General features: G+C 46.8%; 3 protein-coding genes, 1 long non-coding RNA gene and 1 pseudogene across 29 annotated transcripts; 4 read left to right on the top strand and 1 right to left on the bottom strand.

The window, feature by feature from the left end:
- Window positions 1–2411: 2411 nt before the first annotated feature.
- On the top strand, window positions 2412–3956 carry LOC147986113 (uncharacterized; annotated as a pseudogene).
- Window positions 3957–6329: 2373 nt separating this feature from the next.
- On the top strand, window positions 6330–8058 carry LOC147986112 (uncharacterized). The gene is made up of 3 exons (XR_015615179.1): window positions 6330–6391; window positions 7469–7615; window positions 7813–8058. It is a non-coding gene; the product is annotated as an uncharacterized LOC147986112 (long non-coding RNA).
- Window positions 8059–20094: 12036 nt separating this feature from the next.
- LOC125538998 (uncharacterized) lies at window positions 20095–25384 on the top strand. Of its 26 annotated transcripts, XR_015617013.1 has the most exons (10): window positions 20095–20672; window positions 21941–22038; window positions 22149–22237; window positions 22318–22398; window positions 22798–22849; window positions 23319–23407; window positions 23491–23562; window positions 24008–24155; window positions 24563–24660; window positions 25053–25384. XR_015617013.1 is itself a non-coding variant. In XM_087544467.1 (9 exons), exons 1-8 carry the CDS (start codon window positions 20132–20134, stop codon window positions 23540–23542), a joined length of 885 nt encoding a protein of 294 aa, XP_087400593.1. In that variant the 5' UTR covers window positions 20095–20131; the 3' UTR covers window positions 23543–23562; window positions 24008–24894. The 26 variants fall into 26 exon arrangements, 10 of the variants coding, with proteins under 10 accessions (XP_087400593.1, XP_087400588.1, XP_087400587.1 ...); XR_015617014.1 differs by lacking the exon at window positions 24563–24660; XR_015617011.1 differs by having other exon boundaries at window positions 24008–24660.
- An 8460-nt stretch (window positions 25385–33844) lies between these two features.
- Window positions 33845–36821, top strand: LOC125537430 (uncharacterized). The gene is made up of 6 exons (XM_087541881.1): window positions 33845–33898; window positions 34082–35373; window positions 35490–35682; window positions 35792–35988; window positions 36088–36246; window positions 36335–36821. The coding sequence occupies exons 1-6, from the start codon at window positions 33845–33847 to the stop codon at window positions 36669–36671; spliced, it is 2232 nt and encodes a 743-aa protein (XP_087398007.1). The 3' UTR covers window positions 36672–36821.
- Window positions 36822–36884: 63 nt separating this feature from the next.
- Window positions 36885–39966, bottom strand: LOC125538997 (uncharacterized). The gene is made up of 4 exons (XM_087541880.1): window positions 39927–39966; window positions 38302–39792; window positions 37909–38138; window positions 36885–37804 (listed from the first exon to the last, which is right to left on the bottom strand). Exons 1-4 carry the CDS (start codon window positions 39964–39966, stop codon window positions 37154–37156), a joined length of 2412 nt encoding a protein of 803 aa, XP_087398006.1. The 3' UTR covers window positions 36885–37153.
- Window positions 39967–71180: the final 31214 nt, after the last annotated feature.

The raw sequence follows: 71180 nt of genomic DNA, 5'->3' as shown, positions 1-71180 counted from the left end.
GACCTTTCCTCGGGCCTCCTGGTGGCTTTGTCGAGGGGGCATCCGGCTCGGATCCCCGCCAGAGAGGTGGATTCCGTGGACATCGGGGTGGTCGGGGTGGGGGCCGTGGTAGGTTTCGTCGGCAACCTCCGCCTCCGGTTGCTGTTGACCATGGGGCTACTGCGGTTGAGACAGATACTGCTCAGTCTACGGATATTACTACTCAGGCTATGGAGGTGGTAACGGCACTGGCCAAGGTTGATGTTCCGGTGCCTGGGGCTATAGGTGAAACATCAGACAGGTCTGACTCCGAGAGGGCGGCCAAGTGGGTGCGCAAGAAGGAAAGGATGCTATGTTACCGGTGTGGTGAGAAGGGCCATCTTATTGCATAGTGCGTCGCAGAGCTGTGTGACTCGTGTGGCAAGCTTGCACATGATTCGGGAGATTGCCCGTTAGTGCGTGACCAGGCTCCATCTCTGACTATGTATGGGTTGTACTGTGCGGAGTTATTGTTCTTCGAGTCCCTGGCCGCGAGGGAGATTCCCGAGGATACACAGTGCCTAACTACCGGGATTGTGAAAGCAACTCAGGGCGAGGTGACTGAGGCTCAGATCATCCAGAGGCTTCAGGAGTTGGCACCGGGGGACTTTCAGTGGGAGCTGGTCAGACTCGAAGCGAATGTCTTTAAGGTGGATTTCCCTTCTGTGGAGGATTTACAGAAATTGCTGAGTTTTGGCTTGTGTAGAGTTCCAAGTACTACGTGTATTTTGGAGTTTCACGAGTGGACGAAGGTGGAGTCTAAAGGCAAGCCGCTTACGCAGATCTGGTTGCGGTTTTCTGGGGCCCCATCTAAGCCTCTGCAGGACGTTCGAGTTGTAGCCAGTATGGGTATCATGGTTGGAAAGACGGAGAGAGTGGATATGGCCTTCACTCGGGCTCATGGAGTGGCTCGGATATTGGTGAGTGTTCTGAATGTTGACTTCGTGCCTGATGTCGTTCACTGGACATATAGGGGAGAGGTATTCCCGCTCGACATAGAGTTTGAGGACGTTGAGATGTTCGCTGACGAGGTGGCTGGGGATGATGTTGATATGCACGAGAGTGATGGTGGTGCAGGAGCCACGGGGGCGCCAGACGAGTCTGCTCGAGAGGGGTCGACCGGACCTCGTCCAGATGCTCAGTTTCCTGGGGAGGGGACCGAAGCTGGCTCGACTCTGCCTTCGGTGCCCACGACGACACTGCGTTTTGGGTCCTTTGAGCCTGCTTCTGCGCCTCCAAAGCTGTGGAGCGATAGGGTAGAGACTGATGATGAGTTTGAGCACACGCTTCCTTCTTTGGACTTTGCGGGGACTGCAGTTCGGGATGTAGAGCCGGAGGTCGCTCCTATTTCCCTTGCTGTACCGGTTGAGGTGGCTCCGGCATTGTCATCTATGGCCAAGGTGGGCCTTACGGGACGGGGGTCAAGGCAGGTGGCCTTGTCCTCTCCCCTACCTATACAGACGCCGGTGTCACCGGCCACGTCGGGGGCCGCCAGCGATAGGAGCGGGAGCCTGAGGCAGGTGTCTTCGGCTCTCCCTCCTCAGGCCCTGGCTGTGGCGCCAGCATCCCCCGGGACGCCGGGGGAGGAGGGGCTGGGGCAGGTGGCCCTAGACTTCCCTTCATCGTCTGCGGTCAGGAGGACCGCTTCCTCAGCGACTTCGACGCTCCGCTCTGAGCCGATGGGCGGGGCAGGAGGAGGGAGTGGGCAGGTGGCCCCAGCTGTCCTGCCTCTTGCCATACCCGCCGGACACTTGTCTGAGGGCATCGGGAGCCCGCAGCTTCCTCATTCTCGAGAGGAGGTTGTTGCCTTCGGCGGTATCCCAGACCCGGTCTCGACGGGGAGACGGATCTGGTGCTCGCGTTCTGGACCTTCCGGAGGTGGACGATATGCAGCAGCGGTGCGCTATGAGGGCGGCCAAGCTTCACGATGCTGCGATATCTACTGGTATGTCCGTTAACATATCTAATTCTTTATTGCATTTTGCTCCTGAGGAGATTGTTAATAATGCAAACCAATTAGGAGTTTCACTAGGCGCTAATGATATTGAAATCTCCAATTCGGTGAATGATATGTTAGATTTAGAGGCGGAGCGGGCCTTAGAGACTATTCGTCATCTTGCTGCGGTCAAGCCCATGAATGATGAGGAAATTGATGCTTTAGGGGTTAGAGTGCTAAATAATCTATGTGCGGACCTAGTACCTTCTAATCAGGAGTCGGAGGGCGAGGATGTGCCCTTAGAGGATGTAGATATCAGTTCCGTTCAGTCCGGTTATGAGGACCGGGTGACGGAGCACACTAAGCCAAGGTGTAAGTGGAAGCGAAAGATTTATCCCGACTCTGCTATTCGTAGGAGTGCTAGGATTCGGACTGCTAAAAAATTCCATGATGAACTATGAAAGGAATCTTTTGGAATAGCAGAGGTCTGAAAGACTTGGCTAAAAGAAGGTTTCTTGCTGAAGCTTCTCTGGAACATCGGTTAGATTTCGTTGCTCTGTCGGAAACCGGTCGAGATAATTTTACGCCGCAGTTTCTTTCCTCTCTTGTGGGTGGTCTTGATTTCGATTGGCATTGCCTCCCGCCACGAGGTAGATCGGGGGGCATCTTACTGGGTGTGAGATGTGATTCCCTTGAAGTCCGGAGTGTAGTAATGGGTGACTTCGCGGTAAAGTTTTGAGTTAGGTCTAAAGTTGATGGGTTCAACTGGGCTTTGGTAGCGGTCTATGGTGCCGCCCAACCCGAGCTTAAACCAGAGTTTCTGGCGGATCTTGTTCGGATATGTGGGTCCGAACAGCTTCTGATTTTGGTCGGGGGTGATTTCAATATCATTAGAAGGAGAGAGGAGAAAAACAATGATAACTTCGACGGCAGGTGGTCGTTTATGTTCAATACTATTATTGAAAGCTTAGATCTAAGGGAGATAGAGCTCACTGGTAGACAGATCGACCTGGGCTAATGCTATGCCAAACCCGACATATGAAAATCTTGATCGGGTTCTCGCCAGCGTGGAGTGGGAACAAAAGTTCCCTCTTGTTACAGTGCAAGCTCTCACGCGGGGAATCTCCGATCACACACCTTTGTTCGTGGACTCAGGGGACCCGAACCATATAGGAAACAAAAACACCTTCTCTTTTGAGATGGCCTGGTTCGAACGCGAGGGTTTCTTAGACATCATAGCCAGGGAGTGGGCTAAGGGTGTTGGAGGAAGGACGGCGGTCGAGCGCTGGCAGAATAAAATTAGGCATTTGAGAAGTTTCTTACGGGGTTGGGCTAAGCATCTAAGTGGGGTGTATAAGATTGAGAAGGATAGGCTCCTCTCTCTTGTACAGGCATTGGACGTAAAAGCTGAATCCGCGTTGTTGCTGCCCACCGAGCTCCAAGTTAAAAATGAGGCGGAGAAGAGGCTGAAAGAACTTCTTTGCGAAGAAGAATTGAAGTGGGCTTTGCGTGCCAAGGTCCGCAAAGTAGTCCAAGGGGACGCGAATACTCAATTTTTCCACCTCATTGCTAATGGTAAACACAGAAAGAAGCGGATCTTTCAGCTAGAGCAGGATGAGGGTACTATTTTAGGGCAGGATAATCTCAAAACCTATATTACCGAATACTATAGACAGCTATTTGGACCGCTGGAGGCCAATTGTGTGTCCCTCGATGAGTCCAGGGTTGAGGACGTGCCTCAATTGACTGCTGCTGATAATGATATCCTGGTTGCCCCGTTCTCAGAAAAGGAGGTGTTCGATGCTATTGCACAAATGAAAAACAATAAGGCTCCCGGTCCGGATGGGTTCCCGGCTAAGTTCTATAAAAAGTGCTGGCACATTATTAAGGGGGATTTACTACCTATGTTTCATGGTCTATTCTCTGGACAGCTTCAATTATTTCACTTGAATTTTGGAACTATCACATTGCTTCCGAAGAAAACGGATGCTGCGAGGATTGAGCAGTTCAGGCCGATCTGCCTCCTCAATGTTAGTTTCAAAATCTTCACCAAGGTCGGAACTAATAGGCTCACACAGATTGCGCAATCTGTGGTGCAGCAATCCCAAACCGCCTTCATGCCGGACAGGAACATCCTTGAAGGGGTGGTTGTCCTTCATGAAACGCTCCATGAAATCCATTCCAAAAAATTAGATGGAGTAATTTTTAAGGTGGATTTCGAAAAAGCGTACGATAAGGTTAAGTGGCCATTCCTCCAACAGGCATTGCGTATGAAAGGTTTTGATGAAGCCTGGCGCCGACGGGTCGAATCATTTACGCAAAAAGGGAGTGTGGGAATTAAAGTGAATGACGACATAGGTCATTATTTCCAGACACATAAAGGCCTAAGACAAGGAGATCCGATGTCCCCTATCCTGTTTAACATTGTGGTGGATATGTTAGCAATTTTGATAGGCCGGGCTAAGGAAAATGGTCAAGTGGGTGGGTTGGTTCCTCATCTTGTGGAGGGAGGTGTTTCCATCCTTCAGTACGCCGATGATACAATCATCTTTATGGAGCATGATTTGGCCAAGGCGAGAAATATGAAGCTTGTGTTATGTCTGTTTGAACAATTGACCGGGTTAAAGATTAACTTCCATAAGAGCGAATTGTTCTGCTTTGGTAGAGCCAAAGACGACCAGGAGTCTTATAGGCAGTTGTTTGGGTGCGAGTTGGGGAGTTTACCCCTCTCTTACCTTGGTATCCCGATTCACCATCGTAGGCTAACAAACAGAGAATGGAAGTGCATCGAGGATCGATTTGAGAGAAAACTGAGTTGTTGGAAGGGTAAGCTCATGTCATACGGAGGCCGGTTGATATTGATTAATTCGGTGCTCACAAGTATGCCTATGTTTCTCTTATCTTTCTTTGAAGTCCCAGTTGGTGTTAGGAAAAGACTGGACTTCTATCGGTCGCGCTTCTTTTGGCAGGGTGATGAACTTAAAAGAAAATACCGGCTTGCTAAATGGGACATCATCTGTAGACCAAAAGACCAAGGGGGTCTTGGTATTGAAAATCTTGAAGTCAAGAACAGATGTCTTCGTAGTAAGTGGTTGTGGAAGCTGTCCTCCGGGACTGAGGCCATGTGGGCGCAGATCCTCCGCAACAAATACCTCCAAACTAAAACATTGTCCCAGGTCGCAGTTAGGCCGACTGACTCGCCTTTCTGGAAAGGACTAATGAAAGTCAAACAATCTATGTTCAATAGGACGAGATTTGTTATTGGAAACGGTACAAGTACCCGTTTCTGGGAGGATACTTGGCTTGGTGAATCACCTTTAGCCATTCAATATCCGTCTTTATATCGGATTGCTCAACGACGTGAGGTGTTTGTGGCAACGGTATTCCAATCTATCCCCCTTAATATTTAGTTTCGACGGTTGCTAGCGGACAATCGTTGGGAAGAATGGCTTCATCTAGTTAGGAGACTGATGGAGGTTCAACTTTCTCACCAACCCGATATATTGCGTTGGAAGTTGACTAGTTCTGGAGTATTTACAGTTAAATCAATGTATATTGATGCTATTAATTCGACTGCTATTCCAACTTCCAAGTTTGCTTGGGCTGTCAAGGTGCCTTTAAAAATAAAAGTGTTTATGTGGTTTGTCCATAAACAAGTTATTTTAACAAAGGACAACTTGATTAAACGCAATTGGACAGGACCTACTAGGTGTAGTTTCTGTGATCAGGATGAGACGATTAAGCATTTATTCTTTGATTGCCCGTTGGCTAGAGTTCTTTGGCGGACGATCCATATTGCTTTTAATCTTACTCCACCGACTTCTGTCAATGCTTTATTTGGGACATGGCTTAATGGGGTTGAGCCTGTTCTCGCAAGACATATTCGGGTTGGAGTTTGCGCTTTGTTATGGACTATCTGGAATTGCAGAAATGATTTGGTTTTTAACAGAACATCACGGATTCATTTTTTGCAGGTTATTTTCCGAGCTACGGCACTGATCCGTTCGTGGTCGCTACTTACTCCGATGGAGGCCAGGGAGCATTTGGTTATTGGATCTATCCGTTGGGAGATGGTCGCTCGGGATATTTTCAATCGGTTTGAATGGCGGTCATGTAATAGGATAGGCAATTAGTTTCCCTATCTATTGTTAGCCAGCCGGTTGTGGCATTTTTTGGGCTAGTTTGTATATCTAGCCGTCTGTAGCTCTGTGTGAGCTGCATTCCTCTTTTTCCTTTTTGTTTAGCTGGAGACTGTGGAACCTTGTTGGCACTTTTGCCTTTTTTGGTTAATAAGATGGCCGTATGCATCGTTCTGATGCAGAGGCCGGGGAGACCCCCCTTTTCGAAAAAAAATACCTTGGTGTCCAACATGTCCAGCATCAACAAACTGTGATGAATCTGGCATCCCAACCATCTTCAAGTGCATTTGCACAACATGTATGTGCTTTCATGAACAACAAAAATAAACTCTTTAAGTTATCTGCCTTGATGAATATAATCTGGTACTCTGTTGCACATGCATCAAATTGTAACATGCAAGAAAAGTAAAAAAATGCAGGGTCATTCCGAATGCGAGTGCCTCAGTAAATAAATAATAATAATCTCAGTATGTCGAATGCCTCAGAAAATTCAAACAAGCATTGGCAATGCTCAGTGCAAGCAAGCAATTGAAGGGACATCAGTAAAAACCAAGTACAAGTACATCACATAAGAATTCAATAGTTACCTTTGAAAAAATCTCAGCTACCTACCTCTATTTCAACGTCAGCCATGGAATTTGTTCTCTTCATTTCGTACTCAGAAAAGTACGAGGTCAAGCCAAACAAAACACTAATTCACTCCCTCGGATTCGTGATTCACACCCAAAAAAAGCATTAGAAAAAATATACCCAAAAATCGTCATCTCCATTTGCAAACTCCATCCCAGAATCTAGATTCGCACCATATATCCCCTAGTGGGCAAACAAACAAATCTGAGATAATAATAGCTTGTCATAAAACTGTGGTAGAGAGTAAGTGAGGATGGTTAATCCGTTCACATATTGCTAATTGTAACTAGTAAAAGGAAACACTCCTAGATTTTCTTATGGAAATGTAAAACATCAAGTGTCTGTTTTGGTAGTTCAGACAAACAAAACCAAAACAGGCACTACAAATCCAACATTCCATGAGTTGGAGAGAGGAAGCTAAAAGCAGAACAACTTTTGAATAAATATGGAAAAATTGATGTCGAAAAGATTAAGAGATGCCTTAATTAGTCAAGACTATCAGCAGCAAATCTCCTACCTTGAGAGACACATAAGGTAGCTACATCCATCAACTACAGTGGTAAAAAACTAACAGGTGCAGATCACTTGCACGGTAGTACTACAGGAGTACTGAACACTTACAAGCATGTTGCTTAAGTAATTCAGACATGTCTACTGACAGTGAACTTGGATACTTGTAAATTCACAACCACAAAATGTCTACTGACAATGAACAGAATTAGACTGATGCTCTCATAAAGCACAGAAAATTCAGATGTAGTCCTACCAAGTTCCCCATCTCGCTGACCGGGGCGGCGCCGGAGGACGATGGAGAAGACGGCCGCGCTTCCCCTGCCCCCTTTTCGTCGGGCAGCACCACCGGCGCAGCTGCTGTGCCCGAGGATCTGGACAAGTAACTCTTCTCTCCTTTAATATGCTCCCCTTTTTTGAAAATGAGCTGCGCTGTCAGAATCAAATGCAAAAAACAAATTTGATTTTTTTATTAAATCCTTGGGAAAAACAAAAAAATGCAAAAATGTATATGATTTCAAAAAAAGATAAAAACACACAAACTAGTTGTGAGATCGGGTGCTTGGTTTGTGTTTGCAGGCATGGCAAAAAACGGCGGTGTTATGGTGCTCGTGTGACACATAGCGAGGGTAGAGGATTCGCGGGGGAGCTGCCACCTTCCGACCAAGCAAAAAAATCTAGTTGTGAAAATGTATGTAAAGAGACATAGTTATAGTCCGGGGGACCGCCCTTGCAAATCTTTTATATCTAAATAGCTAGCCCCCACTAACATATTTCTCTCAACATGCAAGCATGCCACCTCATCATTCAACATGCATAAGGAAAGGCCCACCTCAACATGCAACTATTCATATTAAAAACCCACTACAACATGCATGCATGTAAAATTTCATTTTATTATGCTATTTACATTTAATTCTTATATACTTTCAAAAACTATTGTTTCAAGAATTCATGTTCCATATAATCAAAATCTCATTGAAATATTCCAAACATTCCCGCAACAACGTGCGGGGCATCATCTAGTTGCATGAATAGTTGCCCCCTCTCTCTTACCGCCACCCCTCCGACAAAACAAAGGCCCCTAGTTGAAACTAAGTTAGAAGACACTAAGTATGACCATGCTAGAAAGACACGTGGTTGCATGAGTATAGTTGGACATGCAGCTGGTCACCTCTCTATCGTTGTTGCCCCCTCCGACAAAACAAAGGTCCCCTAATTGCAACCAAGTTAAAAGATATGCAGTTGCATGCCTACTGAGGGACATGCAATTGGCCCCATGTCTCTAGATGCCGCCCCCTCTGACAAAACAAAGGTCCCCAGTTGCGACCATAGTAAGAAGACATGCAGTTGCGTGCCCATTGTGGGACATGAAACTGGCAAAGTCGAAGTCGCAACCAAGTTATAAGACATGAAGTTGCGACCATGCTCGAAGACATGCAGTTACGTGCCTAGTGTGGGGCATGCAACTGCCCCCCCCTCTCTCTCAACGTCGCCACCTCCAACAAAACAAAGGTCCACCAAGTTGCGACCAAGTTAGAAGACATGCAGTTGCGTGCCTAGTGTGGGGGACATGCAACTGGCCCCATCTCTCTCTCAACGCGGCCCCTTCAACAAAATAAATGCCCCCACCCCGAGTTGCGACCAAGTTAAAAGACGTGCAGTTGCGTGCCTAGTGTGGGACATGCAACTAGGGCCCATCTCTCTCGACGCCGCTCCCTCGGACAAAACAAAAGTCCCCAATTGCGACCAAGTAAGAATACATGCAGTTGTGTGCCCACTGTGGGACATGAAACTGGCAAAGTCAGAGTTGCAACCAAGTTATAAGACATGCAGTTGTGTGTCTAGTGTGGGGGCATGCAACTGGGCCCCTCTCTCTCGATGCCGCCACCTCCGACAAAACAAAGGTCCCCCAAGCTGCCACCAAGTTAGAAGACATGCAGTTACGTGCCTAGTGTGGGACATTCAACTGGCCCCATCTTTCTCGACGCGCCCCCTCCGACAGAACAAAGGTCCCCCAATTGCGACCATGTAAGAAGACATGCAGTTGTGTGCCTAGTGTGGGACATGCAACTCGGCCGAATCTCTCTCGACTCCGCCCCCTCCAACAAAACAAAAGCCCCCCCCCCCAGTTGTGATGAAGTTAGAAGACATGCAATTGCGTGCCCATTGTGGGACATGAGAACTGGCAAAAGTCGTGTTGCAACCAAGTTATAAGACATGAAGTTGCAACCATGCTCGAAGACATGCAGTTGTGTGTCTAGTGTGGGGCATGCAACTGGGCTCCTCTCTCTCTCGACGTAGGCCCCTTCGACAAAGAAAAGGTTCCCCCAAGTTGTGACCAAGTTAGAAGACATGGAGTTGTACGCCTAGTGTGGGACATGCAACTAGACCCATCTCTCTCGATGCGGCCCCATCCGACAAAACAAAGCCCCCCTAGTTGCAACCAAGTTAAAAGACATGCAGTTGCATGCCTAGTATGGGACATGCAACTGGGGCCATCTCTCTCAACTCCGCTCCCTCCAACAAAACAAAGGTCCCTAGTTGCGACCAAGTAAGCAGACATGCAGTCGCGTGTCCATTGTGGGACATGAAACTGGCAAAGTCAGAGTTGCAACCAAGTTATAAGACATGCAGTTGCGACCGTGCTCGAAGACATGCAGTTGCGTGTCTAGTGTGGGGGCATGCAACTGGGCCCCTCTCTCTCGACACCGCCACCTCCAACAAAACAAAGGTCCCCCAAGTTGCGACCATTGTAGAAGACGTGTGGTTGCATACCTAGTATGGGACATGCAACTGAACTCTTAAAAAACAAACATTGTACATTAACAGGCGGCATCAACAAGTTGAACACGAACATCATACCAAAAAAATTCTACAAAAAGTCTATGCCCTCACATTGTACATTATACATGGGTCAGGAAAAAAATGGCTACAAAAAAGATACACTGAACTCTTAAAAAAATGAACCAACCATATCATAAGAGCTTGGCACGCTTGATAAAAAAACAATGATTCGGTGTAAACAACTCGTTAAACTATGGGCTCCCCTCTATTTTGAAAACTCCAGGATCAGACAATGAAAAGTAAACCTTCAACAAATATATTCTTTGATAATAAGTATAACCTAGAAAAATAAGGATCAGACAATGAAAAAAACAAAAAAATATAAAGGCTGTGGAGTTACTCCTGTATTTTTGAACTCCTTCCAGACATACATGTTGATGCCGCTTGTTGCTCTCACGGTAGCAAGGGCTCAGACAAACTCTGAAAACCATCTCCTATGCACATAAAAATAAGGCCAAAAACATAAATATGTGCTACTGATACGCATACATATTCAGCTAAATTATTTTTAGTGCAAAAAAAACTTGTATGCTTCCGAAGAAAAAGGATTTCGACATAACGATAATATATCATTGGCGTCGCCGCTGATGAAAAAAAGAAACATATATACATTTGCGATGTGGAGATAAAAAAGACGATGAATCTATCAAAAGACCATATTAATTCATATACAAAAGAAAAAATTAACAATGCACTAATTTCATATGGTTTTTAGGGCGAAAAAAATAAAACATGCTGCTGCTAGAAACTTACTTTCATTAAATCATTCTCTTTTTGATTACGCAAAAAAAGATAGATTTGAACATGCTTCTGAAAGTGTCAAAGCAAAAAAAATAAAAAATAAACAACCCACTCCCTAGTGATAGATTTCAGCAGTAATATCTCCTGTTTACAAAAAGAAAAGATTTCAGAAAAAAAACATGCTGCAGATTAGATAGGGATTATGAGAAATAAAAAAAAAATACCACACTACTGCTAATACATGCAGTAATAAAAAATCTCTCTTGTTTCGAGAGAAAAGATTTCAGCGAAAAACCTAAGTAAAACAAACAGAAGGGCTATACAACTCCTAGTGATGGTCCAGTAATACATATGAGGGGATTTGAGTTCAGAGATAATCCTCAAAAAACATGGAACTGATTTCGCGAAAGTAATGTTTCAGCAATAGTCATATTCTTCGACCTACTACTCTCGACTAGAATAAAACAAAACAAGCGATTGAATCACTCCTACTAATGGTTTCAGTAATGTGTATGAGGGGATATGAGAGAAGCACTTCTTGAGACATCAAAAATATCCCAGTTAAGAACAGTATAAGTGATAGCACTCACTAGATAAAAAAACAAGAAGAAAAAAAATGTCCAAAGAAAAGGATAACTAGCAGAGGTTTATATACTAAAAAACAAAAAGGAATGTTCAACTTCGCAAAAAATCCTAAACACATATCTCTCTTGTCACCTACTCATGAACAGAGGGTGTAAAAAAAGTGCACTATACTCTCTGTACAGAGGATGTACGGAGCGGTGTAAAAATTTCTCTATATGCACCTACAAGCATAGAAAAAACATGTTGATAAAAAACTACTTCCAGTACAATCCAGCAGAGAAATACACTTCATCTCAGTCTATACTAAGAAATTTAGTGCTACTGGTTGTAAAATAATCTTTACTGGAAAGAACCTCAAAAGACGCAGCAAAATATCCGAATGACAAAAAAGATGACACATAAAAACGGGGGCTTTATTTATCGAGGTAAGTGAATCTAGCTACAAGCAAAGAATCCGGTTTCATCATCAAAAATCCACCACACCGACATTGCCGATAGACACGCGAGAACGAGAGCGAGAGACTATTGTGCATCAATGCACAAAAGAATCAAACCTAAGAAAATAAGGTCTAAACTATAGGGTGATTCTCTACTTGAAACTACTAATCACATATTTGATACAAAACAAAAAAAAACAGGCGTTAGGGGGGAATATGGACATACAAAATGCCATCTACTCTACTGGATACATGGGCACAGTGACGAACTCCTACAGTGTAGGAGACATGAATTTCAGACTAAGAATCAAAAAGAACTAAACTAACTGAACCTAACTGAAATTAAACAGTAAAGAGTGCAGTTTACTTGGCGTTACATCTACATCACCTAACAAAAAAACAAAAGCAGCCGCCCACTCTGGCCACTCTTGATGCACTAGAAAAACTACCCCAAACCTTACATCCGCATGAACCACAGAAAAAACACCTCCAATCTATTGACTGCTTGAACAATAATGACACAAAAAAATAACTAAAAAAATCCTGGAGTCGACTATAGAGTTGAAGCTATTTATCTTCGCTTGACCCACACAAAAAACGAATCTAATCTCTTCAGATCTACGGTGTACCACGAACAAGAACAAGACAAACAAGAAAAAGATGGACAAGAATGGTAGGGGGGAAACTCGCTCCATCAGCAACGCCGGCCATCCCTCTCTCTTTGGGCGTGCAGTAGCACGCCAATCTTCGAGCTCGGCCTCTCTTCTCCCCCTGCGGAGTTCTTCCGATTTTTTTTAAATGAGTTCTTCCGATTTGAGACGGAGGGAATGGAGAGAGACGAAGTGGAATGAAACCTGACTGCTCGTTACCCTCTTCTTAATCATCACGGGTGGCCGCTTCCCCTTCTTCACTTTAATGCGGCCCAAACAACAAGACAGAGAAAAAAACAAAAAAAACCAACCCGCACTGAAAACACAGCCCAGCCCCAGCCCATCAGCAGCGCTCGCGCATATGGGATCATCGGTTCGACGGGAAAAAACAAAGTGGGCCAGTCCACGCCTTAGACAGGCCGAAATAGGGACAAAAACGCCCCCAACGCGAATCTACGAGATGCTTAAGATCGGACGGTTGGCCCGTCGACTGAGACTTCGCGAAGTCTCAGTCGACTGATTTTTAGCAGTACCGTTTTTTTAAGTCTGTTGCAAGAACATATTTACCTGGAACTATTTTTGCACAGCATATATAGTTAGCACAAGTAGACAATTGGCAAATAAAAAGAGATAATAACTTTGTCAAATTATTTAACTATGAATCTTCCAACCATGGCACTGAGAGAAAATGTGTTTATGACAACAGTTATGAAACTGTACATTCCCTAGCTACGGATAAAGATGAGGCAAGTCACAGGGTGCCGCCGTTTGGTTTCCTAGTTGGCAAATTGGAGGGGCGGGGGGGGGGGGGGGGGGGGGGGCGGCAGATGGCAAGTTTGAATGATTCAGTACAGAAGCACATCAAGCATTGACTAAATAACCCACACATGGCCATGAAACAGAGCATATGGTACTACCTACCTAGAGCAGCACAAGAGAAACAGAGGGAGCCAGAGGTAGGAGATGAGTGAACACTCACCAGAGAGGGAGGTTGTGGTCGACGCCGACGCACAAACAGAACCACCATCGTCGGGGTCGGGCGTGGGCTCCTTCCTTCCGGGTAGTTGTCATCTTGGTCCTTGTGGATGGCGTCCATGGATTGGAAGTGGGGAGACTTGAGAATCCCCTCCCTTGAGATGGCTTACTATTGCCTGTCGAGGTTCATCCATGGAGAAGAGAAGACTCCTGAGAACACACACACACAAGATAAGAGAAGGAGGCTGTAATCATACCACATCCTATCTATTTTCAAGTTATAATGCAAACAGAGGATGTATGAAACAAAATCTACAGGAGTAAAAAGGAGATACCTGATTAGCATGGCTTGTGAAGGATCTTGGGTCTCTATGATGGAGTGAATGTGTCATAAATCCAACTGTATTGGACGACACCTCCTTAACATTACCAAGAATACCTGCAAAGGGTGGATTTGATGAGCATAGAACATTGCCATGATTTAAACTTGCAGATCGGTAAATGCTGACATGCGCATGGCAGCAACCAAATTAAATCTAGCAATAATTATATCTTGCATAGGCAATTCACATGACCAGGTAATATATTGTACACCGACAACATGAAACATGTGGCAGTGCTGGCCTTGAAGATTATCGATAGACTGCTCTCTAGATAGAATCAGTGAGAGAAAGAGAGAGTACATTGCACAGTGGCGAAACATAGTTTCTTTCTTTCAGTAATGCTAAGATTGACATGAATGCAGATGAACATTTTTAGTATAACACATTCGTTTATTCATAAGCATCACATGATAATAACATGACAAAGGAAGCATTCACCTTGAATAAATCAATCAGAAAGCAACATTCATTTGTGTAATACTGCAGTAAGCATCACAAAAATTTGATAAAAAGGAAAATACGTAGATATATGCATGCATATGAACCTATTATAAACCAAGTTGATTCTAGCATGGCTATCTGTTAACATTACATCATTCAATAAAAGAGATCAATATTACGAGTTCAAGAGAACAATAGCCTTATCACCAATGCACAGTGTAATGCGTGCATCATACCAACGACCATAGCCAATGACTAAGCACAACCTGTTTTTTCTTGCGGCTATAGTTCTCTGAAAAGACCACCCTTGTTTTTTCTTGTGGCATGAGCACCGGAGATAGAACATATTTTATTTATATGGTCATTGCACGAACAAATGTTTTCCAGTTGCATTCAGAATTTTTATTAGATCTAGATCATCATGTTTGTTTATGTTCAGGAATTAATCCAAATGTGCCACCATACTTTAGAAGCTACAAATGTTCAAATTTCAATCTTGTAAGCAGTAAGCAGCCTATAAGCAGAAAGCAATCTCGGTTTCAGTTTGAAATTAGCCACTCAAAGATACAAAACACAACTGATATCCTAGAAAGTGTGTAGACTATTTTGCGGTTAGGCACTGAAAAAATATTAGAATGAAGAGGAATTAGAAACGTGACCTATGTCCAATCAATAATTATTAGAATGAAGAAATTAGAAACGTGGCCCCTTCTAGACAAAGGTATATTCTACACTAAGAACATACATCTACACTAAGAACACACAATTGAACAAAGAGGAATTAAGCATTCGTTACTCCAGTAATTATCCCCAATACCAAAATTGTAGTTAGCTGTATATAGGTAGAGATGAGTAGGTTAGAAGGAAGAATCTCTGATGTAAGTGGCAAATGTCTATAGTGTACAACCTATTGTCACACCCAATTAATTAAACAATATAAAGAATTGAAGTAGCGAGTTCCTGCAAAGCACAGACTACCAAATTAGATGTAAATAGTGTTCAATCAGAGATGCTCCGAGGTAAAATATGACAGTTCCCTCAACTTATTTCCAATTGGCGGATGGAGGCTGGCAAAAAACAGAAGTAAATTCAATAGGAAATTCTAAACCTTGCAGGTTTGAAAGCCAAGCTCATTTGAAAACAAAGGTGGGAATGAGCGCTAATCTCGACCCTCCTGCATAAGCGTACATGAACCCCAACACAAGCTTGTCACTATAATCACCACTTCTGTGTTAAAAAACAAAAAAAATGCAAGGCACGAAAGGGAATGCTCTAGTTCGATAGAAGCGACAGGACCACGATGGATTCAACAACCTATCATGCCAATGGTCAACACACAGAACTGAAATGTACTATCACTTCCGTACAACTGAGGGTTTAAAGATTACACTGCAAGTACACAACATACAAGGATTTAACTTTTTCCCAAAATATTTTATGGATTTATCAGTCAATCCACAAGAAGGGTAGCTTTAAACCCTAATATTCTTATTTTATTCTCTGTAATAAATCCAATCAAGCAATTTATTTTGTAGCATTGATCAAGTACTTCCTGTAAGGAAGCATACATGGTGGTTCAGTCTGGCACATACCACAGTAGGACCTAATTGGTCCAATTCCACTTCCCCACTAGTCGCCTTTGGCAAACAAACAAAAGGCAAATCAATATGACATTCATTTAATTAAACTAATCAGATAACGTAGCTTTTATCTATGGACGATTTGGTTCACCTCTTCTCATAGCACTTAAGAATGAAACTGAATACTTCATCCAATGATCAATCCAGCTACCATGTCTAGCTATGCTGATGGTGATCAAGTTCAGAACCCTCATCATTTCCTAGAAGCAGAAAAAAAATTCAAAGAGACGCTATATGCACAGAAGTTTTGGCAAGATAAAAGTTTCAGGCCTAAGGGCATTTCCAGCCGTTCGGCCCCCCAGGGCGCCTAAATAGAGCGGCCTGGGGGCGTGCCGGCGTTAGTTCGGCCCCTGGGGGCGACCTAGCTCCCAGTCACGCCCCCAAGCGCCGGCCTCAGGATGCGGGAAATTTAAACTTGGTCGTTCCCGCTCTCAAAAGATGCTACAAATCCGGCGATCGGACGTAGTCTGGCGTTACAAAAAACAGAGCGCCGCACGCCGCAAGTTCGTGTGCGCAATGATTCACTCGGCGGGGTCGGCTCCAGGCGTTGGCGGAGTCGGCGTGCGCGGGCTCGGCGGTGTCGGAGCTGCTTCGGTGTTGGGCTGTGTCGGCGCGGCTTCGGCACTGCTGGGCGGCGATGTAGAGGCGTCGTTCGGGCTTGGCGTCCGTGTGGTCGTGGGCGCGGGAGCTTGCGTCGTCGGCGTTGCCGTCTGCATCTGGTTCAGGATGAGGCCGCGCTCCGCCATGTACCACGCCCTGAGCTGCTCGTCGTTGCTCTGGAGCATGTCCGCCCCGCCCATCAGAAAAGCCATATCGGTGTTCCTCTTCTTCACGGCGACGTTCGTCCGGAGCAGGTCGAGCTTGATGGCGCTGTTCTTCATCAGCGACGACCACCGCGCCTCGGTCTCCTCTTCACGTAGGACGGCCCTGGCCTGGGCGTCGGCGAGGCAATGCTCGATGGACTCCTACACTCGCGCGGTTGCCGCGTCGGCGTTTTTCCCCTTCTTTGCCAATTTGTGGCCGTCCGACCGCCCCTCTGATGCGTCCGGAGTCGTCGCGTCCGGCTTGTATGTCTCCTTGGCCTTGTCGAGGGTACGTCAGACTTCCGCCCACTTCTCACACTTGTCAATGCGCTTGTAGACGTGGAGGTGCTTGAAGTCGGCGTCTTGGTTGTCGCACTGATACATGGTGAACATACGCAGCAGCTGCGCGGAGGAACAAACAGTGGCGGGCGGCGGGCGTTGACAACGAAGAGATGCGGGCGAACGGCGTGCGTACCTGATCCTCAACGCTGGCGCCGCTCTCTGGGCGAGCCGCGACCTCCTCGACGATTCCATGCCATTTGTTGCACGCCAACTGGATACGCCCCCAATGGTTCGCCATCGCCTTGGAGCCGCGCTGCATGTAGACGCCTTTGAAGTACGGGTCGACGAGCTTCCGCTCGTCGAACTCGGCCTTGATGCGGTCCCAGTACGTCTCGAAGCTCTGGTTCGTGCCGATGGTCGGGTCGATGCAGACGACTTTCCATGCTTCGGCGAGGCATTCCTCCTCCTTGGATGTCCACTTGATGCGCGCTTCGCCTGTCCTAGCCGCCCGCTTCTTCTTCTGGCGCCCCTTCGTCGGATCAGGAGCTGGCTCCTCCTTGTCCTCGTCCTCGTCCTCGTCCTCGTCCTCCTCCTCGGGTTCCTGCGCTTCGTGCGCGTCCTCGCCGTAGACGTAGCCGAGCTCGGCCTCCATGTCGCCGCTGAGATCCACTACCTCGTCCTGGGTTGCGAACCCGGGAGACGCGGCGGCCGCGGTCGATCCTGTCGCGATGATGTCGTCCATGTCGGCTCCTGTGTCGTCCGTGTCGCCGAGGTGCGAGAAGGGCAGCGGCCCACGGCGGAGATGGGGCGTCGGTGTGGTCGCGTAGGCGGCGGGCGGCGAGTAGTTGTATGGAGGGTACTGCACGCCGACGAAGGCGGGCGAGGGTGTGCGCGTCGCGGGGTGGCCATGGGGGAAGGTCACGTTTGGGTTGAACCCCCCGTGCGTGTCGCCGTCGGCGTAGCCGGGCGACGATGATCCCTATGGAGATCCAACGCCTTGCTGTCCACAGGGCGCGTACTGGGCGTGGCTGACGACAGGTGGATTCATCATCCCCGCGTGGTCGATCGATGAGGAAGACGCCGCCGCACGCGCCGCGTTGTCGCGGGCCTTCTTGGCAATGGCCCTGTTCCGCCGGTCGGTGGTGACTGCGTCGCGTCGCTGAACTTCCACCCTCCACACGGCGTTCGACATGCCCGGTGGCTTCGATGGCGGCGCCCTCGGCTTCCTCTTCTTTGGATGGGCCACGGTGCCAGTCGTGGTTGCCGTCGCGCGTGGCATGGCGTACTTCTTCGGCGGCATGGCGGCGACTGGAAGGCGAGCTGAAGGGGGTTTGGCGGGAGAAAGGGAGGGAATGGCAGGAGGAAGGCGAGCGAGCGAAGGAGATGCAAGGGAAAAGCGTCAAGAAGCGGCGGGAAAAGGCCCTCGGGTCGCCGCCAGGGCGGGCCCACGCGCCTTTTTCGCTTGTGCCGGCTCCCCAAGCGCCCCCCAGGGCGCCGGGTTCGGCCTGGGTCCGCCGGCACCAGTTTTGGCCCGAGCCGGCGAAAAACGGGCTTCTGGGGGCGCGACTGTGCCATTTTTTGGCGCCGGCGCGGCAAAATCGCCTGGGGAGGGCCTGTTGGGGGCGCGGCTGGAGATGCCCTAAATATGATTCTCTCAACCTTTGTTATTTCTGAAAATCTGCATTTTACATTGATTAAATATTACAGTACACGACTTATGACAGGCAGAGAGGAGTGCAAATGGGAGGAAGGGCCTGAGCTTACCTCTCGGCATAGTGGAACAGGCAGGGGTAGAGGTAGACGGGACGAGTGTCTTCAGCTCAAGCGGCTGCGCCACCATGTTCTTGACCGCATGCGCAGCAAGCACACACGCACGCAATTCAGTCACCGGAATCCGGGTGAGACAAGACAAGAAGAGAGGAAGGGGGCGGACTTGCGGGAAGAGGTAGGAGACGTCAAGGTCTTGCGCGATGAGGGCGAGGAGGTGTTTCAGCGCGTCGAACTTGTCGCCGTCGGAGCGGGATGCGAGGAGCGCCGAGACGGCGGCGGCGTTGGGGTCGCCATAAAGGTGTGCGTCCGTGGCTCCGTGCCCATCCGCACGCCACCCATGATGTCATCTGCTGGACCTTGACGGATCTGATGTGAAGGAGACGGGGACGGCCAGGATCCGTTCGTCGCCGCCGGCGTCAGCGGCGAGTGTGTCGGTGGTGGCCGCTCGCCTCCTTCCGACCGCCTTTTGGTGCCTGCGGGATGTGATTCCGCTGCTGCTGCTGTAGAGGCAGGCTTCGGGCTGCTCCTCCTGCCAGAGGAGCAGCCGCGGGAGACGCGGACAGGAGGGCGGGCCGCGGCGATGGAGATAGCGGAGCGCTCCGCCTGGATCTCCTCCTCCGCAGCGATGGAGATGGACAGGAGAGCAGGCTGCCGCGATGGAGGGTGAAGGAGATGACGGGGACGCCCACTCGCCGTCGCGCAGCACGGCGGCGTGGTCGGAGGAGAGGAGACGCGGGACGGCGCAGCACGCCGCCTTGCCCTGCTGCTGCTCCTCCCCGCTGCCGCCGCCGCCGTGCTCCTCGTCCTCCCCCCCCGCTGCTGCTCATCGTCGTTGGGGAGGGAGGAGGGGGCTTTGTTGCGGTGGATCTGGCCGCCGACGGCGTGGGAAGGCGGGTGGCGGCGGCGGCGATGTGGCTGCGGGAGGCGGGGGGAGGAGAGGAGGCGCGCGGGAAGGAGGGAGGGAGGCGGCTGCGGGAGGAAGGGAGAGAGGAGGAGGCGGCTAGGTCTCCGCCGGAGCGCCCCCCTTTTATACTCCCACCACGCGAAATGACCAAAATGCCCTGGTGGGGGCATGATATTTACATTTTACTGTCATTACTATTCATTTCAGCAGTGCCAGCTTCAGATCCGACGGCCCAGGTTCCTCCAGATCTTGATCCAACCGACGAAAACACATCAAAGGAAACGATCCGACGGCCGAGAGTTGCTGAGCTCTGAGAAGGCTCGGTGGAATATCCTTCTCTTATCTCTTGATGGGCGCAGTAAAGAACCGAGCAACGAGCGTGTGTCCACGTGGGCATCAGGGGCTGGCGAGGGCACTGTTTTGTCGCTCGATAATTTCTGATGGGCGCAGTAAAGAAGGCCTCACACACGCGGCCCAACCCCGCACTCCACGCTCTCTCCATCCCCACACGCAACCTCTCCTCTTCTCGTTTCTCCTCTGCCTCACCGCCGCCGCCACTGCTTCCCCTTCACCCCTACCTCACGGAAAACGGCGGCGATGAGGAGGGTCGGCGCTTGGCGCATACCCGCGCCCCCGACCGTGGCAGCGTCCTCGCGGGGCCAGGCTTCCCGTCCGCGCCGCGACGCCGCCGGCAAGGAGGCCTGGGCTCGGACAGCCTCCGCGGCGTCGAGTGCGCCGGTGAGGTGTCTGGGAACCGCGTGGCGGGGAACTGGCGCTGCTTCTGGTTGTGGGTTCCGGCGACGCCAAGCCGTACATCTGAGCCGCCGCCTCCAATTTATTTCCTCCATGTTTCAGCTCCAGGTGTCACGTGTGTCCTTCATCGGCTATCCCTCCTTCCGGTTGTTGCCGCGTCCGCCTGCTGCGGGTCCTCCGTGTTCGTGACTGTTGTGTCGGCGTCGAAAGAATTTCTCCTGCAGTCAGGTATCGCTCCCAACACAGGCGTCTTTTTTTGGGGGGGTCGATCAAGTTTTCCCTTGTTGGCTACCGATTTCATACGAGCGCCATCACCATGCTGATTGTGCTACTGGTAGGGCTCTCAGTTGGGTTGAATTTCAGCACAGACCCTTTTTTTTGCAAGCAAGAACCGATGAGCCTAATTGAAATAGATCGTTGGAGTAAAGCTACATCCGTTTGGTTCCTGAAGGAATTAATCAGCTGGTTACACAGTATTTAGCATCGGCCTACGGTGCAGGATTTGTTAGATTTATTTTCTGTGTAATTTTTATTTGTCCAGTAAGAATCAGGTTAGTGTTGGTACCGAGAGAAAAATAAACGACCCACAAAAATTAATGATATGGCCGTGGTGTTCCCCAGTTTGGTGCATGCCAAGGAAGGAAGTCCTGTATTTAGACCTGATCTTGTAATTATTTTGGTGCCTGCCCAGAATAGCAGTGTGCGCACATGTGGTAAGTACAGTAAGCCAACTCTGGTAGCTTGCTTAGTACTGGAAAAGGAATAAGCAGGTTGTGAGATTCCTAACAACCCTTTTTGTGTTGATCAAATTGGTGATATGTGCTAGCTGGGTATTAATAAAGATTCTCTGGTACTTTTTTGTGTGAAGTCTGTGTTTCTCAGTGTCGTTGCCTCGTGTGTTTCCGGTCTCTTCTGCTTTATGAATGAGATGGCTGTCATCTCCCATTCACGTTGGCCGCTTGGTCATGTGCGACTGTATAGATGGTTGTTGGTGTGATGTTGTTCGTTGGTTTGTTGTTGATGTTAATCTGCTTATAGCCTGTTTGTTGTTATGTCGTGGCAAGATGTGCTCTCGATGTCATGTTTTATTTTGATTTTTTGTGGTTCTAGCCGGTGCTTAATTTTTGTCCACATATTTATGGCTAAAGTCCATGCATACATACTCATGGATTTGATTTTGTGCTATGGCCCTTGTGAACAATCAAGCTATCAGGTGAGAATCGATTCGTGGCTCTTTCTTTTTTTGAACTGCTCATTATGTGGTTCCTCGGACTCACACTCTGTTCCCTTTCTTTTTGTACCTCCTATTTATGGGCTCACTTTTGTTCGTGAGTCGATCAAGGACCAGATGGGTGTCTTGTGCTCATCTCCGGATACGGATCTGTATCCTTCTCTGTGTAAGGAGAAGAAGATGAAGTGATATCGTTTTCTTCGTGGTTGCTGTTATAAATTTTGCTATAACAAGGTAGCTCATGTGTTGTATTCCTGTTTGGTAGACATGTCCTGCTTCCAAGGATTGTTCTTCTGCTCACAGGTTGCATTCCTGTTGCTTCACAATGTTTGTATTTACCATATTACTCCTCAATGCCATGAGGTCAGTCATCATCATATGTTCCTCCATATTTAACATAGTCATTTACTATTCTGTCCCTATTACCTCCAGTTCTTACATGTTTGTCTTTCATGGCATCTGTTGTCTTACAGTTGGGAGCAGCTCCAATTCCATCAGATGTACATGAGCTATATGTTGATAAGCTCGCGTATCAGTTGGCGGATGTTCTTGATTTCTTCAGGTAATAATTGGCTTCCTTTTTTTGTATTCTGTTGGTGCCTAAAGGAGTTCTCTGATGTTATTGTGTCATTTCTCTTGCAGTTTAGGGTCTGTGATGTGCATGGGTGTCACCGCCGGTGCCTATATGCTTATCTTCTTTGCAGTACGTGTTTGCACGATTAGGTATTAAAGCTTGCTATTTGACTTTGGCTAACAATTTGCTTTATATATTATCCTAGACAAAGTAGAGGGAAGGGTTCTTGGTCTGGTGTTGGTTTCACCTCTATGCAAAGCCCCATCTTGGAGTGAGTGGTTGTATAATAAAGTAATAATTGACACTTCAGTTTCAGCCATGAATTGTCAGTGCCTTATTTCTTTGTGTATACTGGCACTCTGGCAGTACATTGTATTCCATTTTAACCTCAAATACAATGTCCAGTTAGGCAATTACTAACTCCTATTTATATATATTGTTTGATTGTTTGATGGATTAATCTTGGTCTGAGATGTAGTTGTGAAGTTATTCATTTTCTTGGGATGCAATTTCTTTTGCTAATATGGGTTAAGCCTTGGTGGAGGTAGCAGTTGTTTGCAGATTTGCACACCACATGTTTGGCTTAATATCTTACTCAAGGTAAAGATTTCTTTTCTACTTGTAATGAATTTGATATCTCTTTTCTGCGCGCACAATGTTTCTACCTAAGAAATTGCTTATTTAATTCTGCTTAATCACAACATTATTCAGTCCAGAGGAATACCAGCCGTTTATGAACACAGCTGATGGCAATGTTCGTATGGATTCAAAAGACAAAATAGTGCTGCCAAAATATATTTTGATCACACCGCAATGTAATGTTTTTTTCCAAAGAACTGAGCAATGGTTTACATGGATTACTGAAAATATTATTAACAGAATGCCATGTCCGTCATAAGAACTAAACAACCTGTCAGGAAGTTTAATTATATCTGTTTCAAATATCCAAATTTCTCTGTTCTCAATTTTAAATTATGCATTGGTTGGCTTGTTCAACAGATCATGGTTAGACATTTTTGTTTGCAGCTTGTACAGGATTTACCAATCTGTATTTGGACTTGCACTGCAGGTGGTTGCGAATCTTGGGCTCTGTGTGTCAGTCTATGGCATCCTTGCCGTGGATTCATCTTTCCAGGATAGGGCTGCTCGACGTATAAAGTAATTTGTGCCATCATCTTTGCCATCTATTTATGTTTAGGACTGTGACATGTTACTACTTACTGATTCTGTATGTTGTTTAGTATATGCTCTGTACAAGATCAATGCCTAAAAGGGTGTCTGCATCGCAGTTGAGTTGGATACTTGAAGCTCGAGTATGTTTATGTTCTTTCCTATGCAGTTTCTTACTGTTGCATGTAACACCGGAGCCTTTCTTAGTAGTGCCAAACATTTGATTGATGTGTGTGCATAAAAGAACTCTTGGGATTGATACCGTAAGTTTGTCGCTTGGGTAATTTTTCTCTTAGACACTAAACTGTTTAATATAGGTTTTAAACAACTGCATCTTTGAATAGCAGTAGCTCCTCACAATTTTTCCTTATTTAACCGAGTATTTAGAGCCAAGATCCAGTTTGCCTTGTTGTAAGTTAATGTTGTTTACTATTTCTCTGCCTCAAGTGGGTAGTCTTGTCTTTTCCTAGCCAGTGTATTACTTATTTTGAATGACTCGCTGTAAATAGTACTACGTCAAACTGGATCAACGCAAACTATATTCAGTTATTTTTGGTACTAATCCATTGATCCTCTGTTTCATTTCAGAAGTTAGGGTGCCGACGCATCGGTGCCAGCCGCAGGGTTGTGACCTACGGGCGGCAGCTCAGGGGCATGCCTTGCTAGGTGCTCGCCTTTTCCTACATCTCTGTAGGAACACGTCAGGCAGGAGCTCAGCCCCACATCCTTGCTCAAGGTTTGTCCTCATTCCTACTTGGAATTAATGATAATATAACATGGGAACTGAGGAACGTTAGAGCAGCACAAATCTTCATAAAGAAAAACCTTAATTTAGGCATGGATATTGATCTGCAAATTTGAGGTAGAAAAATATTTATTTTCTAGGTACTAACTCGCAAGTGTTCTACAAATTCAGTGAATAAAAAAATGTAGTTCAAACATGAGATCGTAGTATCGTACTGACAGACACCCCTAATTATATTGAACGAAATGGCATTTTTTTGTGGGCAGGTAAAAGAGCAGCCCTATTTTTGGTAAAGCTTGCTTGCCTTTCAGTATTTTTGGTTACATTGTGTGCTTCCAGTTCCTCTGTTTTGCTCTGATTCGTTGATCTTCTGTACTGCCTCTGTATCAAAATATAAGACGTTCTGTATCGCCCCTCGGTGCCAGCATGAAGGCAAGGCAACCCTGGCTAATATGCATCTGGATGGCCTTCCCCCTTATACTTCGATTCACTATGGGTAGTGTTCCATCCATTGTCTCTATCCATTGTCTCTCTTTCGTTCTTTCTCTGAGAAATCTTAATTTCTAGACTGCAAGTTAGAATGTGCGAAACTGACTGTTTCCCTTGCTGGTTAGGGTTCTCATTACTAACCTGCATTTCTTAGTTTAGTTGTAATTTTATCAATAACTCATTGTTCTTACTCTGTGATTTGAAGTGTAACATTGCCTTTTTACTTCTAATTTCTTGCTGACATTGGAGTCTGGGGTTGTACTGTCTGTTTGCTTCATAAAAAGTTAATATTGAAAGGTTGTTCATGGTTATATGTAGCTGCCTAGCATACCATGATGTCATGATCCTGCTGTAAACTTAGACCAGACTATATTTATTTATTTTTGTACCAAATGATAGAAGCTTAGAGGTCTAGCCGTGCCCGGAGGAGGTCGTCCCCGGTGCCCGCATCCTCCTCGAAGAGGTCGTCCCCGACGTGTGGACATCAACCTTAGAGGTCACGCTGGGAGACAGGCGGAGGATAGGCAAGTTCGCCATTGCTGAAGGAGCACCAGTACCAAGTCTTCGACAAAATATGTAATAATGAAAGACAGTATGAGGTCTTATGATTTTACTCACACTACAATACTAGAACACCACTTCCAGTCTCTTGTTCTTGCTGCAGATATTCCTATATCTGTATGAAAAAATTTATATTCTGAAAAAGTGCATACAAAGTGGTTTAAATGTAAGGAGCTTGCACGTACATGTACAACCAAAATTAGCAAAAAGGAAGCTAGAAGGGGCGCTCCTCTATCTGGCACCGCCCAGATGCCACTCAGGAGGCGCACCGAGGGTGCGCCCTAACAGCTAGTGTGACATACAATCGTGGCCATATGTACCCGAATACGTGCCTCTTGCTCTTGACCATGAAGAACTTCAATGTTATATTAATCAGTAAGTTTTTTCATTCGGGCTCCTAGGAAACAAACCCTATAATTATTGTGCTATTGTCGTCACTAGACACTAGTCGCATACAACTGTCTGTGCACACTTTATATACTTGGTTTTGGTCCTTTTATGATCGAGTGCGAGGAACTATAGAGAAAGTAGCCACATCAAGAAATAAGAGAGACATGCTCTACCGGGCGTCTTCAGAGTTCAGTCGAATCCGGAAGTTCGTTGCGTTGGCTTGATGGATTTCCGGCCGTTCAATTTCGCTCCTGGACGATCTGGGCGCCGGATCGAATCCCGAAACTGTTGCAATGAATAGTTGCCGCCCCTCCTCGGTTCTCTTTCACTTGGCGGAGTCGTTCTGGTCTCGCTGACCTGTGGGGTAGCTCGCGTGTGGGTCCCGTTTGTCGGTGACTGGGTCTGGCAAAGCGTCCCGTGCGGCTCGTCCCGACGAATCCAGCAGGTAAATATCTTGCCACCGCCAGTAATTATCACAGCCCGCCGAGGGCATTTTTGGTTTTTCATGTCTTTGCACTGTGCGCGGTGGACGCTGGTTGGGTGAGGGAGTCCATGAGGTGGGGGCGAGCGGCTGGCTTGCCCTTTCATGCTCCCCATTCGTTCCCTTCTATCTGGTTCTTCTTCTCTTGCCGCTGACTCGCGTCCCCTTCGATTTGTCGTCGTTCTCAGGTGGTTCTCCTCCCGCTTGCCGCCGTCTCAGGTGGCTTTCCTCCCGCTGCCGCCGGCGCTCGTCCTCCTCGATTTGCCGCCGTCTCTTACCGTCTTCTTTGCTTCTCTGGATGCTTCACAGTTGCGATGGTCGCGTGGCGTGGGATCTGTCTTGCTCGAGATGAAGGACTTTATAAAGAGGTGACATTGCTCGACTATAATACTTTACCTATGCATGTCTGGTGCTTATGTGTTCCGAGATGAAGGACTTTATCAAGAGGTGACACCGCTTGACCATGCTATGATACTTAAGCATATCCGGAGCTTATATGATGCGAGATGAAGGACTTTAGTGAGTAGTTCGAGTAAACGCACATGAATAGTACTCTTATGGCTCGAGATGAAGGACTTTAGAGAGAGGTGACATTGCTCGACTATAATAACCATATCAATTGATATTTTTTTATTTATATCTTATGTTGGAGCATTGTAATCACCAAAGCGGGTTGGTGAGAACGATGCCGAGTATAGATAGAGAGATGGCTTTGCCCTAGTCGCGCTAATAGTTTTGGACTTGGTTCATAAAAAATCAATAATGTAAAAACTACAGTTGATTAGTGAAGTTTTTGTTACAATGTTTGTTTATAGTGAAGCTTTTAATTGTTCCAGTATAATGCGAGAAAACTATGACTTAATATTTTTTTAAGGGCAAGCCATAAGCTTTATTACGAAACGAGTTGGGCAATGTCGCCCATTACAAACTCAGCTACACTTGCTGGAAGAACATGATCAACAACAAGGATATCCCCCTCTTGACAGGCAAGTCCTAATCTGGCCATATGATGCGCTGGCATATTAGCCTCGCGCTTACAGTGGGCAAACACACACGAGGAGAACCATAATCTGGATTGCACTTTAATGTCTTCAATCGCTTGTGCTTGACGCGAGTAGTCGGGAGTTCTCTTGTTTAAGGCCTGTTCAAGCATGAGGGCGTCCATCTCGACCGTCAGGCGCACCACCCCCAGCTCTGCAGCAAGGTCCAAGGCTTTCTCCATTGCGTGCAGCTCCGTACTGAAAGCATCGACGGCATGGTCCATTCGCCCCGCCCGTGCCGCCACAACATCCCCTGTACTATCCCGGACGACGACTCCCCATGCTCCCCGCCCGCCTTCCTCGATGAAAGCACCATCGGCGTTGAATTTCAGCATGTCCTGTGGGGGCGGGTTCCAGTGAGGCATGCAGGCCGGCGCCGGGGTCACTTTGCAGAAACACTCCTGGAATTCTTCGGCTGTGCATGCAGCTCTAATGGCGAATTGTGTGTGCTCCATTGGCTTTTCTCCCTCTCTAACCTTGTTTCGTTGAGTCCACCACTGCCACCACATGGTTATGATCATCATCCGTTCCTTTTCAGGAAGCTGCCACAAGATTTCCAAGGTTGTATGCACACTATCACATTCTGCCAGCCGCTGTCTGGCATACTCGAGATCGAGACTCCGCCACACCTGCTTGACTTCGTGACATTCCACAAATAGGTGTTTTGCCGACTCGTTTCTCATGTTACACAGGAAGCATTTGTGATCCTCGATTCTCATTCCTCTTCGACACAAAATGTCCTTAGTGGCTAGTGTGTTATGCGCAAGACGCCACATGAAATGACGAATCTTCCCTGGGCATGGAAGTCTCCATATTCTCTTCCACTTTGCCTCTCCTCCGCCCTCAAGATTACCGGCAACAGGAGGGATCCCAACTCCTTGTACGGCTTCAGGCTCAGCAAGAGCCCTCTTTAGTTTATACGCCCGCTTAACCGAGAAGAGGCCCTTGGTGTCAAAGTGCCAAGCCAAAAAATCGACTGCTCCATCCCGAAGCGACATTTGGAGTATCAATCCTGCATCCTCCTCCCAAAAAGTGTCCCTGATCAGCTCCGTACCCCACTTGCCAGTGACTGGGTCGATTAGTTCAGAGACCTTGGTCAAGATATTTCCCCCACGAGGAGTGATGACCCGCCTAGACCATGCTCTGGGTATCCAAGGATCATCCCAAATGCGGATACTTGCGCCATCTCCAACACGCCATATCATACCTTGTTTAACTAGATCAATTCCGTGGATAATGCTGCGCCAAGCGTAGGACGTGTTTGTGGTCTGTCCCGCATCAAGGATGGAACTGTTCGGGTAGTATTTGGCCTTTAGGAGCTGAGCACATAGACTGTCCGGGTTTTCAATCAGACGCCACACCTGCCTGGCAAGCATGGCAATGTTAAAATCATGAATATCTCGGAAGCCGAGGCCCCCCCCCCCCCCGCCCTTTCGATCGTGCAAGTTTTTGCCACCCAATCCAGTGTATCTTATTGTCCTTATCTTGCTGGCTCCACCAGTAACGCGCAATCATAGAGCTTAACTCTTCATAAAAGGACTTAGTGAGATAGAACACTGACATAGCAAAAGTTGGAATCGCTTGTGCAACACCCTTAACCAGGATCTCCTTTCCTTGCCGAGAAAGTGTTCTCTCGTTCCAGCCTTGCATATAGTTCCAGATCCGGTCCTTCAGGTAAGCAAAGGCCTTCTTTTTGGACCGGCCGATGTACACGGGAAGCCCCAAATATTTCTCGTTATACGCCTCGCTAGCAATCCCCAAAGCTCCTTTCACAGTACCCTTCGTTTGTTCGGTGCAGTTTTTACTGAACATGACAGCAGATTTTTCATAGTTGACACACTGGCCCGAGCATCTCTCATATACTTGGAGTATCCGCTGTAGTTCCACAGCTTCAGCATCCCTGACTCGCATCAGGAGGACCGAATCATCCGCAAAGAAAAGATGCGAGATGGATGGCGCCCCCGGGCAGATTTGTATTCCTCCAAACGAACCACGCTGTTGGAATTCGTTTAGTAAGGCCGACAGTCCTTTAGCAACAATGGCAAAAAGATATGGTGAGCTTGGGTCGCCCTGCCGGAGCCCTCGAGAAGGTACAAACTGCCGAGTGAGTTCACCATTGATTTTGATACTGTACTTTACCGAAGTTACACACTTCATCACTAGCTTGACCCATCTTCTCGCGAACCCCAACTTGTTCATCATTGCTTCGAGGAAACCCCACTCTACCCGGTCATATGCTTTGCTCATATCCACTTTGATCGCAGCAAATTCCTCCTTCCCCGACCGCTTGTTCATCAAGAAATGTGAAATCTCATAAGCCATAAGGATATTATCAGTTATCAACCGTCCAGGCACAAAGGCACTCTGATTATCTGAGATGATCTGTGGCAGAATGATCTTGAGGCGATTCGCCATAACCTTGGAGATAATCTTATATAGGACATTACACATACATATGGGCCTGAGATCCTTGATCCGAGTCGGGTTTTTCACCTTGGGGATAAGCACAACATGAGTATCATTCCAGCCCACTGGCATCTCACCACCCTCTAGAACATGCCGCACCTCATCAACTATGTTCTTGCCCATAAGCTGCCAATATTTCTTGAACACCACCGCAGCCATGCCATCCGGCCCCGGTGCCTTGAGGTCTCCAATCTGATCCAGAGCGGTTTTGATCTCCATATCCGTGAAGGGAGCGGTGAGGCCATCATTCATAGCACTAGTGACCTTCACCGGAACAGCTCGGAGAAGCTCATCATATTGGCCAACGCCATTGGAGGTGAACAAGCCCTGAAAGTAAGACATGACATAGTTAGTGAGCTCCCTCCCTTCCTCTACAACTACTCCATCCTCCCTCTTAAGCCTCCGAATCCTGTTAGCCTTCCTTCTCGCCGAGGCATAACGGAAAAAAAAACTTTGTGTTCCTATCCCCTTCCTTCAGCCACCAGACATGAGCTCGCTGCCTCCATTTAATGTCAATTACCTCCTCTAAATGATCCACCAAAACTCTTAGCCTCACCTCCTCAGCCACCTTCTCCGGTGTGACACCCTCCCTCCTACAAGCTTCCAGCTCCCGCTTTGCTTCCTTTAACTTCTTCTCCGTATCTCCCACTACATCTCTACTCCATCTAGAGAGATCTCTAGCCACGCCCGTCAGTGCCGCGGCCATGTCCAGAGCCCCTCCCTCGCGCACTCTTCGCCATGCTTCCTCCACAACCAAATCGCACCCCTCTTCCTTCAACCACCGGGCTTCGAACCGAAAGCATCCCGGTCCCTTCCTTCCCCCGTCCCCCATCTCCTCCGTGTCAACCACCACCGGCCTGTGATCGGAATGCCTCGGGACCTCATTTCGAACTCGGAACTCCGGGAACTTTGAGCACCATTCCATGTTTGCAGTAGCCCGATCGAGACGACCACAGACATAGCCATCCGCACGCGTGCAGTTGTTCCACCAAGTGATAACATCTCCCTCATATCCTAGATCACTCAGCTTGCATTCCTCCAACGCCTCTTTAAACTGGTTCATACACCCGTCCGATCGGTCCACACCCCCTCTCTTCTCTTCATTGGACATGATTTCGTTAAAATCCCCCAAGCAAAGCCATGGCCTTCCCTCCTGGTGCTGCTGGTTAAGCAAATGCATCGTCCTCCAGGTTTCCTTCTTCCTTCCCCACTGCGACTCCCCATATACTCCAGTAATCCTCCAACTTGAACCATCCTCCTCCGTTATGTCTGCATCAACATGCCTTCTACCCACTGATCTCAAAGAGAGGTTGATCCCCCTCCTCCAAAATATGGCCACCCCCGGCTCCTCCCTTCCGAATCCTTAGCACACATATTAGCCAGCCCTAGCTTCCACCTATACTGCTCCAACTCCTTCTCCAACAGCTTTGTCTCACACAAAAACAAAACATCGGGATCCTCCACCCTCTTGAGATCCAAGAGGCCACGAACTGCCGGGCCGTTCCCGAGTCCCCGGCAGTTCCAGCTTACAATCCTCATTGTGTCCGGCGGGGCTGCTCCTGCAGCCCGGCCGATATCATGTTTACTGGAGTCGTTCCTGACTCACCCACCCTTCTCTCTTCCCCATCTTTCACTCTTCCCTTCTTTTTCATCTTTTCCTCCTCCTCCCCCTCCCCATTCCTCTTCCGACCCAGCAAGCAGCCCACTCCACCGTCTTCCTTTGCCACCACCGGCCCTTCCCTTCTAATCTTCTTGTATTTCTTCGGGACATGGCCACCACTACTTCCTCTCCCGTCCACCCTCCCACCGCTCTCCTCTACTACTGCCTTCCCGTTCTGCTTCTTCGGTTGGTGTACCACCTCCTTACAAATCGTCCCATCCTCCCCCTCCACTTCCATAGCTCATCCTTCCTCCTCCACCTTCCCCTGATCCGTTCGTGCATCTCCCCCCGCACCTCCTTGCTTTCACCAGCGGTCTGAAAGGTCAGCCTCTTTGGAAGTCCCCCTCCCCCGTTCGCCTTCAAAGTCTTGCTAGGGCTAGTGACCTCTTCTCCTTCCTCCGTCTCACCCTCAACTGTCTTGGGGTCAGATTTTCGCCAGTTGAGACTATCACTCCGAGACCTACCCGCCAGCCTCCCGCCCCCGTACGATCGCCCACTTCCAGAGCCGCTCCCACTCCCACTCTGATTGCTCCTCCACATCCGTCCTTCCTCTGCACCATGTTGTCGCATCATGTCAGCACGCAACCATCTCCCATACTGCGCCTTCTCCCCCTTCTTTAGTTTGATGGAGCATCCTTTGTCCACATGTCCAATGAGTCCACAGATATAACAGAAGTCAGGGAGGAATTCATACTCAAAACGGCAAAACGGCCTCTCCCTATCGCCATCTCCTCCATGCTCACCCCCATTCTCCTCACCACTTTCAGCCTCCTCATCCAGAGTGATTCCCCTCATTATCGGTTTGTTGATTGGCATACGTACTTTGATGCGCAAAAACCTCCCCACCGCCGAGCCATCCACTCCTGAGTCCATCTCTACATACTTGCCCACTAGGTTTCCAATCTCCTCCGCCATCTCCTCCTCCATCTTCCCCAGCGGCAGCCCAAACACTCTGAACCAGATTGGGATCTCATCGAACACGTACTGCTCAATTCTCTTACTTGGCACAAAGTCCACCACCACCACGAGATCATTATCAAACATCCACGGACCATCCTCCAACGCCTTGCGTTTGCCTGATTCTTGTTTGAACGTGAACAGGAATATATTGTCGCCCAGCTCTTTGCAGTCCACGCCCTTTAGGGGGCACCAGCACTTCCCCAACGACAGGCAGATCGCATCACGGTGCGCGGGCCTCTCCGACATCACCTTCCCCACCGCCTGAACCTCAGCCTTGTTCTCCTTGGCCCGCGTCGTCCACCGGATCTTCACTCCTCTCCTCTCCTCCTCCGACAACTTCATCTTCTCCATCAGCCCCACTACTTTCTCCATGGCCGCACGGAAATAGCGCACGAGACGGAAACCCTAGACAGGTGTTTTATGATCGTGTGCCCTAGGGAGCACCCGAAAGGCTTCTGGTGGGGGACAGGGTCTCGCAGGGCGGGCAGGGCGCCTCACCGCGGGACGGCGGAAGGCTCAACCAGCGACCACCGACGATCAGATCTGAACGCACGGGGCGGACGAACAACGGGAATCAGGAGGGAGAAAAACGCCTCCGTAATCGCCGGACATACCAACCGTCACCGTACGTGGGACGGACTCGAGGTCAATCCAATTGACTTAATATATTAGCTTCAAAAGTAACTACAGTTGACTAGTGAAGTTTTTGTTACAATGTTTGTTTATAGTGAAGCTTTTAATAATTGTTTCAGTATAATGCGAGAAAACTATGACTTAATATATTAGCTTAAAAATATATCAATATTAGACTTGTTTCAAAGAGCTCGCCATTAAAAAGTCAACTAAATAAATTAATTCACAGTTTACATAATATATTAAAAGATATGAAGACATATATATCTTTAGTGCAATGTTGTGCCGAAGAGATGAGCATCAGCTAGCCGCAGCATGATGGTGACGTGCTAGGTGTGCGCTGCACATGCACCTATGGCTGATGGATTTTTTTTTCTTTGAACTGTTGTCTTGGAGATTCTTCAGCCACTCTGTAGAACACTTTTATTTCCCTATATGGGAACGTTTTTTGGCAACTTCACAGAACTTTTTAGCACCAGTGTTTTACACATAGACAGTAACCATTCATTTAATACAAGTAAAAAAATAAATCTGCACATTTAAAGAATTATTAGCTCGAGTCAATTCGCTTCACCCATCCTGGTAGCTCCTGCATATGCACGTACTAGTACAGCCCAAGCTCAGGAGAGAGGGTACAGGAACTGTCGCAACAGAATCATGAAAACGATAATAGCTCATTACATCATCTGCCGCACCGCCGTCCGCAGTGCCTCTGAATCAATAGAGTAGTTTTTAGCATCGGCGCCACGGCGAAGGAGGAGCTGAGGGTGGAGGAGAAGGATAAAAGGGAGGAAAGCTGTGGAGGTGTGGGAGGACAGACTGCGGTCTGCCCCCCTGAACTTTACTGTCCTTCTCAACAGAACTTTTATGGCGAATCTACCAAAAAAAACTTGGCTGGTACTACGATATACTAACTAACAACCATGTTAAACTTTTGCGCGTCATTAATTATTCAGCAGCCTCTAACCTCATTCGTAACATGTATTGTGATTAAACGACCATGGGTATTGCACGTCGCTGCGCATGGGAAGAATCTGAAGAAAGTGGGCTAGCAGTACTAGTTGGCAGGAGAATCTATAGGCAGCTGGCCCACAAAGAATGCAATACAGCTCCATATACGTACATCAGAAAAATCACATGCCCAACAATACGCTGCATGGCTGAGACAGCAGTGGGGTAGGTTGATTTGACTGCACCGGAGATGGACGACAAAGATTCGAGTTGTGGGCGCAACTAGTTAGGAAAGTCCACACTCGGAAAGCACGGCGGCGGGACGTTCGTGAGCACCAAGGCCGTGCTGGCCTGCTTCTCCGTCGTCCTGGTGATCGCCTTCTTCTACATCTCCATCACCGGTCGCCCCGCCGCCGAGGACTCCTTCCCCACCCCGACGTTGTCGACGAAACCACTTCCTCCCCACCCTCCCGTTCGTCCTAATGTAAGTAGCATTGGCACTGCTCCGCGGAGCAGCGCGCGCAATGCCACCGTGGTGGTGCCGCGTCGGGTGCGCAGCAACAACTCCGATGACGACTGGGCGCCGGCGGAGGGATCGGGACAGACGGCACTGGTGCCGGAGAAAATGGACAATGTGCAGGATCCCGTCAGTGACGCCGGAAACGCCACGATCAGCGGATCGGACGGGGAGCCCGTCGTCGGCAACGGCACTAAAGCGCAAGATGTAACCGCAATGCCGACGCCGCCGTGGTGGAGAGCGGATGCAGCGAATTCCACCGGAAAACCCATCATCGGCTCTTCGGACGAGCCCGCGGACTCCGACAGCGCCACCGGCAACTCTACGGACAAGGTTGTGCGTTCGAGTACAGAAGATCAAAACATGAACGCCAGCGTCGACAATGTACTGCCGAACTCGACGCGGCGAGCAGCGCTTCCATCTACACCGCCGGGCCAGCGAAAGGAGGACAGACGCAGGCGCAAGAGAGCGTCCATGGCGAGGCACAAGCAGCGCTCGATCAGGCGACGGAAGGAGTTCGTCCACCCGGTGCAGGAAGGAGCTGCCGCTGACCACAGCGATGGCGCCGGCACCGGCACGGCAGGCGCCAACACCAGCTCCGGCAACCACAGCGGCGTCATCGGCATCGTCGGGGCCGGCAACGACCAGGTGGTGTGGACGTCCTCCGCCGACCACAGCGACGGCGCCGGCACTGGCACCGTCACGGCAGGCGCGAACACCAGCGTTGCCGTCGGGCCCGGCAACCACCGGGTGGAGTGGACGCCTTCCGCCGACCACAGCGCCGGCGCCGGCACTGGCACCGTCACGGCAGCCGCGAACACCAGCGTGGCCGTCGGGCCCGGCAACCACCGGGTGGTGTGGACGTCGGGCGTGCAGGACCTGGTGACCTTCGCCAAGTGCCATCTGTTCAGCGGGAGGTGGGCGAGGGAGGAGAACCACGCGTTCTACCCGCCGCGGTCGTGCCCCCACATCGACGGCGACTTCAACTGCCACAAGAACGGCCGGCAGGACACCGGCTTCCTCAACTGGAGGTGGCAGCCGAGCGGCTGCAACATTCCCAGGTGCATGCATTCTCTGACTAGATTCTGATCATATCAAATGTTCCGAACGATTTCATTAGAGTACACTCATCTGTGATCGAAGCTAAAAAGTTATATTCTCTCGTTGCGTCGGTCAGGATGAACGGGACTGATTTCCTGGAGAGGCTGCGAGGCCAGAGGATCATACTCGTCGGCGACTCGCTGAACCGCAACATGTGGGAGTCTCTGGTCTGCACTCTCCGCCATGGTGTCAGGAACAAGAAGAACGTGTACGAGAAATCCGGGAAGAACCAGTTCAAAACCAGAGGATACTACTCATTCAAGTTCAGGGTATCAGCTGCCTCACTGAATGTCAACTGTTTTTTTCTCACATTCGAAAAGAGAGAAAGAGAAACTTGTTAGAATGTTGTCAGTTCAACTCAATGGTACCTTCTTGCAGGACTACAATTGCTCTGTGGATTTCATAAGATCGACACTTCTGGTCAAAGAGATGGTCCGCGAGAGCCCAAACGGTACCGTCCTCGACGAAAAACTGAGGTTGGATGAGCTAGACGCAACGACTCCGGCGTACCAGACTGCCGACATCGTCGTCGTCAACACCGGGCACTGGTGGACTCACCCAAAGACGTCAAAAGGGTCTGTGTATAGGGCAACACTTCCCCCCAGAACTCTTCAGGTTAAGCTGATCTGCTAGCCAATCTGTTTACATCCTGATTGGTGAAATGTTTGTGACAGGCTGAACTATTACCAAGAAGGCTACCGTGTGCACCACTGCCTTGAGGTGATGGAGGCATACAGGAAAGCACTGACCACATGGGCTAAATGGGTCGACAAGAACATAGACCCAACAAGAACTCAGATCGTGTTCAGAGGACTCTCCCTAACACACTTCAAGTAATTATTAAGAGACCGCCACCACAACCATATATTAGGCCATCGGTACAATTAATCTTACTCTCATGATCGATCCGTTTCACTGCAGGGGAGGGCAGTGGAACTCGGGAGGGCGATGCCACAGGGAGACCGAGCCGGTATTCAACCAGACGTACCTCACCGAGTACCCCGAGAGGATGAGAGTACTGGAGAAGGTCATGAGCCGGATGAAGACCCCGGTGATATACCTCAACATCAGCCGGCTCACCGACTACCGGAAGGACGGCCACCCCTCGGTGTACCGGGTGCGCTACGAGACGGAGGAGGAGCGGATGGCGGCGGCGGTGACCAAGCAGGACTGCAGCTACTGGTGCCTGCCGGGCACGTGGAACGAGCTGCTGTATGCCTCGCTGCTCCAGGTAGGCAAAGGCTCCTGGAGACTATGATAGGATGTTTACATGAATTTTGTTTGTCCTTTTTATAGCTTCCGAGGGGTACAGGTAGTTCACGAAGTTCAGTTATGTGATTAGAGGTGGATAAACTTGCAGGAAATCATGCATTCAGTTAGTTAGACCCGGTTAGCGGATAATAATCATTACAAGACGGCGGCATTTTAGATACTACTCCCTCTGTAAACTAATACAAGACTTTAGATCACTACTTTAGTGACCTAAAAGGTCTCATATTACTTTACAGAGGCAGTACTTCACATATAGCATAATAAGTTGTAGTAGACATAAATAGTCGGATAACATTAATCGATTCGCAAATAGTTGGACAGATTAACTAATTAAAGAGAAATAATTCTGCAGTTTTGCAAACCACATGCAAGACAGAAACAGATCAAATTGGGCAACAGGTACATGACAGATTTACTAATCAAAGACAAATAATTCTGCAGTCCACAACATCCACGGCACAAGAGCCGTCAAACATGTCCTTCTAAGAGGATATCCCTCTTGTGCTTAGCAAGTTGGGACCAAGCGACAGTTATCTCCACCTTAGAGTCATCAATCTCACATATCGCTCGACTTATGTTGCAGTATTTGGTCCTGAACCTGACACTACCTTGTCTAGCAATAGCATCACCAGACTGTGAGTAGGCTTGTATGACAAACTGCAGGCTTTCTTCAAGTTCTACAGAAACAACATGCCTTGACAGATCAAGGTAACCATCCGAGCCCATTGGCATTTCTCCACCACCATCAGAACGATGAGAATCAACCAACACAACTTGCCTGGATAGGGAGTCCGTAACTTCCTGTGGTGGCGAGGAGCACATAATCCGTCCGCCATATTCAAAAGGCCAAGGCGCCCCTTCAACAACACGCACACTCAAGATAGTAGCCTGGACTGTTTCTGTAAGTCGCTCATAGCTAAACTCTACTGTGCAAAAGCTGTTGCTGGAGAACGTAGTATGTAAACCTTCATGGTAACCACCGGCGTAAGTAAAGCAATGACTCATCAATGCTCTGTCGCGAGACCTTGATGAGCCCTTTACTTTCAGTTGGACTTCGAAATCAACATGGTACACAGCCACAATTGCACGGGACAGGCCAGTCAAGCGCAAAAGAGGGTCCTGCAGGCATCATAATCATCATTATAGTTGAATCAAATGAACGAATGCACATGCAGGAAGAAAATGGGGAAACTACGAGAAATACTATGTAATATGGTACATGCCTCTAGAGTGAGTTTTTGGCAGTTTTCCCTTCGCCAAGAGAAGAGAATGTTGCGGTTGTAGTCCACGGCATCTCGGGCAGCGACAATCCCATAAACATGGAGTGGCAACTTCAACTTTCCATCTGTTCCAACAATCTTCACGGAGTAGATTTGCAAGGTGCTCACAGTGCGAGCAGCATACGGGATCAGTCCCGGCGTGCAATATGTAAAGTGCATAGGACTCAATACGGCTGCAGCAGCAAGTTAATCCAAATGTTAAGACATGTTGTAACATCAATTATTTACTTACTCATACAAGGAAAGAAGATAGGAAGGGACGAATCTGACTCTGTTGCCATTGTTTTGGAAGACTAATAAGATGAGAAGGAATCGACGGATTTTATGTTTACTTACTCCTGTCTTCGAAGTTACCGCAGTCGTCTCCCCATGCAGATTCCCAGCCTTTACGCCCTAAAGCAAACAACTTGTCCGCCATCTCCATCTCCTCCGTGTCTGATTTTGTGAATTCCGTCTCCTCCGCCTCCTCAGTCTCCTCTGCCTCGTCCTGAAGTGAGAAGGGGATCGGGTCCATTGTGTAACATCTCGGTGTGTCAATTTGATCCTGCTCCCACCTCAGCGCGTCCTTTTGATCCTGCTCCCGGTCCTTGAGTAAGCCAGCTTCCATCTCTAATAGCTCCTTACGGAATTTGTTATACATCCTTACACCCTCCGGAGTCATCTCCTCATCTTCCTCCTCCGCATCCTCACATTCGAGCATCTCGTAATATTTGCACAAGTTGGGCATACCATTCTCATCGCAATCCAGCACCATCCTAAAGCTTGATTTTTTGCCTTGGTCCATCATCCTCGAGGCATGCGTCTCCATGCTTGATTTGCTTTCGTTACTTGATTGGCCTTCACTACTTGATTTTCCTTGGTCCATCATCCTCAACGCACGCGTCTCCGTGCTTGATTTGCCTTCGTTACTTGATTTGCCTTCATTGCTTGATTTTCCTTGGTCCATCATCCTCAACGCATGCGTCTCCGTGCTTGATTGGCCTTTGCCCACCGTGAGATCAATCATCTCCACGTACTCCATAGTACTCTGGTTCTCATAACAGTGCACAGTCATCTGGTTGGAAAGACCACTTATCAGATCTGCTGCAACAAAATGTTCATCTTTGTCATCTGTCATCTGGCTATCAGCAGCCATCTGGTGTGTCTCCATGTTTGATTTACAAAGGTCCATTGTCAAATCTGTTGCAGATTCATCCACCTCTTCCTTGCTCCTCTGGTTAAGACAGTGGGTGCTGGATTTGCCTTTGTCCACCTGATCAGTCATCTCCACATGCTCCTTGGTCCTCTGGTCCTCAGCATATTGGTCAGCCGTCTGTTTATCAGCATTGCAGGTATAATCGTATATACTCCTGGAGATGTTCAGAAATCTATACGCCATGTGAAACAGATTGGAGACATCGTAATAGGAGGTTTTGCCCAGAATAGATGCCATCTCGTCGCACAAGGCCTCCGCCTGCTCCAATATACAACTGACTTGGCCGTTTACGCGCCCCCCCTCGTCCTCGCCACCGTAGGGTAAATGCACATGCTCGAAGTTGGATTCGAATCTGGAGGCTGGTTTGATTCTCTCCGAGTCGATCTCCTTGTGTTGGCAGCGCTCGGGCATCTGCTCGGAGATGCAACTGACTTGGGAGCTCACACTCTGCGTATCGGAGTTGGGCAGATCCATGCTCTCCTGATCGGCCATGATCTCCTTCTTCTGCCCGACCCTCGGCACTGCAGAGAACTTTTTACGCCTCCGCGGCACTGTGCGTTTGACCTCCGGAACCTCCTTGCCAACTTCTGGCACGCGATCTCGCTCCTCAGGGACGTGATTTTCCTCACCATCTCAGGATCGAGCGAAAGAACGTCAGACTGCTTCTCCCTGAGCAAGTTCACCAGGGACGCAATCTCCATCCTCAGGATCTCTGCTTCGGAGAAAACGCCAGGTTGCGGATCCAACTCTTCCATCGCCAACTCACGAGGCGTCAGCACCTCGCCTCCCCCGCCTCCAGCCGCCATCGATCTCTTCTTTTTGGGGATTGAGATTGCTAACCAGGCCTGCCGCTAGTCTGCTCGCCGCCGCCGCCGCCGCCGCACTTTAAGTTAGGGTTTCTACTAAACGAACACGGGGGACGGGGCGGCGGACGTTTACGATTAATTTTTTTTGGAAAGGAACACAAATACATTCCATTACAAAAGATTGCTGGCGGCGGCCGCGACCAAGCAGGACTGTGCCTGCCCCGGACACATGGAATGAGCTACTGTATGCCTCACTGCTTCAGGCAGGCAAAGGCTGGAGATCATCTATATCTATATCTATATCTATATATTTATATCTATACCTACTATTAAAGGGAGGTGATATTCTTGATTTTTAAAGAGAGGTGATATTCTTGGTTTCTTCTCGCTTAGTTAGTTGGTCCTACGTTACTTTTTTTCTTTGGTTTTCATCCGTGATGCGTCATCCGTATGTGGTCTTCTGCCTGGTTCCTACGAGGTGGGATTATTCGATACTGTATCGGCCGCTGTACCTTGCCTACTCCAAGATTTAAGAAAAAGTCCAGCCCAACCAAAAGCCCATTATAAAAAAGGGTTCGTGTTGCTGATCAGTACATAGCTAGCCTCAAGATTGATCAAGCCAGCGTCATGGTGTTACAAAACATGCGTGTGCTAGCCAAGAAATCCATCCAGCAGCTAGCTAGCTTGGCACTTAGGATCCCAGTCAATACGTATGTCGTATGCGTGTATCCTCAAGATCGATCAAGCGGGCATCGTGGTGTTACACGAGCGTGCATGTCCTAACTAGCCCAGGAATCCATCCAGCTAGCTCTAGCTAGCTTGGCACGTAGGATCTTCAGTCAATACGTATGTGTGTATTGTTAGCCGAAAGTACGGGCCGACGAATCGCGTCGTATATGTACATCAGAAAGTACTCGCTCAGTCCGCTCCGTTCGAGGTACCACGGCATGCCCATGGTGCCGGCCTCTAACACTGACGAAAACATGGTGTCACAGCGAGATGCGAACCCAAAGGTCACAGCGGCGGTGCCCAACAGCGATAGCAACGTCCGGCATCCACATCCATCGCTCGTACCCGCAACTCCTCGACTTAGTCCTGCACTACTCAGGCGCCATGTCCTCCTCGACTGCTCAGAACCCTGCTTTGATCGATCCTAGGATGCCCAGCCTAGATGTGTGCCTCTGTACTATGACGAATCTGCCACACTAATTTTTGCTATATGAATCGGGATTGGGGAGGCTCCGGCGCTGCACACGAATAGGATCATGGAGGCGACAGCGCTGGTCCACGAGTAGAGGATCGTCGAAGGAGGATGTGCGGTAATGCATCACTTATACGTAGCAATCTATTGTACTAGCCTGGTTAGGGTTAAAACCCCACCTTGCTCTTTCACATATAATCTGACCAGTTTATATACGTACGACATAGCGAATCAACAAGCAGCCTGAAATCCAGAAGGGAACAAAGAAATTACTCAGAAGGAAGAAAATAAATAAATTAACTCGGTAGAGGAAGAAGCCTCGGAAATCAGTAAAGACAACAGCAGCAGCACAACCGATTGCATCACTGGGCTACTGCTTCCCTTCACATGTTGCCGGCCGGCGTGGCGAGGCAGAGAAAGAGGGATTGAATGAAAGGGGTGGAGTCGAAGCAGGACAGAGGGGGCGGAATGCTGCTGGAGATGGAGGTCGACGACGCTATGCGTGGTTGCTCAGCCGATGGTTGCCATGGGCGCCAGTCTCCAGAGGAGAGCTGCAGAGGAAAATAAGGGTGCAAGGGAAGAGAGGCCATGTAAGGAGAAGAAGAGGGAAACGACCTAGGAGGAGGGGAAGGAAGGGAGCTTGACGGGGAAGAGCGGCGGCTCGCTGTAGCGGGCGACGTGCCTTCGCGGCGGCGACGTGGGGATCGAACGAAGGGACTGACCGGGGGATCGAGCAGACGCTCTCCCCTAGCGCCTAGGGTGGTTAGCGGGGGTGGTTGCAGCTGGGCCGGTTCAGCCAGTTTAGCCGATTAGGGCCGGCTGGCACTATTTGGGCTATTGGGTGCTGCTGCGCCCACTGGGGCCGGCCCACCGCGCAGTGCTAAACAGATTCCCATTTTTCAGAAAAGAAAAATAGAGGAACAGATTCCCCTCAAATAATTTCTGATTGAGGCAAAAATTTGCATGTGGCTACTCTCACATATATCAAAGCTCCACAACTTGAATTGGAGAATAGGCCAGGATTAAAAAATATCTAGAAACAAAAAGGATTTAAATTGCAAGTGTGTTTATGTGTAATTTCCATATAATTGAGTAATTTATTTTAGCTCCCTAATAATATTGGGAGGCTAAGAGAACCATCATGTGAATTCCTTCAATTTAAATAGATCAAAGATCCATGCAATTTTTAGTTCAAGTTGAGGGTTTGAACAACCTCATTACAAGCTAAAGCATCATGACATGTTGCAGTGGAAAATAAAATAGAACAAGTATTATAATAATAATTATGGAAAGATCAACAAGCTTAAATATGTGAAGATGTTGCACGAGCTTGGAGTGCGATACGAGATGTGTGTGTATTTTTTAGAGAATACCTTCTACTTGAAATGCTTGTGTTTGGACCAAGTCCAAATAATGCAAAAAATGCATTTGAATATTCAAAAATATCAATTCAATATCCACACATGCATGCACAACAATAATAGACATTAAAACATGATATCTATTTCTTTTATACCTCGACATGCGCTTCCCTGCCCCACCGTGTTGTGCTGATGGGTGTTTTAGTGGACAAATCAATTTTCTTTCCGTTGCAACGCACGGGCATGTGTGCTAGTAATAGGATTAGGATGGTTACATGATGAGAAAAATTCACTGTACGTCATCAAACTTGAGTCGGGTGACAGTTTGGTACCACTACTTCAAAATACCTTAACTACGGTTCACATACTTGCGCGAGGGGTTCACTTTGGTCCATTTGTATGATTTCGTGTATGTATTTGCTGACTTGGCCGAGTCAGCGGCCGCCAGCTCGCTTTGACCGACACGTAGTCGATCCGGGGGGTTGCAAAAATGCCATGACCATTAAACCATCCCACCTGGTCGGACCGCACCAGCTCGTTGTCTCCCTCTCCTCCCGCACTCGCTCGCTGTCTCCCTCTCCTCCCACACCCTCTCTGCTCGTCGTCCCTGCCGAGGTCCTCCGAGCTCGTCGGCGTCGACGACAGCTCGATGAGCACGTCGTCGAACGCTGAGCTGCCGCCGTCCGTGCCGTTCGGGAGGGCCCTGCGAGACGTCCCTCTTGCTCCTACGCGTCATCGTGATGATGCCTCGCCACCCCTGTACGGTACATCACCGTCGCCAGCAGCTCTGGTGCTCGATCTGTATAATTTAGCTCCTGTAAAGAGTTCCCGGTGGGATCAATTGCGCGTACGAGCTAGGGTTTGGGCTTTTGTTGTACTTTCTGACGGATTGGGTGTGGGTGGTAGGGTTTTAGCAGTTCTTGATGAACTTAGTGGCAGGCCAAAAAATAGGGTTGCGTCCTGTGTTAGGATGGGGGGTTCATAGTTGTTGTAGTGTTTGCAGAGACCTGGAGTGGTTAGGGTTCTTTCTTCCCCAATTTTTCATGGGTCCATGGGCCTAGGGTTTAAGCAGTAAAGGTTGATTTTAGTGTCAGAGTTGACTTGGTGTGTAGAATTGTTTTAATTTGTAATTACATTAGCTCTGGTTTACCAAAAATGGTTGCTTTATGACCTGTAAGATCATACATTTGTTAATTGGAGGCCAGGAATCTCTGCTTTTCTTTCTGAAAAAGTCTGAATTCTGTATTGTTTGAACCTCTCTGCATTTGCCTTTGTCTGAAATGTCTGAACTTTTTTCACTTTGATTGTTTTGCAGGACCCTTAAGCAACCACTTCTCTGTTGAGGTCATACATGGTGGCTATTTTCTTTGTGCTAGCAAGCATATGGATTATCACAAAGGTCACTCCATTTGGTATGATTACTGTGACATAGATAATTGGACACCTAATGTTGTTGCCAGTCTAGTGGAGGAAATTGGATATGAGTTTGAGGGCAAGATCAATGCTTATTGGTGTGTTCCTGGATTGACAGTGTATAGGAATGGATTAAGAGAGATTAAGATAGGGGACAACACTATAACAGAAAACATGAAGGATTGTGCTCTGAATGGCAACCACTTCCAACAGATTTTCCTTGATCATGATGAGAGCATGAGATCATTTATTTCTCATGTTCCTGTTCACTCTGATGATGAGGATCCTCCAATTTCCAGGTTCAGTGGCATTAGGCCAAAGAAGGAGAAGGCACACCAGCAGCAAAAGGAGCAGGCACAATAGTAGCAAGAGGAGCAGGCTGAGCTCACTCTAGTGGAACAGGAGCAGGCTGAGCTCCCTCAAGTGGAACAGGAGCTGCCTCAGCATGATCAAGAGCATGAGCAAGATGAAGCAGAGTCAGAAAATGGAGCAGAGTCAGAAGAAGATGATTTCATACCAAGTCCACCCCAGCCAGGAACTACTTACCTTTCATCTCAGTTTGGGTTTAGGGACAGAAAATCCTGTAGGTTTTTGAACATGGATGCAGCAGATGCAGTTGGTGATTTAGTAATACATGGTTCAGATGAAGAATACAATCCTCAGCTTGTCGATTCAGACATTGATCTTGAAGATGATGATGAATTATTTGACAGAAATGTTGATTGTGAGAAAGGTAAAGGTGAAGCAGTGCAAGAAGAACATGATGATCCTACTGAAGATGTGGATATGTGTCTGCCTTCTTCTGATGAAGATAAGGTGAAGCTGAATTTCAAAAGTTTTAGAGAGGAAGACCTGACTAAACCACAGTTTCAAGTTGGCCAGACCTTTGGATCTATTGAGTTCCTGAGGAAAGCTATCAAAGAGTACAGCTGTCAGGAGAGAGTTGACATCAAATGCCCCAGAAATGATAGGAAAAGACTCAATGCCATTTGTGAAGATGGGTGCCCTTGGACCTTGTCTGCATCATTTGATGGGAGAATCAACTACTTCATGATCAAGAAATACAACCCAAAGCATACATGCATAAAGAAATGGTGTGTTAAGTCATTCGCTGCTCCTTTTATGGCTAGAAAATATGTTGATTCTTTCAGAGCAGATGAAAACATGAATATGAAATTTTTTGCAAGGGTGGTTCAGAAAGATTGGAACATGACAGCAACAAGGAGCAAGCTCAGAAGGGCTAAGAGGCTAGTGAAGAAAGTCATTGAAGGAGATGAGTTGGAGCAGTACAACAACATGTGAGATTATGCACAAGAATTCAGAAGATCAAACCCAGTCAGTTCTTTCTATGTGGGTGTCAGTGATGACATATTTGGAAGTTGTTATTTCTCTCTGGATGCCTGCAAAAGGGGTTTCATGCAAGCCTGTAGGCCTGTCATTTGTTTGGATGAATGCCGCCTGAAGACAAAGTATGGAGGTGTTATGTTGTGTGCTGTTGGCATGGATCCTAATGACTGCATTTACCCTCTAGCTTTTGCAGTTGTTGAGGTAGAGAACACTGACACATGGAAATGGTTTCTGTCAAATCTGAAGAGTGACCTGGGAATTCTAAACACAGAGCCATGGACTATAATGTCAGACAAGCAAAAGGGGCTGATCAAGGGAGTGAGGCAGCACTTTCCTGATGCAGAGCACAGACACTGTGTTAGGCATATATGGCAGGATTTTCAGCAAACACACAAAGGAGATGTTCTTAAGAACCAGTTGTGGACTAGTCATCATCGGTGAACATCTCCATGTTGATCGTATCTACTATGACTCATGTTCGACCTTTCGGTCTCTCGTGTTCCGAGGCCATGTCTGTACATGCTAGGCTCGTCAAGTCAACCTAAGTGTTTTGCATGTGTAAATCTGGCTTACACCCGTTGTATGCGAACGTTAGAATCTATCACACCCGATCATCACGTGGTGCTTCGAAACACCGAACCTTCGCAACGGTGCACAGTTAGGGGAAACACTTTCTTAAAATTTTAGTGAGGGATCATCTTATTTATGCTACCACCATTCTAAGCAAATAAGATGTAAACATCACAAACATCACATGCAAATCATAAAGTGACATGATATGGCCAATATCATCTTGCGCCTTTGATCTCCATCTTTGAGGCGCGGCATGATCACCTTCGTCACCGGCATGACACCATGATCTCCATCATTGTGTCTTCATGAAGTTGTCTCGCCAACTATTACTTCTACTACTATGGCTAACGGTTAGCAATAAAGTAAAGTAATTACATGGCGTTTTCATTGACACACAGGTCATACTATAAATTAAGACAACTCCTATGGCTCCTGTCGGTTGTCATACTCATCGACATGCAAGTCATGATTCCTTACAAGCACATGATCAATCTCAAACATCACATATATAATTCATCACATCCTTTTGGCCATATCACATCACATAGCATATCCTGCAAAAACAAGTTAGATGTCCTCTAATTGTTGTTGCATGTTTTACGTGGCTGCTATGGGTTTCTAGCAAGAATGTTTCTTACCTACGCAAAAGCCACAACAGTGATATGCCAATTGCTATTTACCCTTCATAAGGACCATTTTCATCGAATCCGATCCGACTAAAGTGGGAGAGACAGACATCCGCTAGCCACCTTATGCAACAAGTGCATGTCAGTCGGTGGAACCTGTCTCACGTAAGCGTACGTGTAAGGTCGGTCCGGGACGCTGCATCCCACAATGCCACCGAATCAAGATAGGACTAGTAACAGTAAGCAAATTGAACAAACCATCGCCCACAACTACTTGTGTTCTACTCGTGCATATAATCTACGCATAGACCTAGCTCATGATGCCACTTGGGGAACATAGCTGTTGGGTAACGTAGTAATTTCAAAAAAATTCCTACGCACACGCAAGATCATGGTGATGCATAGCAACGAGAGGGGAGAGTGTGATCTACGTACCCTTGTAGACCGACAGCGGAAGCGTTATGACAACGCGGTTGATGTAGTCGTACGTCTTCACGGTCCGATCGATCAAGCACCAAAACTACGACACCTCCGAGTTCTAGCACACGTACAGCTCGATGACGATCTCCGGACTCCGATCCAGCAAAGTGTCGGGGAAGAGTTCCGTCAGCACGACGGCGTGGTGACGATCTTGATGTTCAACTGTCGCAGGGCTTCGCCTAAGCACCACTACAATATTATCGAGGACTATGGTGGAAGGGGGCACCGCACACGGCTAAGAAAACGATCACGAGGATCAACTTGTGTGTCTAGGGGTGCCCCCTGCCCCCGTATATAAAGGAGCAAGGGGGGAGGCCGGCCGGCCCTAGGGCGCGCCAAGGAGGAGTCCTCCTCCTCCTAGTAGGAGTAGGACTCCCCTCTTTCCTACTCCTACTAGGAGGGGGAAAGGAAGGGGAGAGGGAGAAGGAAAGGGGGGCGCCGCCCCCCTCTCCTAGTCCAATTCGGACCAGAGGGGGAGGGGGTGCGCGGCCCACCCTGGCCGCCCCTCTCTCTCTCTCTCTCTCCACTAGGGCCCATAAGGCCCATTACTTCTCCCGGGGGGGTTCCGGTAACCCTCCGGCACTCCGGTTTTCTCCGAAATTAGCCGAAACACTTCCGGTGTCTGAATATAGCCGTCCAATATATCAATCTTTATGTCTCGACCATCTCGAGACTCCTCGTCATGTCCGTGATCACATCCGGGACTCCGAACTAACTTCGGTACATCAAAACTCATAAACTCATAATATAACTGTCATCGAAACCTTAAGCGTGCGGACCCTACGGTTCGAGGACAATGTAGACATGACCGAGACACGTCTCCGGTCAATAACCAATAGCAGAACCTGGATGCTCATATTGGTTCCCACATATTCTATGAAGATCTTTATCGGTCAGACCGCATAACAACATACGTTGTTCCCTTTGTCATCGGTATGTTACTTGCCCGAGATTCAATCGTCGGTATCTCAATACCTAGTTCAATCTCGTTACCGGCAAGTCTCTTTACTCGTTCCGTAATACATCATATCGCAACTAACTCATTAGTTGCAATGCTTGCAAGGCTTATGTGATGTGCATTACCGAGAGGGCCTAGGGATACCTCTCCGACAATCGGAGTGACAAATCCTAATCTCAAAATACGCCAACCCAACATGTACCTTTGGAGACACCTGTAGAGCTCCTTTATAATCACCCAGTTACGTTGTGATGTTTGGTAGCACACAAAGTGTTCCTCCGGTAAACGGGAGTTGCATAATCTCATAGTCATAGGAACATGTATAAGTCATGAAGAAAGCAATAGCAACATACTAAACGATCGAGTGCTAAGCTAACGGAATGGGTCAAGTCAATCACATCATTCTCCTAATGATGTGATCCCGTTAATCAAATAACAACTCTTTGTCTATGGTTAGGAAACATAACCATCTTTGATTAACGAGCTAGTCAAGTAGAGGCATACTAGTGGCACTCTGTTTGTCTATGTATTCACACATGTATTATGTTTCCGGTTAATACAATTCTAGCATGAATAATAAACATTTATCATGAAATAAGGAAATAAATAATAAATTTATTATTGCCTCTAGGGCATATTTCCTTTAGTAGCAATAATTCAAAAAAAAATTCCTACGTGTCACCAAGATCAATCTAGGAGATGCTAGCAACGCGCACGAGAGAGGGAGTGCATCTTCATAGCCATGAAGATCGCTAAGCGGGAGCGTTGCAAGAACGCGGTTGATGGAGTCGTACTCGCGGCGATTCAAATCGCGGAAGATCCGATCTAGCGCCGAACGGACGGCGCCTCCGCATTCAACACACGTACAGCCCGAGGACGTCTCCTCCTTCTTGATCCATCAAGGGGGGAGGAGAAGTTGAGGGAGAGCTCCGGCAACACGACGACATGGTGGTGGAGCTTGCGGTTTTTCTGCAGGGCTTCGCCAAGCTCTACGGAGGAGGAGGTGTTGGAGGAGGGAGGGGCTGCGCCAGGGAAAGGGTGTGGCAGCCCTCCCACCCCCCCAATATTTATAGGGGAAGGGGAGAGGGGGCCGGCCCCCTTGGATCCCATCTACAAGGGGGGCGGCGGCCAAGGGGGGGACTTGCCCCCAAGTTTGGTGGGAGGTGCCCCCACCCCCTAGGTTTTCCAACCCTAGGCGCCTTGGGCCCTTGGGGGCGCACCATCCCACTAGGGGGCTGGTTCTCACCCTTGTTCAGCCCATTAAGTCCCCCGGGGCAGGTGGCCCCACCCGGTGGACCCTCGGACACCTTTCGGTGGTCCCGGTACAATACCGAAAACCCCTGAAACTATTCCGGTGACTGAAACTGGACTTCCCATATATAAATCTTTACCTCCGAACCATTTTGGAACTCCTCGTGATGTCTAGGATCTCATCCGGGACTCCGAACAACCTTCGGCAACCACATACTATTTCCCATAACAACTCTAGCATCACCGAACCTTAAGTGTGTAGACCCTACGGGTTCGGGAACCATGCAGACATGACTGAGACATCTCTCCGGCCAATAACCAACAGCGGGATCTGGATACCCATGTTGGCTCCCACATGTTCCATGATGATCTCATCGGATTAACCACGATGTCGGGGATTCAATCAATCCGTATACAATTCCCTTTGTCCACCGGTATGTTACTTGCCCGAGATTCGATCGTCGGTATCCCCATACCTCGTTCAATCTCGTTACCGGCAAGTCTCTTTACTCGTTCTGTAACGCATGATCCCGTGACTAACTCCTTAGTCACATTGAGCTCATTATGATGATGCATTACCGAGTGGGCCCAGAGATACCTCTCCGTCATACGGAGTGACAAATCCCAGTCTCGATTCGTGCCAACCCAACAGACACTTTCGGAGATACGTGTAGTGCACCTTTATAGCCACCCAGTTACTTTGTGATGTTTGGTACACCCAAAGCATTCCTACGGTATCCGGGAGTTGCGCAATCTCATGGTCTAAGGAAATGATACTTGACATTAGAAAAGCTCTTAGCAAACGAACTACATGATCTTGTGCTATGCTTAGGATTGGGTCTTGTCCATCACATCATTCTCCTAATGATGTGATCCCGTTATCAACAACATACAATGTCCATGGTCAGGAAACCACAACCATCTATTGATCAACGAGCTAGTCAACTAGAGGCTTACCAGGGACATATTACGGTCTATGTATTCGCACATGTATTATGGTTTCCGGTTAATACAATTATAGCATGAACAACAGACAATTATCATGAACAAGGAAATATAATAATAATCATTTTATTATTGCCTCTAGGGCATATTTCCAACAGATTCTGGGCTGGAAAAGGAGCAAAATATTATAGACCTATTCCGCACAACTCCAAAAGTCTTGAAACTCCATGAAAGTCAGTTTTGGAATATATTAAAAATATTGGGCGAAGAAAGCACCAAAGGGGGCCACCCACTATCCACGAGGGTGGGGGCGCGCCCTACCCCCCTGGGCGCGCCCCCCTGCCTTGTGGGCCACCTGGAAGCCCCCGATGCCCATCTTATGGTATAAGGTGTCTTTTGCCCTAGAAAAAATCATAAGGAAACTTTCGGGACGAAGCACCGCCGTCTCGAGCCGGAACCTTGGCGGAACCAATCTAGGGCTCAGGTGGAGCTGTTCTGCTGGGGAAACATCCCTCCGGGAGGGGATAATCGTTGCCATCGTCATCACCATCGATCCTCTCATCGAGAGGGGGTCAATCTCCATCAACATCTTCACCAGCACCATCTCCTCTCAAACCCTAGTTCATCTCTTGTATCTGATCTTTGTCTCAAAACCTCAGATTGGTACCTGTGGGTTGCTAGTAGTGTTGATTACTCCTTGTAGTTGATGCTAGTTGGTTTATTCGGTGGAAGATCATATGTTCAGATCCTTTATGCATATTAATACACCTCTGATTATGAACATGAATATGATTTGTGAGTAGTAAAGTTTGTTCCTGAGGACATGGGAGAAGTCTTGTTATAGGTAGTCATGTGAATTTGGTATTCGTTTGATATTTTGATGAGATGTATGTTGTCTTTCCTCTAGTGGTGTTATGTGAACATCGGCTACATGACACTTCACCATTATTTGGGCCTAGGGGAAGGCATTGGGAAGTAATAAGTAGATGATGGGTTGCTAGAGTGACAGAAGCTTCAACCTTAGTTTATGAATTGCTTCCTAAGGGGCTGATTTGGATCCATATGTTTCATGCTATGGTTAGGTTACCTTAATTCTTCTTTCGTAGTTGCAGATGCTTGCGAGAGGGGTTAATCATAAGTGGGATGCTTGTCCAAGGAAGGGCAGTACCCAAGCACCGGTCCTCCCACATATCAAATTATCAAAGTACCGAACGTGAATCATATGAGCATGATGAAAACTAGCTTGACGACAATTCCCATGTGTCCTCGAGAGCGTTTTCCTTTATATAAGAGTTTGTCCAGGCTTGTCCTTTGCTACAAAAAGTATTGGGCCACCTTGTTGCACCTTGTTCACTTTTGTTACTTGTTACCCGTTACGAATTACCTTATCACAAAACTATCTCTTACCGATAATTTCAGTGCTTGCAGAGAATATCTTACTGAAAACCGCTTATCATTTCCTTCTGCTCCTCGTTGGGTTCGACACTCTTACTTATCGAAAGTACTACGATAGATCCCCTATACTTGTGGGTCATCAGTCTTCCCCGCGCCTGTCAACACGGCGTACTGGGACCGCTTCCAGCCCGACCTGCTGGTGCGCGATGACGTCTCCGACGCCGACTCGTCCTTGTCGGAGTATGACTCCGATGACACCTCTGGCTATGACGCCGAATCATCCTGGTTGACTGGCTGGGAGGAGCCGGAGGTGATTGTCCTCTCTGACAATGAGCCGGAGGTCAAGGTGGCGGCGCCCGTCGTCCCCGAGCCGGAGGTCCAGATGGTGGCGCTCGTCGCCAGGGAGGGTGACAAGCACCGCCCCCATTGACATCGAGCTGCTTCCAGATGTTCCTGACATCGTCAATCAGGAGGTGGAGGTGGTCTTGGGCCTGGAAGCACATGTTGACGTCGCAGCACAGCCAGACAGGAAGAAGAAGAGGAAGGTGACAGTTGCCATGGACGTTCGCCGCTCGGAGCGCTTCCAGAAGATGAAGAGCTGAAGATGAAGTTGCCAACATGAAGAAGATGCAGTTGCAGTTAGTTAGGTATGCCGAAATATACAAATGTTCAGCATATAAGTTATAAAATAGTGTAGTTTGTTAGGTGTGCTTGTATATTAAGCACATAAGTTGATGCTATTGTTGATGATGTTGTCTAGTTGATGATGTCTTGTTGCTATATAAGGCAATAATCCAACAGTGTCTTGTTGCTATATAAGGCAACAATCCAAAAGAAGAATCTTTGTCATAACTGAATTTTGTCTTAACTGAACTTTGTCAGATAACTAAATTCAGTCAACTGATAAAATCCCGTTAACTGTAAAAATTCAGTTATCTTAACTGAACTTTGTCAGATAACTACAGTTAATTTTTTTCTTGAATCAAAATTTGGTACATATGTTCAGTTTGCAGCAAATTCAACAATACAATTTATTTAACCGATAGATAACTTCAATTTGAGTTAGCAAAAATGGCAAGAGCAGCAGCAACTATAGTTATATGATTTCATTAGATATATTTACTTAACTAAATTTGGTAACTAGCCCTTCTTAACAACAAAAATGTCCTGATAGCAAAAATGCCCTAGGTTAACTATGTTGGGGATCGATGCAGAAATTAAAATTTTCTACGCATCACCAAGATCAATCTATGGAGAGACTAGCAACGAGAGAGAGGGGAGTGCATCTTCATACCCTTGAAGATTGCAAAACGGAAGCGTTGCAAGAACGCGGATGAAGGAGTCGTACTTGAAGCGATTCAGATCGCGGTTGATTCCGATCTAAGCGCCGAACAACGGCACCTCCGCGTTCAACACACGTGCAGCCCGGTGACGTCTCCCGCGCCTTGATCCAGCAAGGAGGAGGGAGAGGTTGAGGAAGACAACTCCAGCAGCAGCACGACGGCGTGGTGGTGGTGGACCAGCGGCTCCGGCAGGGCTTCGCCAAGCTCAAACGGAGGAGGAGGGGTGTTGGAGAGGGGAAGAGCTGCGCCTTGGATGTGGTGCGGCTGCCCTCCCTCCTCCCCTCTATTCATAGGGTGAAGGGGGAAGGGGGTCGGCCCCTCTAGATGAAATCTAGAGGGGGGGCGGCGGCCAAGGGGAGGGGGCTTGCCCCCCAAGCCAGGGGGCGCCCCCTTTAGGGTCCCCCAACCCTAGGCGTGTGGGCCCTAGGAGGGTAGCACCCAGCCCACTTATGGGCTGGTTCCCTTCCACATACAGCCCATAGGGCCCTCCGGGGCAGGTGGACCCTCCCGGTGGACCCCGGAACCCCTTCGATGGTCCCGGTACAATACCAGCAATCCCCCGAATACTTCCAGTGACCGTATGATGACTTCCCATATATAAATCTTCACCTCCGGACCATTCCAGAACTCCTCGTGACGTCCAGGATCTCATCCGGGACTCCGAAAAACATTCGGTAACCACATACAAACCTTCCCTATAACCCTAGCGTCATTGAACCTTAAGTGTGTAGACCCTACGGGTTCGGGAATCATGCAGACATGACCGAGACAGCTCTCCGGCCAATAACAAATAGCGGGATCTAGATACCCATGTTGGCTCCCACATGTTCCACGATGATCTCATCGGATGAACCATGATGTCGAGGATTCAAGCAATCCCGTATACAATTCCCATTGTCAATCGATACGTTACTTGCCCGAGATTCGATCGTCGGTATGCCAATACCTCGTTCAATCTCATTACCGGCAAGTCACTTTATTTGTTCCGTAATGCATGATCCCGTGACCAACTACTTAGTCACATTGAGCTCATTATGATGATGCATTACCGAGTGGGCCCAGAGATACCTCTCCGTCATACGGAGTGACAAATCCCAGTCTCGATTCGTGCCAACCCAACAGACACTTTCGGAGATACCTGAAGTGCACCTTTATAGCCACCCAGTTACGTTGTGACGTTTGGTACACCCCAAAGCATTCCTATGGTATCCGGGAGTTACACAATCTCATGGTCTAAGGAAATGGTACTTGACATTAGAAAAGCTTTAGCAAACGAACTACACGATCTTGTGCTATGCTTAGGATTGGGTCTTGTCCATCACATCATTCTCCTAATGATGTGATCCCGTTAACAATGACATCCAATGCCCATAGTCAGGAAACGATGACCATCTATTAATCAACAAGCTAGTCAACTAGAGGCTCACTAGGGACATGTTGTGGTCTATGTATTCACACATGTATTACGGTTTCCGGTCAATACAATTATAGCATGAACAATAGACAGTTATCATGAACAAGGAAATATAATAACAACCATTTTATTATTGCCTCTAGGGCATATTTCCAACAGTCTCCCACTTGCACTGGAGTCAGTAATCTAGTTACATTGTGATGAATCGAACACCCATAGAGTTCTGGTGTTGATCATGTTTTGCTCGCGGAAGAGGTTTAGTCAACGGATCTGCGACATTCAGATCCGTATGCACTTTACAAATATCTATGTCTCCATCTTGAACATTTTCACGAATGGAGTTGAAGCGACGCTTGATGTGCCTGGTCTTCTTGTGAAACCTAGGCTCCTTTGCAAGGGCAATAGCTCCAGTGTTGTCACAGAAGAGAGTCATCGGGCCTGATGCATTGGGAATAACTCCTAGGTCGGTAATGAACTCCTTCATCCAGATTGCTTCATGTGCTGCCTCCCAGGCTGTCATGTACTCCGCTTCACATGTAGATCCCGCCACTACGCTTTGCTTGCAACTGCACCAGCTTACTGCTCCACCATTCAAAATATACACGTATCCGGTTTGTGACTTGGAGTCATCCAGATCTGTGTTGAATCTAGCATCAACGTAACCCTTTATGACGAGCTCTTCGTCACCTCCATAAATGAGAAACATATCCTTAGTCCTTTTCAGGTACTTCAGGATATTCTTGACCGCTGTCCAGTGTTCCATGCCGGGATTACTTTGGTACCTCCCTACCAAACTTACGACAAGGTTTACATCAGGTCTGGTACACAACATGGCATACATATTAGACCCTATGGTTGAGGCATAGGGGATGACACTCATCTTTTCTCTATCTTCCGTCGTTGTTGGGCTTTGAGCTGAGCTCAATTTCACACCTTGCAATACAGGCAAGAACCCCTTCTTGGGCTGATCCATATTGAACTTCTTCAATATCTTATCAAGGTATGTGCTTTGTGAAAGACCTATGAGGCGTCTCGATCTATCTCTATAGATCTTGATGCCTAATATGTAAGCAGCTTATCCAAGGTCCTTCATTGAAAAACACTTAGGCCTTTATGCTTTCCAAAAGTTCTATATCATTTCCCATCAATAGTATGTCATCCACATATAATATGAGAAATTCTACAGAGCTCCCACTCACTTTCTTGTAAACGCAGGCTTCTCCATAAGTCTGCATAAACCCAAACGCTTTGATCATTTCATCAAAGCGAATGTTCCAACTCCGAGATGCTTGCACCAGCCCATAGATGGAGCGCTGGAGCTTGCATACCTTGTTAGCATTATTAGGATTGACAAAACCTTCTGACTGCATCATATATAATTCTTCCTTAAGGAAGCCGTTAAGGAATGCCGTTTTGACGTCCATTTGCCATATCTCATAATCATAGAATGCGGCAATTGCTAACATGATTCGGACGGACTTCAGCTTCTCTACGGGTGATAAGGTCTCATCGTAGTCAACCCCTTGAAATTGTCGATAACCCTTAGCGACAAGCCGAGCTTTATAGATGGTAACATTACCATCCGTGTCCGTCTTCTTCTTAAAGATCCATTTATTTTCTATCGCTTGCCGATCATCGGGCAAGTCTGTTAAAGTCCATACTTTGTTTTCATACATGGATCCTATCTCGGATTGCATGGCTTCAAGCCATTAGTTGGAATCTGGGCCCGCCATCGCTTCTTCATAGTTCGAAGGTTCACCGTTGTCTAACAACATGATTTCCAGGACAGGGTTGCCATACCATTCTGGTGTGGAATGTGCCCTTGTAGACCTACGAAGTTCAGTAGCAACTTGATCCGAAGTACCTTGATCATCATCATTAACTTCCTCTCTATTCGGTGCAGGCATCACAGAAATATCTTCCTGAGTTGCGCTACTTTCTGGTTCAAGAGGAAGTACTTCATCAAGTTCTACTTTCCTCCCACTTACTTCTTTCAAGAGAAACTCTTTCTCCAGAAAGGACCCATTCTTGGCAACAAAGATCTTGCCTTCGGATCTGAGGTAGAAGGTATACCCAATGGTTTCCTTAGGGTATCCTATGAAGACACATTTTTCCGACTTGGGTTCGAGCTTTTCAGGTTGAAGCATCGCATCCCCAAACTTTTAGAAACGACAACTTAGGTTTCTTCCCAAACCATAATTCATACGGTGTCGTCTCAACGGACACTACAAGAATCCTGTTAATACATGACGGAATCAATCCGTCACAGACCTTCACAAAACTGTCGTGGTAGGGCATGCATGACGGACTTAAAATCTGTCATGTATATCGCGTCATAATTTAATCACTGTACACTCCATGACGGATCTTGTCTGTCATGGATGGAACTTAACGGACATGCTCATAACATCGTTAACTTGTCTGCCATGTCAACATGTGACATGGATCTGACAAATCGGCCCACGTAATGCTCAGCCCATTTAAATTTTGGCCCACTAAATTTCAGCTAGATGTAAGAGTAGTGGCCCATATAGTAATCAAGCCAATTAGAATATAAGTGCATTAATTTCATCTAAGGCCCATTAATTTCAGTCCAGAAAATTAGCTCATCTCTCATTTCTCTGCGTCCATTGAAACTTTAAGCCAATAAGTATTTTATAGAAAATACATGCTCATGTCACTAAAAAAGAAAATTACACAAACACAACCAAAAATACACCACTACAGGACCAAAAGAAAATACCCAAAAAACATTAAGTTTACAAGCATGTTTTGGAGAACACTATGCTACTGTACAGCCAACACCGCCCCCATCAATCCACTTTTCTAGCCACAGATCCGGCCGTCCATACCGAAGTCGTCAAAACACGCCTTTGTTGCTGAAAATGCTCCCATAAATCAATAGCTGCCAGATGATGAAAATTTTGTCACTTCATAAAATATTATAGCAAGTAGGTAAACTAGAAGTGGCTTAGTACTCCCTCTGTAAAGAAATATAAGAGTGTTTAGATCACTACTACTTTAGTTATCTAAACGCTCTTATATTTCTTTATGGAGGGAGTACATGTTATTACGTTCTATATTTTTTCACTCCCAGGGTGAAGGAAATATGCCCTAGAGGCAATAATAAAGTTATTATTTATTTCCTTATATCATGATAAATGTTTATTATTCATGCTAGAATTGTATTAACCGGAAACATAATACATGTGTGAATACATAGACAAACAGAGTGTCACTAGTATGCCTCTACTTGACTAGCTCGTTAATCAAAGATGGTTATGTTTCCTAACCATGGACAAATAGTTGTTATTTGATTAACGGGATCACATCATTAGGTGAATGATCTGATTGACATGACCCATTCCATTATCTTAGCACCCGATCGTTTAGTATGTTGCTATTGCTTTCTTCATGACTTATACATGTTCCTATGACTATGAGATTATGCAACTCCCGTTTGCCGGAGGAACACTTTGTGTGATACCAAACGTCACAACGTAACTGGGTGATTATAAAGGTGCTCTACAGGTGTCTCCAAAGGTACATGTTGGGTTGGCGTATTTTGAGATTAGGATTTGTCACTCCGATTGTCGGAGAGGTATCTCTGGGCCCTCTCGGTAATGCACATCACATAAGCCTTGCAAGCATTGCAACTAATGAGTTAGTTGTGAGATGATGTATTATGGAACGAGTAAAGAGACTTGCCGGTAACGAGATTGAACTAGGTATTGAGATACCGACGATCGAATATCGGGCAAGTAACATACCGATGACAAAGGGAACAACGTATGTTGTTATGCGGTCTGACCGATAAAAGATCTTCGTAGAATATGTAGGAGCCAATACGAGCATCCAGGTTCTGCTATTGGTTATTGACCGGAGACATGTCTCGGTCATGTCTACATTGTTCTCGAACCCGTAGGGTCCGCACGCTTAAGGTTTCGATGATAGTTATATTATGAGTTTATGCATTTTGATGTACCGAAGTTTGTTCGGAGTCCCGGATGTGATCACGGACATGACGAGGAGTCTTGAAATGGTCGAGACATAAAGATTGATATATTGGAAGCCTATATTTGGATATCGGAAGTGTTCTGGGTGAAATCGGGATTTTACCGGAGTACCGGGAGGTTACCGGAACCCCCCGGGAGGTATATGGGCCTTAGTGGGCTTTAGTGGAAGAGAGGAGAGGTGGACAGGGCTGGGCCGCACGCCCCTCCCCCCCTTAGTCCGAATAGGACAAGGAGAGGGGGCCGGCGCCCCCCTTCCTTCTCTCTCTCCTCTTTCCCCCCTTCCCGAATCCTATTCCAACTAGGAAAGGGGGGGAATCCTACTCCCAGAGGGAGTAGGACTCCTCCTGGCGCCCTCCTCCTGGCCGGCCGCACCCCCCCTTGATCCTTTATATACGGAGGCAGAGGGCACCCCTAGACACACAAGTTGATCCACGTGATCATATTCTTAGCCGTGTGCGGTGCCCCCTTCCACCATAGTCCTCGATAATATTGTAGCGGTGCTTAGGCGAAGCCCTGCGACGGTAGTACATCAAGATCGTCACCACGCCGTCGTGCTGACGGAACTCTTCCCCGACACTTTGCTGGATCGGAGTCCGGGGTTCGTCATCGAGCTGAACGTGTGCTAGAACTCGGAGGTGCCGTAGTTTCCGTGCTTGATCGGTCGGGCCGTGAAGACGTACGACTACATCAACCACATTGCGCTAACGCTTCCGTTGTCGATCTACAAGGGTACGTAGATCACACTCCCCCCTCTCGTTGCTATGCATCACCATGATCTTGCATGTGCGTAGGAATTTTTTTGAAATTACTACGATACCCAATAGTGGCATCCGAGCCTAGGTTTTACATGTTGATGTTATATGCACGAGTAGAACACAAGTGAGTTGTGGGCGATATAAGTCATACTGCTTACCATCATGTCATACTTTGGTTCGGCGGTATTGTTGGACGAAGCGGCCCGGACCGACATTACGCGTACGCTTACGCGAGACCGGTTCTCCCGACGTGCTTTGCACAAAGGTGGCTAGCGGGTGACAGTTTCTCCAACTTTAGTTGAACCGAGTGTGGCTACGCCCGGTCCTTGCGAAGATTAAAACAGCACCAACTTGACAAACTATCGTTGTGGTTTTGATGCGTAGGTAAGATTAGTTCTTGCTTAAAGCCCGTAGCAGCCACGTAAAACTTGCAACAACAAAGTAGAGGACGTCTAACTTGTTTTTGCAGGGCATGTTGTGATGTGATATGGTCAAGACATGATGCTAAATTTTATTGTATGAGATGATCATGTTTTGTAACCGACTTATCGGCAACTGGCAGGAGCCATATGGTTGTCGCTTTATTGTATGCAATGCAATCGCGCTGTAATGCTTTACTTTATCACTAAGCGGTAGCGATAGTCGTGGAAGCATAAGATTGGCGAGACGACAACGATGCTACGATGGAGATCAAGGTGTCGCGCTGGTGACGATGGTGATCACGACGGTGCTTCGAAGATGAAGATCACAAGCACAAGATGATGATGGCCATATCATATCACTTATATTGATTGCATGTGATGTTTATCTTTTATGCATCTTATCTTGCTTTGATTGACGGTAGCATTATAAGATGATCTCTCACTAATTATCAAGAAGTGTTCTCCCTGAGTATGCACCGTTGCGAAAGTTCTTCATGCTGAGACACCACGTGATGATCGGGTGTGATAGGCTCTACGTTCAAATAGAACGGGTGCAAAACAGTTGCACACGCGGAATACTCAGGTTATACCTGACGAGCCAAGCATATACAGATATGGCCTCGGAACATGGAGACCGAAAGGTCGAGCGTGAATCATATAGTAGATATGATCAACATAGTGATGTTCACCAATGAAACTACTCCATCTCACGTGATGATCGGACATGGTTTAGTTGATTTGGATCACGTAATCACTTAGAGGATTAGAGGGATGTCTATCTAAGTGGGAGTTCTTTAAATAATATGATTAATTGAACCTAAATTTATCATGAACTTAGTACCTGATAGTATCTTGCTTATTTATGTTTGATTGTAGATAGATGGCCCGTGCTGTTGTTCCGTTGAATTTTAATGCGTTCCTTGAGAAAGCTAAGTTGAAAGATGATGGTAGCAATTACACGGACTGGGTCCGTAACTTGAGGATTATCCTCATTGCTGCACAGAAGAATTATGTCCTGGAAGCACCGCTGGGTGCCAGGCCTGCTGCTGGAGCAACACCAGATGTTATGAACGTCTGGCAGAGCAAAGCTGATGATTACTCGATAGTTCAGTGTGCCATGCTTTACGGCTTAGAATCGGGACTTCAACGACGTTTTGAACGTCATGGAGCATATGAGATGTTCCAAGAGTTGAAGTTAATATTTCAAGCAAATGCCCGGATTGAGAGATATGAAGTCTCCAATAAGTTCTATAGCTGCAAGATGGAGGAGAACAGTTCTGTCAGTGAGCATATACTCAAAATGTCTGGGTATAATAACCACTTGATTCAATTGGGAGTTAATCTTCCAGATGATTGCGTCATTGACAGAATTCTCCAATCACTGCCACCAAGCTACAAGAGCTTCGTGATGAACTATAATATGCAAGGGATGAATAAGACTATTCCCAAGCTCTTCGCAATGCTGAAAGCTGCGGAGGTAGAAATCAAGAAGAAGCATCAAGTGTTGATGGTCAACAAGACCACTAGTTTCAAGAAAAGGGCAAAGGGAAGAAGAAGGGGAACTTCAAAAAGAACAGCAAGCAAGTTGCTGCTCAAGAGAAGAAAACCCAAACCTGGACCTAAGCCTGAAACTGAGTGCTTCTACTGCAAGCAGACTGGTCACTGGAAGCGGAACTGCCTCAAATATTTGGCGGATAAGAAGGATGGCAAGGTGAACAAAGGTATATGTGATATACATGTTATTGATGTGTACCTTACTAATGCTCGCAGTAGCACCTGGGTATTTGATACTGGTTCTGTTGCTAATATTTGCAACTCAAAACAGGGACTACGGATTAAGTGAAGATTGGCTAAGGACGAGGTGACGATGCGCGTGGGAAATGGTTCCAAAGTCGATGTGATCGCAGTCAGCACGCTACCTCTACATCTACCTTCGGGATTAATATTAGACCTAAATAATTGTTATTTGGTGCCAGCGTTAAGCATGAACATTATATCTGGATCTTGTTTGATGCGAGACGGTTATTCATTTAAATCAGAGAACAATGGTTGTTCTATTTACATGAGTAATATCTTTTATGGTCATGCACCCTTAAAGAGTGGTCTATTCTTATTAAATCTCGATAGTAGTGACACACATATTCATAGTGTTGAAACCAAAAGATGCAGAGTTGATAATGATAGTGCAACTTATTTGTGGCACTGCCGTTTAGGTCATATCGGTATAAAGTGCATGAAGAAACTCCATAATGATGGGCTTTTGGAATCACTTGATTATGAATCACTTGGTACTTGTGAACCGTGCCTTATGGGTAAGATGACAAAAACACCACCCGGAACTCACGCCACCCGGAACACCACAGCGTAATGGTGTGTCCGAACGTCGTAATCGTACTTTACTAGATATGGTGCAATCTATGATGTCTCTTACTGATTTACCGCTATCGTTTTGGGGATATGCTCTAGAGAAGGCCACATTCATGTTAAATAGGGCACCATCAAAATCCGTTGAGACGACGCCTTATGAACTGTGGTTTGGCAAGAAACCAAAGTTGTCATTTCTGAAAGTTTGGGGCTGCGATGCTTATGTGAAAAAGCTTCAACCTGATAAGCTCGAACCCAAATCGGAAAAATGTGTCTTCATAGGATATCCAAAGGAAACTATTGGATACACCTTCTATCACAGATCCGAAGGCAAGACTTTTGTTGCTAAATTCGGAAACTTTCTAGAGAAGGAGTTTCTCTCGAAAGAAGTGAGTGGGAGGAAAGTAGAACTTGACGAGGTAACTGTACCTACTCCCTTATTGGAAAGTAGTACATCACAGAAACCTGTTTCTGTGACACCTACACCAATTAGTGAGGAAGCTAATGATAATGATCATGAAACTTCAGAACAAGATACTACTGAACCTCGTAGATCAACCAGAGTGAGATCCGCGCTAGAGTGGTACGGTAATCCTGTTCTGGAAGTCATGCTACTAGATCATGATGAACCTACGAACTATGAAGAAGCGATGGTGAGCCCAGATTCCGCAAAATGGCTTGAAGCCATGAAATCTGAGATGGGATCCATGTATGAGAACAAAGTATGGACTTTGGTTGACTTGCCCAATGATCGGCAAGCAATTGAGAATAAATGGATCTTCAAGAATAAGACTGACGCTGACGGTAATATTACTGTCTACAAAGCTCGACTTGTCGCAAAAGGTTTTCGGCAAGTTCAAGGGATTGACTACGATGAGACCTTCTCACCCGTAGCGATGCTTAAGTCTGTCCGAATCATGTTAGCAATTGCCGCATTTTATGATTATGAAATTTGGCAGATGGATGTCAAAACTGCATTCCTGAATGGATTTCTGGAAGAAGAGTTGTATATGATGCAACCAGAAGGTTTTGTCGATCCAAAGAGAGCTAACAAAGTGTGCAAGCTCCAGCGATCCATTTATGGACTGGTGCAAGCCTCTCGGAGTTGGAATAAACGCTTTGATAGTGTGATCAAAGCATTTGGTTTTATACAGACTTTTGGAGAAGCCTGTATTTTACAAGAAAGTGAGTGGGAGCTCTATAGCATTTCTGATATTATATGTGGATGACATATTACTAATTGGAAATGATATAGAATTTCTGGATAGCATAAAGGGATACTTGAATAAGAGTTTTTCAATGAAAGACCTCGGTGAAGCTGCTTACATATTAGGCATTAAGATCTATAGAGATAGATCGAGACGCTTAATTGGACTTTCACAAAGCACATACCTTGACAAAGTTTTGAAGAAGTTCAAAATGGATCAAGCAAAGAAAGGGTTCTTGCCTGTGTTACAAGGTGTGAAGTTGAGTCAGACTCAATGCCCGACCACTGCAGAAGATAGAGAGAAAATGAAAGATGTTCCCTATGCTTCAGCCATAGGCTCTATCATGTATGCAATGCTATGTACCAGACCTGATGTGTGCCTTGCTATAAGTCTAGCAGGGAGGTACCAAAGTAATCCAGGAGTGGATCACTGGACAGCGGTCAAGAACATCCTAAAATACCTGAAAAGGACTAAGGATATGTTTCTCGTTTATGGAGGTGACAAAGAGCTAATTGTAAATGGTTACGTTGATGCGAGCTTTGACACTGATCCGGACGATTCTAAATCGCAAACCGGATACGTGTTTACATTAAACGGTGGAGCTGTCAGTTGGTGCAGTTCTAAACAAAGCGTCGTGGCGGGATCTACATGTGAAGCGGAATACATAGCTGCTTCGGAAGCAGCAAATGAAGGAGTCTGGATGAAGGAGTTCATATCCGATCTAGGTGTCATACCTAGTGCATCGGGTCCAATGAAAATCATTTGTGACAATACTGGTGCAATTGCCTTGGCAAAGGAATCCAGATTTCACAAGAGAACCAAGCACATCAAGAGACGCTTCAATTCCATCCGGGATCTAGTCCAGGTGGGAGACATAGAGATTTGCAAGATACATACAGATCTGAATGTAGCAGACCCGTTGACTAAGCCTCTTCCACGAGCAAAACATGATCAACACCAAGGCTCCATGGGTGTTAGAATCATTACTGTGTAATCTAGATTATTGACTCTAGTGCAAGTGGGAGACTGAAGGAAATATGCCCTAGAGGCAATAATAAAGTTATTATTTATTTCCTTATATCATGATAAATGTTTATTATTCATGCTAGAATTGTATTAACCGGAAACATAATACATGTGTGAATACATAGACAAACAGAGTGTCACTAGTATGCCTCTACTTGACTAGCTCGTTAATCAAAGATGGTTATGTTTCCTAACCATGGACAAATAGTTGTTATTTGATTAACGGGATCACATCATTAGGTGAATGATCTGATTGACATGACCCATTCCATTAGCTTAGCACCCGATCGTTTAGTATGTTGCTGTTGCTTTCTTCATGACTTATACATGTTCCTATGACTATGAGATTATGCAACTCCCGTTTGCCGGAGGAACACTTTGTGTGCTACCAAATGTCACAACGTAACTGGGTGATTATAAAGGTGCTCTACAGGTGTCTCTGTAAGTGCATCTAGTGCCACCCCTAGTTGGTTTTGGAGTATTGACGACAAACCTAGTTGAGGGACTAATGTGTTTGTGAGAATTGCAGGAAAACACAGGTAGAAGTCCCTCATTGATTCGGTTTTACTACCAGAGATGACCCCTAAAAATGTATGAAGACATTGAAGACAAAGGTGGTATATGAAGATATTCACATTGAAGACTATGACAAAACAAGACACGTTATGAAGCCTATGGAACTCGAAGACTTAGATCTTTCGTAGTTCTTTTTATTTTGTGTTGAGTCATAGGAACCACCGTACTGTTAAGTGGGGTCCAGGAGAACCAGGCAGAATGACTGAAGTGATGCCTAAATCAAAAACCTATGTCCTCGAGTGAAGACAATGAGAGCGAATCTTGTCCAGAGCCGGACAAGTCAGCTTTGCTTGTAGCCCAAGTAAAGTTGCCACGAGAGTTCAAAATCTGACCGTTGAGACACGTGTCAGTTCCTTAGTGACCCAGGGTCATTTCGGACAAATTAGGTCGGGTTGCCAAGTGGCTATAAATAGCCCACCCCCACAACCATAAATGGTTGGCGGCTCAGATTTGAGTGCACGGCTTTTGTCGTTTGAGAGCAACCCATCTCGAAGCCTTTGAGAGAAAATTCCTAGTGAGGAGAAAAGCCCTAACCACCCAGAGCCAGAGTAAATTGGGCATCACTTAAGTCTTCTTGTCTGTGTGATCTGAAGACTTCTTACACTTGAGGACTGTGAATCCTCCAGACGGTTAGGCGTCGCGTTCAGAGCATCCAAGAGACATTGTGGATTGCCAGTGAACGAAGTTTGTGAAGGTTTGGGAGTCTACCTTGAAGACTTACCAGAGTGATTGGGCGAGGACTAAGTGACCTTAGCTCAAGGAGAATACGGTGAGGACTTGGTGTCCTGAACTGTGTGTTCAGGACTGGGTGTCCGGGACTGTGTGTCCTAAGGTTTAAATACCTAGTCGCTCCAACCAGACGTACAGTTGTCACAGCAACTGGAACTGGTCCAACATATCATTGTCTTCAACGAGTCACTGGTTTCATCTTCACTTCCTTCTCTTGCTGTTACTCATTGTGAAGTCATTGCATGCTTGCTTTATCATTTGTCTTCACAACGTGAATGCATGATCTGTTTGGCTTCATAACTTCTTCCTACTTGATCCTTATTACACTGAAGCTGTTTGTCACTGTGCTCTCACTCTATTGAATACATGACCATGGCTGGCCTAGTGTAATCTAACTTCCGCTGCATAGTAATAGGCATAATCTTCACTATTTGTCTTCATAACTCCCAAGTTTTGAAGACTTTCATAAAAATCGCCTATTCACCCCCCCTCTAGTCGATATAACGCACTTTCAATTGGTATCAGAGCGAGGTGCTCCCTTGTTCTGTGTGATTCGGTTTAACCACCTGGGGTTTTAGCTATGTCGACTGTAGGGATAATCAAAGTCTCCGCTGCGTGCCCCATCTTCGATGGAACTGAATATCCCTACTGGAAGAATAAGATGCGAATGCATCTTGAAGCCATTGACGTCGACCTTTGGTATGTCGTCGAGAACGGCGTTCCCAAGGCTGGAGAAGGTGTCACTGCTGCTGATGTCAAGAAGTTCACTCAAGTGGACTCTACTGCCAAAAATATCATCTATGGTCATCTGACAAAAGGACAGTATGGCCGTGTGAGTGCCTTGAAGACATCCAAGCTGGTCTGGGACTGGCTCTCCAAGGTCAATGAAGGCGTCTCAACCCAGAGAGATCAAAGAATCAGTGTTCTTCGCAACCTCTTCAACCTCTTCAAGCGAAATGACAATGAGAATGTCCAGCACACATTTGACCGACTCACTGACATCACAAATGAGCTTCAAGCCCTCGGCGCCACTGAAATCACCAAACATGAAATCGTCAAGACGCTGCTGAGATCACTTGATAGTTCATTTGACATCCTGGCCCTGATGATTCAAGAACGTCCTGATTTCAAGACACTCGATCCGTCTGACATACTTGAGAGGCTCAACACACATGAGTTTCATCTTTCTGAGAAAAGAGATATCTACGGTCCAAACTATGGGCGAACTCGCGCCTTGAAGGCAAAAGCTGTCTCCTCATCTGAAGAAGAATCCGACTGCAGTTCTGATGATCCTGAAGACATTGGAAGAGAACTTGCAATGCTAGTGAAGAAGTTCCAAAAATTCACCAAGAAGAAAGGCTTCAGAAAATCTTCACGATCAAGCTCAAGGAATGATGAAGCTTCTGCTCATGACTACAAGAAGAAAACATGTCACAAGTGCAAGAAAACTGGACACTTCATCTCTGAGTGTCCACAGTGGGACAATGAGAACAGAAGGAAGAAGAAGAGCAAGGAATATGATTCTGACGACAAGAAAAAGAAGAAATACTCAAAGTCTTCTTCCAAGTCTTCATCAAAGTCTTCATCACACAAGAAGAGCTCATCTGGCAAGGCACGTGCGTTTGTTGGAAAGGAGATGGATTCAGAGGAGGAGTCCGCATCTGAGGAGGCAGAGGTGGAGTCTGAGGAGGAGTCTGATTCTGGCATTGCAAGTCTGGATACAGCATACGTCGCCAAGTCTATCTTCAACACTGAAGACAATGACTGCATCACCGACACCAACGCAAATGACAAGAACGACTCCACTCCTACCTACTGCTTCATGGCACGCGGTGCCAAGGTAAACACACGCACTACTCGCTATCAAACATCTAGTGACGATGACTCTGAATGTGATTCAAAACCTAGCTACAAAACGCTTGCTAAAATTGCAACTGAACAACAGAAAGCTATGGAACATATTCAAAAACTGTTAGACAGAAGCGATGATCTGTTGGGTGCTGAAATGACTCGATCTGAATCCTTAATTGAAGACATAAAAAACCTTCACGTTAAGTATCAGGAACTTGAAGATCGTCATGATACTCTCTCAACAACTCATGAAAAGCTTTCCTACGATTATCTTCAAAGGAAGCAAGAACTTGAGAAATTGAGGGTGGCTCATGAAGATCTTCAAAAGGAAAACGAGTCACTTCGCTCCGAACAGATCAGTCCCGCTCAGGAAGGATTTGAACCACCATGTCTTAAATGCATTGAGCGTGATAATGCTAATTCTGTTGCTGAATGTTCCACTGCTACTGCTGTTGCAATATCTTCAACTGTTGACGTGGTAACTAACCCCTCTGCTGAGGATACCACTGCTATTGCTGATGAGAATGCTATGTTGAAGACATTGCTTGAAACAGGGATGTACAAAAGTCTTAAAGGACATCAGACATTATGTGATGTCCTCAAGAAGCAGATCCTGAACCGAAACCCTAGGAAAGAGGGTGTTGGATTTGTGAGGAAAATCAATGCAGATGGCACTTACTGGAAACCTGAGCAGTACCTCAAAACCACATGGGTTGCTGCAAAGGAACTTTCAGCAGATCCATCCAACTTATCTGGCTTCACTTGTGCTAACCCCATTATCATTGATGAATCCTTTGATGCAAACTATAAACTGTTTAAAAATCAGAATGGTGAAGTGTTTGCAAGGTACATTGGTACTAACTGCAGGAATGTACCGCCTATGAAGAAGATCTGGGTTTCCAAAAAGTGTCTGGAAAATCTTCCTGTGAATGTCTTCACGACACCTCACTTGAAGAAGACAAACCTCAGACCAAAGGCTTCATACGGTCCAATGGCTTCATACAAACAGAGGACTCACCTGAGTCACACTAACGCAAATGTTTTGCAGGGAAACTATACTCAGGCATATGAATATGAAAGCGGTTCATCGAACCGTGTTCATGTGACCAAAAATTATTCTGCTTATTCCTATGAGTATTATTGTCCACCTGCTAGACTGTTTGCAAAGGCTTCAAAGCCAAAATTCTCAGATGCTGCTCTTAGACTTATTGCTTCTAAGCCACCCTTGAAGATGTGGGTGGTTAAGAAAGCTTAACTCTCTTTTGCAGGGAAAGGTCTCCAGCAGAAAAACAAAATCTTCTGATGCTATTGCTGGGGACCTTAAAAATCTTGTAGGGCGCAAGATAAAATGCCCGAATGGCATTATTATGTACCTCGTTCCTGAATCGCATGCTACTCTCCCTATTAGTCCTAATCTGGATCTAAGTTTTCATAACCCACTGGTTCGTCAAATGTTTATGCTTCACAATTCTCTTCGTGAAGCCTATCCCCCTAACTGTATTGTAGGGTACGACACCAGCGATTTCAAAGTCTTCAGAATGGATTATTGACAGTGGGTGTACAAATCACATGACTGGTAGAAGAAGCCTTCTTATGGACTCAACATTACGTCCATCCAACAAGAGCCACATCACATTTGCTGACACTGGTAAAAGTAAGGTATTGGGTCTAGGTAGAGTTGCAATCTCAAAGGATCAACACATGGATAAAGTCATGCTTGTTGAATCCCTTGGCTTCAACTTAATGTCTGTCTCAATGCTTTGCGATTTGAATATGATTGTAATGTTTGGAAAATATCGTTGCCTGGTGCTAATGGAATCTGACAAATCTCTAGTGTTTGAAGGGTATCGGAAAGGTGATTTGTACGTGGTAGATTTCTCAGCAGGACCACAACTTGCAGTATGTCTTCTTGCAAAAGCTTCAGAATGCTGGCTTTGGCATCGGAGGCTTGGGCATGCTGGCATGAGGAACCTCCACACCCTTGCGAAGAAGAAGCATGTCATAGGCATCGAGGGCGTCAAGTTCAAGAAAGATCATTTATGCGGTGCCTGTGAAGCAAGGAAGATGACAAGGGCAAAACATCCTTCGAAGACAATCATGACTACTACACAACCCTTCGAACTGCTCCACATGGATCTTTTCGGTCCCACTCACTACTCAACTTTTACTACTTCTTCTTGCCTCTATGGCTTCGTCATTGTTGATGATTACTCTAGATATACTTGGGTACACATAATCCTTTACAAGACTGAAGTGCAGGATGTCTTCAGACGCTTCGCCAATCGAGCCATGAACAATTTTGGCGCCAAGATAAAGCACATCAGAAGTGATAATGGCACTGAATTCAAGAACACTGGCCTTGATACATATCTTGATACCTTGGGCATCACACATGAATTCTCAGCTCCGTACACGCCATAGCAGAATGGCGTCGTCGAACGCAAGAACAGAACACTCATTGAAATGGCCAGAACAATGCTAGATGAATACAAGACTCCAAGAAAATTCTGGACTGAAGCCATTGATACTGCATGCCATACAATCAATCGTGTTTATCTTCACAAGCTTCTGAACAAGACTTCTTATGAACTCCTAACTGGCAAGAAGCCAAATGTCAGTTACTTCAGAGTATTTGGCGCAAAGTGCTGGATCAAGGACCCACACCACACCTCAAAGTTTGCACCAAAAGCACATGAGGGCTTCATGCTTGGATATGGAAAGGATTCACACTCCTATAGAGTCTTCAATCTCTTCCATTACAAAGTGGTCGAAACAGTGGATGTGCGGTTTGATGAAACAAATGGTTCACAAAGAGAACAACTGCCAAATGTGCTAGATGAAGTTCCAGCTAGTGAATCAATCAAGCTTATGGGAACTGGAGAGATTATGCCTTCTGAAGCTCATCCTGAAGAAGAACTCATCATCTCAGCACCTGATCAACATGAAGACAATGCTCGGCATGAAGACATTCCTCCAAACAACAACACAGATCAGCAAGAGCAAAGTCTTCGCCCTGTACATCCTCGTGTTGCAAATGAAGTGCAGATTGACAGAATACTTGACAGCATCAATGCACCTGGTCCACTCACTCGTTCAAGGGCAACTCAGCTAGCAAACTTCTGTGGGCATTTCGCATTCGTCTCAATATCAGAACCCAAGAAAGTTGAAGAAGCCTTCATGGAACCTGAATGGATTCAAGCTATGCAAGAAGAGCTTCAACAGTTTGAGCTGAATAATGTATGGGAACTGGTTAAGCGTCCTGATCCACGGAAGCACAACATAATAGGCACCAAATGGATATACCGCAACAAGCAAGATGAGCATGGTCAAGTTGTCAGAAACAAAGCTCGTCTCGTTGCTCAAGGATATACTCAAGTGGAGGGCATTGACTTCGATGAAACATTTGCTCCTGTGGCTATGCTTGAAGCCATACGCATATTGCTAGCCTATGCAAATCATCATAACATACTTCTATATCAAATGGATGTTAAAAGTGCCTTTCTCAATGGCAAGATTGAAGAAGAAGTGTATGTTGCACAACCACCTGGTTTTGAAAATCCAAAACATCCTGATATGGTATACAAGCTCAACAAGGCACTGTATGGCCTCAAACAAGCCCCTAGGGCCTGGTATGATACACTCAAGTACTTTCTGAAGAGCAAAGGCTTCATACCTGGTTCCCTGGATCCCACTCTTTTCACGAAGACATACGATGGTGAACTGTTTGTGTGCCAAATATATGTGGATGACATTATCTTCGGCTGCACCAATCAGAAGTATAGTGAAGAGTTTGGATATATGATGCAAGAGCAATATCAGATGTCCATGATGGGGGAGCTGAAGTTCTTCCTTGGTCTTCAAATACGACAACAGCGCAATGGCATCTTCATATCTCAAGAGAAGTATCTCAAAGATTGCCTGAAGAAGTTCGGTATGCAAGACTGCAAAAGCTTCACAACA

The sequence above is a fragment of the Triticum urartu genome, chromosome 2A, assembly GCF_056163025.1.
Source record: "Triticum urartu cultivar PI428250 chromosome 2A, HENAU_Tu73, whole genome shotgun sequence".
In the NCBI taxonomy this organism is placed as follows: Eukaryota; Viridiplantae; Streptophyta; class Magnoliopsida; order Poales; family Poaceae; genus Triticum; species Triticum urartu.
This window is presented reverse-complemented; position numbering and strand designations above follow the sequence as displayed.

Bases quoted from the DNA above. Each gene is read 5' to 3' on its own strand.
- LOC125538997 (XM_087541880.1), bottom strand. From the start codon at position 39,966: ATGGCGGCTGGAGGCGGGGGAGGCGAGGTGCTGACGCCTC. The intron at 39,793-39,926 runs GTGAGTTGGCGA...CTCGATCCTGAG, and splicing joins AGGCGAGGTGCTGACGCCTC to ATGGTGAGGAAAATCACGTC. The intron at 38,139-38,301 runs GTAAGTAAACAT...TTGCTGCTGCAG, and splicing joins CGGTAACTTCGAAGACAGGA to CCGTATTGAGTCCTATGCAC.
- LOC125538998 (XM_087544461.1), top strand. From the start codon at position 20,132: ATGGGCGCAGTAAAGAAGGCCTCACACACGCGGCCCAACCCCGCACTC. The intron at 22,238-22,317 runs GTAATAATTGGC...TTTCTCTTGCAG, and splicing joins GATGTTCTTGATTTCTTCAG to TTTAGGGTCTGTGATGTGCA. The intron at 22,399-22,797 runs GTATTAAAGCTT...TGGTGGAGGTAG, and splicing joins GTACGTGTTTGCACGATTAG to CAGTTGTTTGCAGATTTGCA.
- LOC125537430 (XM_087541881.1), top strand. From the start codon at position 33,845: ATGGGTATTGCACGTCGCTGCGCATGGGAAGAATCTGAAGAAAGTGGG. The intron at 35,374-35,489 runs GTGCATGCATTC...TGCGTCGGTCAG, and splicing joins AGCGGCTGCAACATTCCCAG to GATGAACGGGACTGATTTCC. The intron at 35,683-35,791 runs GTATCAGCTGCC...ACCTTCTTGCAG, and splicing joins ACTACTCATTCAAGTTCAGG to GACTACAATTGCTCTGTGGA.